The sequence below is a fragment of the Nomascus leucogenys genome, chromosome 8 (genome assembly GCF_006542625.1).
Source record: "Nomascus leucogenys isolate Asia chromosome 8, Asia_NLE_v1, whole genome shotgun sequence".
In the NCBI taxonomy this organism is placed as follows: Eukaryota; Metazoa; Chordata; class Mammalia; order Primates; family Hylobatidae; genus Nomascus; species Nomascus leucogenys.
This window is the reverse complement of record NC_044388.1, coordinates 82,211,099-82,277,109: the sequence shown is the minus strand read 5'-3', so window position 1 is coordinate 82,277,109 and position 66,011 is coordinate 82,211,099. Positions and strand designations below refer to the sequence as shown.

Sequence of the window (66,011 nt, the reverse complement as noted above, 5' to 3'; positions counted from 1 at the left end):
AAGTGGCCATGTTGGGAAGGCCCACATGGTAAAGAACTGCAGGTGGACTTTAGATACTAAGAGTAATCTCCAGTTGACATCCAGCAAGAAGCCAAGGTCTTCAATCCTAAAACTGCAAAGAAATGAATTCTGCCAACAATCTGAGTGAGCTTGGAAGAAGATTCTTCCCCAGCCAAGCCTCCAAATGAGAATGCTGCCCAGACAATACCTTAACTGCAGCCTATGAGACCACAAGCAAGGATCAAGCTGGACTCCTGACCCACAGAAACTGTGAGATAACAAATTGTATGTTGTTTTAAGATACCACATTTCGGGTCATTTATTACATAATAATAGAAAACCAATATAATGCTGTAGCCATGATTGAAAGAGAAGTGTCTGTCAGGTAGCAATGCTTATGTGGGTAGCATGGAACTTGAAGAGCACCTGCTTAAAATGCAGTGAGACTATTTATAAAGGCAAGCAGAGGTAGGAGGAAGATATGACTGCTCCACAGCATGAGCTAGGGAAGAAATGGGGAAGAAAAAGGCATCTAGGGAAATCATCACCCTCAGCTCATCCTATAAAGAAATCTACAAAGCTGTGGAGAATGTGAAGCCCTAAGCAGGAAGGAACCACCTCATCCTGCATGTTAACTTTAAAGTATCTTTATGTGCTTTCACTGGCTTCTTATATGTGAGTGGCAGATTTTTATAAAAGGCTTTAAAAATGTAACAGTGATCTTGAGGAAAATGTCAGGTTGGGGATGGGGCAAGAGGACTAAAGCAAAAGAAACTTCTGAAAATGGAAGCAAGGAAACACTAAAAATCAGTGGGTTTCACAGAAAAAGGAAGTCTCAATTTTCTCTGATCGCAGGAGGAAGGAACAATTGGGATAGTTCCCACTGCTTTACAAAGTGCAAGTGTTCACGAATCATTGAATAAATGCTGTAAAGATGACTGGGGAAAGCAAAGGGTTTATTCGAGATCACAGCGTCAGCACCCTTCCTCTAGGTCAAAGTGGGCCAGAGAGGGCTGAGGAGACCAAATCTTCAGAACTTGTTTCTAGAAACTATGGAGTCACAAGCTCTTCATATCCACTCTGCTTCCTCAGAGATAGAACCGGAATGGTGAGTTGGGTTTAGCAGGGATGATGGTATGTAACCAATACAATAAATACAGATGATTTCTCTGACATCAGGGAAGAGATACTAAATTTTGGAATTTAGATGGTTTCCATACCACATTTCATTTCTCTTAAATATACACATTAGTATAAAGCAGAATTGCCGGGTCATATAGAGATTCTCTTTAACTTTTTGAAGAACCACGAAATGTTTTCCACAGCAGCTGCACCATTTTACATTTCCACCAGCAATGCACCAGGGTTCCAATTTCTCCACATCCTCACCACACATTATTTTCCTTTTTTTTAAATAGCCATCCTACTGGGTGTGAAGTAATATCTTATTGTGTGCATATGTGTTTGTTTGTTTGTTTTAATAGGGGCTGGGTCTCCCCTATTGCCCAGGCTGATCTCAAAGTCCTAGGCTCAAGTAATCCTCCTGCCTCAGCGCCCCCAAGTAGCTAGGATTACAGGCACATGTCACTGCATCCAGCTTCACTGTAGTTTTGATTTGCATTTTCCTAATGACTAATGATGTAGAGCATGTTTTTAATGTGCTTATTGGTCGTTTGTATATCTTCTTTGGAGAAATGTCTATTCACATCATTTTCCCATTTCTAAATAAAGTTGTTTCTTTCTTGTTGAGTTGTAGGGTTCTTTATATATACTGGATATTAATCCTTTATCAGATGTATGATTTGCAACTATTTTCTCTTATTCCATGGGTTGTCTTTTCACTTTCTTTATGGTATTCTTTTATGCATAGAATTTTTAAAATATTGATATTTTATCTGTTTTTTCTTTTGTTACTCATGCTTTTGGTGTCAAAATCTAAGAAATTATTGCCAAATCCAAGGCGATAAATATTTTCTCCTGTTTCCTTCTAAGAGATTTATCATTTTAGCCTTGTCTTAGTCTATTTTGTGCTGCTACAACAGAACAAGAGATTTATATCTTACATCTCTGGAGGCTGGGAAGCCCAAGATTGAGGGTCCACTTTCAGTGAAGGCCTTCATGTGGCATCATTTCATGGCAGAAGGTGGAAGGGCAAGAGAGCACGTGAGAAAGCAGGAGAACAAGAGAGCCAAACTCGCTCTTATAACAACCCCCCTGCCATGACTTACCCATTCCGGAGATAATGTCAATTAATTTATGAGGGCAGAGCTCTCAAGACCTAATCACCTATTAGGCCCCACCTCTCAACATGGTTGCATTGAGAATTATGTTTCCAACACATGAACTTTGGGAGACACATTCAAACCATAGTAGCTCTTAAGCAAGAGTACATTCTTGCTTCTTCCTCTCCTTGACATTTCTTCCCAAATAAAATCTGCGAAAAACAGATTTCATGAGTTTAATCTTTGTAACCTTGGGCAAATTGCTTAATCTTTCTAAATCTCATTTTAGAAGGGGATAATTTCACAAAGCTGTTGTAAGAGTTATATGAGATGTTTAAACATACCTAGTATAGTGCCTAGCACACTGGTGCTCAACAATCCTATACATCCTTTATTCTTTCGTTCAAAGGCCTTTCGCTCCAGGACCTGCCAAAGTCAGTTATTCCACCTGATCTTATTGCTTCCTTCTGGACGGTCAAACCCAGGGGCTCAAATCTCCTATCTTTGCTTTAGAGGCCTCACTGGTCCTCATCCCCCGCTTGGGGCCCTGTGCTGTCCCAACAGTTTCTGCCTCCACTAAAATGCAGCCTGGAAAAACTGGACTACCATGGAGAAGAAAAACCCGAATAGGGAAAGAGGGGAATGGAAAGAGACCCTACAAGGCCTCCACCTCTGGGCCACGGTGGTCACAAGTGAGGGCACACGTAGGCCTATAGGGAGATAAAGGCCAAAGTCCTTGGAGCTGTGGGAAGTCACTCATGGATCCCATGGCAGGATCCCCTCTCCCAGTCAGAGGTTGCTTCTGACAGTTCAAGGGCACAGTTTCAGGTCCTCCTTTTCTAGGGGGCCCTCTGGGGGCTCCACCATCACGAGGCTCCTGCAGCTCCCCTATGTTCCCAGGTGGTCTTCCACTGAGCCAGCTCGAGAGCACCTTTGTGCCTGCTCCCACAGTGACACAGAAGGGCTCCCTAAGGGCCAGTGCCCTCCACACGGGGGCTCCCCATGGCAGCAAATCCAGAGAGCACCCCGGGAGTCCATTCCCACATGGGGGTGGTTCCCCGCAGCACCTCAGGGACTCCCCCCAATAGAGGCAGCTGTCACTCGGGGCTCATCCAGTGACACGGGGGCCACCTTGGAGGCAGCTCCCACGCAAGCACCTCAGAGTCCTCGGAGGACTGTCCACGGCCACAAACCCGCCCCTCAGGTGACGGCCCAGTCCCGCCGCCCCCGTCCCCACTTACCGGGGCCGTCCGGGGCCGGCGGACTCTACACTGCGGGCCCTGTGCTGCCCAGCGGAGCTCGAGGGCCGGTTTGCTGGGCTGAGGGCCGGCAGCATGCAGCGCTGGCTGAGCTGGCCGGTTGAGGCGGCCAGTTGAGGTGTGGGCGGCGGCGGCGGCGGCGGCGCGTGCGCCCACGCGAGGCTTTCTTGGCCCTGGTGGGCGCGCGCTGCGTTCCGCCCCGCCCCCCCGCGCCTCGAGGTACTGGCCTCGCGAATCAGTTACGGGCACCGGCGTGCTTAAGGTGGGGGGACGCGGGAGTGGGGTTCCATGGGCTCGGATAAGTAGTGGGCCCAGGTGCCAGTTGGCGCCCCCTAAGAGCGCCCTGGACTGGGGCGCGGGGACTGAACCCGCCGGCCAACTGCAGCAAGTACAGTGTCCGCCCAGAGGGGGCGCAGGGCTGAGGCCGCTAACACTTTGTTCCGCTCCTGCCCATAAGGGTGAGAATGACTCTTCCAGCGACTTTGGCCCTCGTGCTCTCTCGCCAAGCTGCCACCCTAGGCCTCCAGGCTCATGACGCTGGCATTCGGACACTCTCTGCAGTACTCCACTGGCCTTCCGGAATGTCCAAATGACCCAACTCTGACTGCACTGTTTCCTGAGACTATTGGTCTCCCATCTCCAGCAGGAAAGCTGGGCTGTCGTGTAACCCACTTTTTGCTGCAGCAACCTCATCCCTCAGACTATTCAAACAGCCAGCCGTTCTGAAGGCTTTAACGTGTATTACACCAGACCACGTGCTTCGAAGAAAGTGAGGGCAACACAAAGAATATCAAAAATAATTAAGCCACTGATAGCTAATTATAAAGAAATAACTGAAGAAGTACAAATGAAATGCTGAGGACCTTATTTAAATTATTTTATTTATATATTTATAGTTTATGTACATTTGGCATACCTTGTGTTTCCAGATGAATTCAATTTCTATACTGTAAAATAGAATTCATCTCATCTTGTGGGGGATACAAACAAGAACTCATTTTGTCCTTACTGTCATGAAACTTACCAATAAGGACTATAAGGGAGGTATAATATTTACTATGGTTTTAATGTTTGTTCCCTCCAAAACTCCTTGAAATTTAATTGCCCTTGTAATAGTATATAGAGGTGGACCTTTAAGAGGTGATTTGCCCATGAGGACTCTGCCCTTTTGGGTGAGTTTAATGCCTTTTAAAAAGGGCTTTCAGGAGTCAGTTACTTTCTTGACTCTTCTCCTCTGCCATGTGAAAAACAGCATTCCCCAACTCTGGAAGATGCAGTGCTCAAGGCACCATCTTGGAAGTAGAGACCAGGTCCTTACCAGACACCAAACTGTTGGTGCCTTGATCTTGGACTTCCCAGCCTCCAGAACTGCAAGAAATAAATTTCTGTTCATTATAAATTACCTGGTCTGTGGTATTTTGTCATAGCAGCACAAAATGGACTAAGGCAATACTATATTTTGCTATTTTTTTGGCGGGGGGATGAGGTCTCCCTCTGTTACCCAGGCTGGAGTACAGTGGTGTGATCATAGCTCACTATTGTCTCAAACTCCTGGAGAAGAGTTTTATGAAGAAGAGAAACCCTGGTGGCCTGAAAAACATATTTATTTCTCTCTCATTTTTGAAATATATCATTTGTGTGGTATAGAATTCCACGCTGACACATTTTTTCCAGTGCTTTAAAGATGCTACTCCACTGTCTTCTAGCTTATATAGATTTGATCAGAAGTCTACTCTAATTCTTATCTTTGTTACTCTTTATATAATGTTTCCTTTTTTCTCAAGCCGCCTTTAGCATCTTTGTCTTCCTTTCTCAGCAGTTCAAATAATATATGTCTAGGTCTGTTCTTAAGTGTTTACCCTGGTTAGTATTCTCTGAGCTTCTTGGATTTTTAGCTTGGTGTTGATCATTAATTTTGAGAATTTCAGCCAGGCATGTTGGCTTATGCCTGTAATCCTAACACTTTGGGAGGCCAAGGTGGGAGGATCACTTGAGCCCAGGAATTCAAGACCAGCCTGGGCAACATAGGGAGACCCCTATCCCTACAAAAAATAAAAAATTAACTGGGTGAGATGGTGCATGCCTATAGTCCCAGCTACTTAGGAGGCTGAGATGGGAGGGTCTCTTGAGGCTGAGAAGTCGAGGCTACAGTGAGCCATCATCGTGCTACTGCACTCCAGTCTGGGTGACAATGAGACCCTGTTTCAAAAAAAAAGTTGTTTTCCTTTTTTTGAAAAACCCTTGGCCATTATTTCTTCAAATATTTCTTCTGTTCCATTGTCTTTCTTTTCTCCTGGGATGTCAATTGCATATACGTGTGATTGTTTAATATTGTGCCACAGCTCTTGGATGCTCTGTTCTAGTATTGTTTTGCTTTTTTCACTTTTTTCTTTCTGTTTCATGTTGGATAATTTCTATGGAATTATCTTCAGGTTCATTTATTTTTTCCTCCACTGTGGAGGAAAAAAACTACTACTGGTGAGCCTGACAAAAGCAACCTTTATCTGTGTAACTATACTTCCTATTTCCAGAATTTCCATTTTATTCTTTCTTAGAGTTGCCATCTCTCTGATGAAATTACCCATCTGATCAGGAAGGCTGTCTACCGTTTCCACTAGATCCTTTAACATATTAAACATAGTTCCTTAAGTTTCTTCCTGATAATTCCAATATATGTATCATATATCTAAGTCTGGTTATGTTAATTGCTTTCTCTCTCTCTTTTTTTTTTTTTAGAGGGAGTCTCTTAGTCTTTCACCCAGGCTGGAGTGCAATGGCACAATCTCGGCTCACTGCAACCTCTGCTACCTGGGTTCAAGTGATTCTCCTGTCTCAGCCTCCCAAGTAGCTGGGATTACAGGCATCTGCCACTGCGCCCAGCTAATTTTTGTATTTTTAGTAGAGACGGGGTTTCACCACATTGGCCAGGCTGGTCTTGAACTCCTGACCTCATGATCCACCAGCCAAGGCCTCCCAAAGTGCCGGGATTACAGGCGTGAGCCACCGCACCTGGCCTGCTTTGTCACTTTATAGTGTGGTGATTTTCTCTTCCTTCTTCATATGCCTTGTAATAATATTTTGTTGAAAGCTGGACATCTGGGCCGGGTGCGGTGGCTCACGCTTGTAATTCCAGCACTTTGGGAGGCCGAGGTGGGCGAATCACAAGGTCAGGAGTTCAAGACCTGCCTGGCCAATATGGTGAAACCCCATCTCTACTAAAAATACAAAAAATTAGCTGGGCATAGTGGCGGGCGCCTGTAATCCCAGCTACTTGGGAGGCTGAGGCAGGAGAATCACTTGAACCCAGGAGGTGGAGGTTGCAGTGAGCTGAGATCACACCATTGCACTCCAGCCCTGGCAACAAAGTGAGACTCCGTCTCAAAAAAAAAAAAAAAAAAGGAAAAAAGAAAGCTGGACATCTATTGTGAGAGTAAAGACTGAGTTAAATCATTTTTATGAAAATGATCACCCCTTTCCTTCTGCTAGGACTTTAGTATGGGAGATGGATTCTAGTCAGGAGCTGAGCTGTGTTTGGGTTTTGTTCTTGCTATGTTAATGTCAGTGCATAACAGGCTCCAGGTTTCTCTAATATTACTCTGTGTTTATGGTTGAGGCTGGTTTGCCAGAGGTTTGCTCAATGTCGTCCTCCATGCTCTTGATGGTATTTCAGCAGTAGACTGCAGTTGTTACTTAATGCTTATTAGCCTGGTTGGTCAGGGTGAGGAGATTCTGTTTTTCTGATTCAGCTTCAGTTTTAGACAGGCACTGTGCCCCTGAGTCTCAGGGCAGGGCCTTCTCCCTGATCCTATGCCACCCCCAGCTGGAATACTTCGGATGGTCTGGGGCCTACAAAGTTAGAGGATTTTTTTCTTTTCCCTTTTTCCAGCTGCAATGGGTCTTCACCTATATGTGACTTATGGCCTAACGACAGGACTTACTGCTCTTCATCTAGCAACTTAAGGCTTTTGTTTCCATAGGGAAGAGAAGGGAGAAGAATCTGGGAAGGGCTTGGTGCCTTTCCCCTCAGCAGCTGCTCTTCCTTTTCCCCAGGCCTGTACCATGAGTGATATTTTTTCAGGACTCTCACACTACCCCCAGTCTTTCTTGTGAATACACACTAACGTTCGTGGAAAGGACCCTGCAAGTGAGTGTGAATTCTCCCTGTACTTGCAAGTCCCAGCATTTCTGTATTCTCATGCTGGGCTACAGTTGGCCTTTAGCAATTCATTAAAACTTTTATCTGGATTCTTACAACCTTGACGGGAGGGGAGTGGGGGAGTCGGCTCCAAATAAGCAAGTGCACCTGTGCTACATCTCCATCAAGATGTCTTTCCTTAGATTAAGGTTAATTGAGTTGATCTAGAACTTCAGCTTGCTGACAAATTCAAGAAAAGTTGTGAATTTACAGAGTGTCTTGTGATTTCTTTTGTTGTAAGAGTGAAAGTAATGCTACTTCCAACTTTCCTTTCTCAGGAATCCAGAAGCCTGAGAAACCCTACTTTGTAATTGAATCTCTGTTAGATGTACCTCAATGTAATTCTTAACTAACACAGGTTCTAACTTCATTCATTTATCAAAAATAATGAAACCATGAGTACCTGAAGAATTGGAACTTTTTATAACTTCAGGAAGAGAAAAACCTTTCTAAGCGTGACAATACACAGAAGCCATGGCCGGACACAGTAGTACATGCCTGTAATTGCAGCACTTTGGAGGTCCGAGGCAGGAGGGTTGCTTGAGACTAGGGGTTCAAAACCATCCTGGACAACACAGGAGACCCCCATCTCTACAAAATAAAAATAAAAATTAGCCAGGTATGGTGGCACGTGCCTGTGATCCCAGCTACTAGGGAGGCTGAGGTGGGAAGATCACTTGAGCCCAAGAGATCAAGGTTGCAGTGAGCCATAATGGCACCACTGAAATCCAGCAACATGGCAACAGAGTGAGACTCTGTCTCAAAAAAAATACTGTTGTCTCAGTGATTGGCTTTCTGTGCAGCCAGCAACAGAACCTAGGCTGAATCCCGGGTGTTTCAGTAACAATCGCACCCACTCTCATTGTTTCAGCAAGGATCTCTACATTAATGTCTCCCCAACCGTGGACCCTTTTCCTGAACTCCACACCTGTGCAGCCAACAATCTGATGAACATCTCTTCATGGATGTATCCAAGGCATACAAACCCAGCATACCTAAATCTGAGTTTTTCTCCTTCTGCAAACCTGTCCCTCTTCCCGCATTTCCTATCTCAGAAACTACCATTTATTCACCCAAGGACCAAATGACTTCCAGAGACCTGGAAGTCATTCTCCACCCTGTCCTCACCCTTACCTCCTCACCACAACTCCCCAAGAGACCTATTGATTACACTTTCCAAATGTGTCTTGAATCCATCCATTTCTCCCCATTCCTCTGGATTCCTATTTTCCTAACTGGTCTCCCTGCTTCCAGTTTTTCCACTCTGCTGTCCTGGCATCATTGCGTCTGCCATTCTCTGTCTCCCTGTCTTGTACCTATCCAAGCCATTCCTCAAACTGAAGTCAAAGTCGTTTTTCTACAATGCAAATTCTATTTGGTCCCCTCTCCTTATCACATTTCATTGGATAAAGTCCAAAACTGTTCGTATCCCACTTCTGTTTGCCTCTCAAGTCTCGTCTCTCTGAACTCCTGCCTCTATCTCCACAATGCCACCATACTAATATTTTCTGGATACCTGGAACACTCTAGTTTCTCTTTCATCTTGGACCTTTACACATAAGGAGCCCTCTAACTGCAATTTATTGTCTCCTTCCAGCTAATTTTTTCTCCTTCTTTAGACCTCAGTTCAAATGCCAAATATCTGGGAAGCTTTGGCTGTGCCCTTTGGACTCTAGTAGACATCCCAGGTTTTTTCCATCAAAGCACTGCTGCACTTTATTATTTACTGTTTTGTTACCTGCATTCACATATGCATACTAATCACTATGAGGGCAGGGACAGTTTCTACTGTGCTCATCATTTCTTCCTCAGCTTTCAATGACACTATTAGGTAATAGGTGCTGAGTAAATTACCTCCAACACTAAGATAATACTGACACATGAGTTGCTTATTTTATTCCATCAAGGTGTATCAAATCAATATATGAGTGCATGAAAAAATGGAATTCACACCAGTTGTTAGTGTTTCTTCCAAGTACTTTTTCAGGTGCCAAGCTACACTGGTCACTAGAATGCTGTTCTATAACCTTTCTTTTAGTTTTGTAGAGCAATTAGCATTCAATTAGTTGCCAGTCTTAACGCAATTTCCAAAAACTGCAATAACATCAGGAAAGACTGGCGCTTGGAGACTTTTAGGATTCCCAGGCCCCCTCTCATCGACTTTTTTTTTTTTTTTTTTTTTGGAGACAAGAGTCTCACGATGTCGCCCAGGCCTTGAGTGCAGTGGTGCGATCTCGGCTCACCACAACCTCTGCCTCCCTGGTTCAAGCGATTTTCCTTCCTCAGCCTCCTGAGTAGCTGGGACTACAGGCGTGCACCACTACGCCTGGCTAATTTTGTATTTTTCAGTAGAGACGGGGTTTCACCATATTGGCCAAGCTGGTCTCGAACTCCTGACCTTGTGATCCACTCGCCTAGGCCTCCCAAAGTGCTGGGTGCAGGGAGCCGAAGGCCCTTGGGACGTGACCAACTCAGCATTCCAGCTGGAGGCTATATGATCAAACAGCAAACTGTTTTATCATGAATGCAGCACGTGGGCAAACTCACTGCCTTGCCACCAAAAGGTTTGCTGAGCGCCTCACTCCCTGGCGCTGGGCTCGTTGAAATTATTTATTGAGAAATCTGGCACCTATTGTTCGATGAATGCAGTCTTGCAAGCCTGCTATGAATCAAGCAGCCAGCCAACAACCACCTCCCCTTCTCGCTATCTCTTTTGCCTAATAAATAAGAAGGGCTGTGTAAAGCTCAGGGCCCTTGTCCACTAGAGGCAAGGTGCCCCCTGACCCCTTCTTCCAAATATACTCTTTTGTCTCTTTTATTCCTGCGTTCGCCCCTCTGTGTTCAGTCCCCTAGGTCCGTGCGGGTTACATAGTGGCACCCTGAACAGCAAGAGCATCGGGTGCTCTACAGCTGGGATTACAGCGTGAGCGACCACGCCCGGCCTCATCGATATATTTTAAGTACCACCTCCTTTCACCTCTTTCCCAGAAGCCTCTGCTCATCTCCAGCACAAAGTAATTCGATACAAATTTACAAAATGGTCATTACCCAGGATCACCTGTCTCCGAAGCTAGATGGAAAAACCTGTATTAAAGCCTAAAACTATTTGGTCTGGAAAAGTCCGGCTCCTCTCCAGCTTCCAGTTCTTTAGACGTGCAAATAAGACTCGGCAGCGTAAGCATCAACTTCCTTTAAGCTCAGACCGCATTTTGTGCTCAGTACTGTAATTATCTGTCCTTTGTGTCCCATCCCTTGGGCTGTAATGTATACTAAGGAAAAGCCCTTATCTTATTTCTCAATCTGTCAGTACCCAGCCAAGCACACAGTAGACTTTAATATTAGTGAAAATAAATGAAACAGAAAATTTCTTCCCCAGCTTTGAACCTAAATAGATGAGCACCCTTAAGCAAGTCACTTCTCCTCGCTGGAACTCAGTTTCCCCACCTAGGCCTCGGAGGGCTCCTCAAACTCTGGCAACCTTTAGCCTAAAATGCTGCGGAGATCTTACCACAAACCTGGGGTGCCTGGCAGGCTATCTGCATTGATTAAAAGAAGGGAACGAAGGAAGAGAAAAACAAGTCCTCAATTGTTTTCCGCCGAGAAGGCGCCGCTGGGGACACTCACCCTCCCTAAAACAGGGGGCCATGCAGCTCAGGATGTAGGTAGGGTCCAGGGTCTTCCGGATATAATCCTGGAAGGCTTGCAGGCTGCACCGCTGCTCGGTGGTCATGCCGGCCTCTGCTTCCAGCCTACGTTCCGGCCCGGCTGTGCCTCACTAGCTTTAAAGCCGGGTAGGAGGAGGGCGTGGCGAGCAGGGAAAGCAGGGATTTTCCGATGAAATGATACCGGACGGGAGGCGGAGCTGCTTGGGAACTTTCAAGTGAAAATCGAAGTGTAACTAGCGGCGGGCGGGGGCCGCGGAGGCTGTGCTGCCTCGGGCTAGTTTCGTTTCCCTCCGCACCGAGGAAGCCCGGGAACGGAGAGGACCCCTAGGAATTGCTTTGATTTTTATGATCTTATATGTTGTTTTGCTTTTATAGCGCTAACTTTTAGACACAGTAAAATGCACACAATCTGAGTGTGCAATTCGATGAGTTTTGTAAAGTGTACACCCGTGTACCCAGTTCTCCCACGTCGGCTGGGTGCCAGGGTAAGTCTATGTTTAGCTTTCTTGGAAACCGCCACCTGTTTTCCAAAATGATTGATTATATCCAGTTTACATTCCCACCCGCAGTAGGAGAGCTCCAGTAGATAGACACATTGGTCAGCCTTTTTTTTTTTTTTTAACTTCCATCTTGGTCGGTGTGAAATGGTATATTATTGTGGTTTTAATTTTAATTTCCCATATAATTAATGGTGGACACATTTGCATGTGCTTACTGGGTCATTCATATATCTTTTGTGAAGCATCTGCTCCAATCTTTTGCCTGACTTTGGAGTTTTTTGGTTTATGGATTTACAGGAGTTATTTATTCTGGATACAAAATTGTTAAATATATATATTCGAAGTATCTTCTTCCAGTCTGTGGCTTACCATTTCATTTTCTTAAAGGTGTCTTTTGAGGAGCAGACACTTATATTGATGCAATTTTTTCAGGTTTTTCTTCTGTTTGTTGTTTTCTGTGTCCTCTTTAATCTTTGCCTTCCCCAAGGTCATGAAAATATTGTTTCCTTTTAGATTTATATTTTTAGCCTTTACTGCTGGGTCTATTACTATCTCAAAATAATCTTGTTGTGGTGTGAGATGGGGGGTCCAGGTTCACTTTTCCCATATTTCTAATTGTTTCAGCACCATTTGTTGAAAACTTTTCCTTTTGCCGTTGGATAGCCTTGGGACCTTTGTGAAAAAACCAAGTCCGTTGAATGTATGTCTATTTCTGACTCTTGTTATATTCTACTTCCTACTACTTATGACAATACCACTGTCTCTTGGTTACTTTAGATTTCAACTAAGTCTCAAAATCAAGTACTACTAAGTTCTCCAAATTTGTTTTTCACTGTGAAGATATTAGCTATTTGAGATTCTTCGCATTCCTTTTTTTTTTTTTTAATTTCTTTTTTGAGACAAGGTCTCACTCTGTCTGCCAGGCTGGAGTGCAGTGGTGCAAACAGGGGTCACTGCAACCTTGAATCCCTACGCATTTCCATATGAAATAAGAATCAACTTGTCAATTACCCCTTCCTCCCCCCAAAAAAAGCTTATTGGGATTTTGATCAAGATTGCATTGAACCTACAGATAAACTTGGGGAGAAGTGACATCTTAACAATATTGAGTCTTCTAATCCATAAGCATGGTATGCCTTTTCATTTACTTAGGTCTATAATTTCTCTCAGCAGTATTTTAGTTTTGTTTCATTTTATTTTACAGACGGAGTCTCACTATGTTGCCCAAGCTGGAGTGCAGTGGCTATTCACAGGCACAATTATAGTGTCCTACAGCCTTGAACTCGTGGGCTCAAGGGATCCACCTGGACTCAAGCAATCCTCCTACCTCAGCCATCCAGAGTAGCTGGGACTATAGGCATGGGCCATCACACCTGGCTATTCTGAACTATTTTATGTTATTTGATGCTACTGTCAATGGAATTGTTTTTAAGATTTCATTTTCAAATTGTCTGTTGCTACTGTATAGAAATACAAATGATTGGCTGGGTGTGGTGGCCCGTGCCTGTAATCCCAGCACTTTGGGAGGCTGAGGTGGGTGGATCACCTGAGATCAGGAGTTCGAGACCAGCCTGGCCAACATGGAGAAACCCCGTCTCTACTAAAAATACAAAAAATAGCCGGGCGTGGTGGCAGGCACCTGTAATCCCAGCTACTCGGGAGGCTGAGGCAGGAGAATTGCTTGAGCCCAGGAAGCGGAGGGTGTGGTGAGCCGAGATCGCACCACTGCACTCCAGCCTCGGCGACAGAGTGAGACTCCATCTCAAGGAAAAAAAAAAAAAGACATACAAGTGATTTTTGTTTTTTGACCTTAAAACATGCAACATTGCTAACTTCATTTATTTGTTCTAGTAATTGTTCTGTAAATTCCTTTAAGTTTTCTAGATAAATAATGATGTCATTTGTGAATACATACTTTAACTTCTTCCTTTCCAGTCTTTATGCCTTTTATTTCCTTTCATTATAGTTTTACTTTTTCTTTTTGAGACAAAGTCTCACTTTTGTCAACCAAGCTGCTGCAGCCTCCACCTCCCAGGCTCAAGGATCCTCCCACCACAGCCTCCTGAGTAGCTAGGACCACAGGTGCACACCACTACACCCAGATAATTTTTATATTTTTTTGTAGAGATGGGGTTTTGCCCTGATGCCCAGGCTGGTCTCAAACTCCTGAACTCAAGCGATCCGCCCATCTCGGCCTCTCAAAGTGCTGGGATTACAGACATGAGCCACCACGCCCATCCAGTTTTACTTCTTTCTTTCCAGTCTTCATGCTTTTTGCTTCCTTTCTTTATTATGGTACCTCCCAGAGCCTCCTATAGAAAATAGAATAAAAGTGGTGACAGTTGACACCATTACTTTTTTGCTAATTTCAGTGGGGAAATCATCAAGTAATAATAATCACTTTAAATAATATGGTAGCTGTAAATTTTTCTTAGATACCTTTTATCAGATTGATGTTCTCTTTTATTCCTGGTTTGCTGAGTTTTTATAATGCATGGGTGTTGAATTTTTCAATGTTTTTTCCTGCATTTATTGAGGTGATCATATATTCTGTTAACATACCAAATTTCATTGATCAATTTTTGAATGTTCACCCAACCTACCATTCCTGGGATAAATCTCATTTGGTTTCAGATACAAAGGATGCTATATCATGACCAAATGAGTATTTTCATAAATACTTTTGTGTCTGTGTTCATAAGGAATATTAGTCAATAATTTTATTTTCTTGTAATGTGTTTATCAGGTTTTGATATCAGAGTTACGGTAGTCTCATAAAACAAGAGTTTGTTTCAGATTGGTATCATTTTCCCCTTAAATGTTTAACAGAATTCACCAATAAAACTATTTGGTCTTGACATGTTCCTTGTTTGAAGATTCTTTATAATGAATTCAATTTCTCAATTAGATATAAAGCTATTCTGACTTTTAATCTTTAATCAGTTTTGATAAATTGTGCTTCTCAAGTGTTAAAATAATTGGTAGGCCATTAGACCGATGTAGCTCTAACACCCTCATGAGGAAAATGAAACTTAGTTTAGCCAATCACAGTTGGCTAACTGGGACATTGTTTATATTGTCATAAATTTCTCACTTGGATAGTCCAAATAAGGCAAACACTCAAACTTTAACCAATGAAACAATTTCTTTGCTCTGCGTCCCTTCAACCCCCTCTAACAGAGCCCCAAACCACTTCTGGTTTGTAGCTGCTCAATTTATGAATCACTGCTGGAACACCTTAATTTTTTTTTTTTTTTTTTTTTTTTGAGACAGAGTCTCACTCTGTAGCCCAAGCTGGAGTGCAGTGGCACAATCTTGGCTCACTGCAGCCTTCACCTCTAGGGCTCAAGAGATTCTCCTGCCTCAGCCCCCAAGTAGCTGGGACTAGAGGCATGTGCCATCACACCCAGTTAATTTTTTTGTATTTTTAGTAGAGACTGGGTTTCACCATGTTGCCTGGGTGGTCTTGAACTCCTGGGCTCAGGCAATCCACCTGCCTTGACCTCCCAAACTGATGGGATTACAGGTGTGAGCCACCATGCCTGGCCAGCTTGAATTTTAATGTGGAAAAGTTTATATTTTAACACAAGGAATTTGATCATTTCCTCTAAATTGTTAAATGTATTGGCATATGGTGTTCATGATAGACCTTATTATCTTTTTGCCTTTTTAAAAAATCAGTCTTGCCAGGGATTTACCAATTGCATCTTTTCAAAGAACAAACTTTTAGTTCAATAATTTTATTTTTTTTAGAGACAGGGTTTTGCTGTGTCATCCAGTAAAATGGACTCCTTGGATGTACGTTAATCAAATATAACTTTAACCTCTTTTAGCTATAACTCTTCGTATTCTTTTAGCTATAGGTCTCTCTCCATACACACATATACATATATATGTATACACTCTATATATTATTTTATATGTGTGTGTGTGTATTTAGTGGTTGCACTAGCGATTATAATATGCATCCTCAACTTATCTCAATCTATTTAGAATATTGTACCACATTAGGTAAAATATAAGATCATCACAACCATATAATTCCACCCCATCCTTTTTGCTATCATTGTCTGAAACTGTACTTCTATATGTTATAAAATACATACTACAATAATACAATGTTATAAACCTTGTTATAGCTTGTTGCCTTTTAAGTAAAATAAGAAAAAAATTAGTTTTTGTTTTTCCGTGCTGTTTGCTATTTCATGGTGCTATTCATTTCCTCTGGTAAACACTGGTTTCCATCTAATTTTATTTCACTTCTGTCTTCTCCAATTTGTTAAGGCTTCCGGTAACTTTTTCATTTCAGGTTTTTTGGTTTTTGGTTCTAGGATTTCCATTGTTTCTTTTTTCTACTTCTCATGTCTCAGCTGAGAACCACTATCTATTCATTCATTATAACCATCTTTTCCTTTAAGTTCATATACGTATTTCTAATAGTGTCTTTAAAGCCCTTGTCTGCGAATTCCATCTCGGAACCTGTTTTGGTGACTGCTTTTTCACTTGACTATGGGTTCATTCACATGTCTAGTATTTTTTTTATACTGGATGCTATAGATGTATTATAGAATCTCTGGATTCTATTATTTTACTCTCAAGAGTATTACTTTTTGTTCTAGCATTCCACTGAATTACCAGTGAATTACTTTAAACTTACAAAGGCATTGTTTACACACTGTAGTAGGTCTGTTTCAAGTTTTGCCCTTCTTGCAGGGTAAGTCCTTAGTCCTGAGTCAGTCTTCCACAGTAAGCTGTGGCCCTGCATGTTCCAGTGAAAAGTCCTACATGTTTCTCAGCCCATCTAAGTTGGTGGGATTCAACCTCCAAGTTCTATATTCCCTGTCGTGGTGACTGAAATGTACCTACTGAGCCCTTTCAGCTTTCCAGCTATTGCTTACATGGGCTTTTTGGAATCTTCCCTGCACGTGTACATTTCAGGGTCAGGATTTGAGTAAAAGTTATACAAAAATTTTAGGGCTTGTTTTCTTTGTCTGTTTTCTGAAATTTCTCCCTCAAAATGCAGTCACTCGGGCAGCCCCAGGGTCCATCTTCTGACACAATGACTGTGCCGCTCTGCTTGCATTCCAGTCTCCCTGTGGACCGGGGATGACCCTCAGATGAAACGCCCAAGAAACTGTTCTCATACAGTGTCATCTCCGTCTTTCAAGGGTCTAATTCCCTCCAGTTTCTGCTTTTTGGTTGCCCTCCAGTGACTTCAAGTTCTTTATACCCTTATGTTTTGCCTAGGTTTATAATTATTATCTCATGCAAGCTACTCTGCCAATACCTGGATTTGGGTTTTAGCTGAGAAAAAGAAATCAGATCCAAAATTCCTTTAAAAAGGTAAAGACATGTCTCCTTCTATGCTACTAGTGGGAAATAATGTATCCCTGAATAACAACAGATTTAGAAAACATCAACAATTATAGTATAGATTATATCTGAAAGAACTGAAGTTCCAGAAATGGAATGATTTGACAGATTCATAGGTAAAATTTGACCAAGGCCAGGAAAGAAGGGGAGTGTCATAGAAGGATTAGGTGATATCTTACCACCTAATACCTAGGTGATGGGTTGATAGGTGCAGCAAACCACCATGGCACACATTTACCTATGTAACAAACCTGCACATCCTGCAGATGTACCCCAGAACTTAAAATAAAATTAAAAATTAAAAATAAAAAAAAAATCTCAGTCTTAGACCATCTCCTCACCTGGGCATTAATTTACTCAACATATTTACAGAATATCTACTGTATGTCAGGTACTGTGAAAAATACTAGATACATGGAGATAAGTGGAAAAGAGTCTCTGTCAAGAGCTTAGAGTCTGATTGAAGGAGGAAGAAGACACAATAAAGATGTAATAACACAACTAGTAACTGCCAAATGTGAAGTGACATGGAGAAAACTATTTCAATACAGTGATAAGGGAATACCTTTCTGAGGAGGTCACATTTCAGCTGAATCCTGAAGAACGAGAAGGAATTAGCTATTCAAAAAGAGCAGGTAGGCCGGGCACAGTGGCTCACACATGTAATCCCAGCACTCTGGGAGGCCAAGGCGGGTGGATCATTTGCAGTCAGGAGTTTGAGACCAGCCTGGCCAACATGGTGAAACCCCATCTCTACTAAAAACACAAAAAATTGGGTGTGGTGGCACACACCTGTAGTCCCAGCTACTCGGAGGCTGAGGCAGGATAATTGCTTAAACCTGGGAGACAGGGGTTGCAGTGAACCAAGATCACGCCACTGCCCTCCAGTCTGGGCAACAGAGCCAGACCCCGTCTCAAAAAAAAAAAAAAAAAAAAAAAAAAAAAAACAGGTAAAGGGGTATTCCATACAGGGAGACAGAATGCACTAAAGAGTTAAAAAAAAAAAAAGTGAAAGATGCAAGATGCTTGTAGCTGGAACTCTGTGAGCAAGGGGTAAATGATATTGCAGTGGAGTTGAAATAGTAAGCAGCATTTTTAATGCAAGGAATGAAGTGCAATAACATACTGCAGGGTTTTTTGTTGTTGTTGTTGTTTATTTATGTATTTTTTTGAGACGGAGTCTTGCTCTGTCGCCCAGGCTGGAGTGCAGTGGTGCCATCTAGGCTCACTGCAAGCTCTGCCTCCTGGGTTCATACCATTCTCCCGCGCCCACCACCATGCCAGGCTAATTTTGTTTTTGTATTTTTAGTAGAAACAGAGTTTCACCGTGTCAGCCAGGATGGTCTCAGCCTTCCAAAGTGCTAAGATTACAGGCGTGAGCCACCGCGCCCGGCCATACTGCAGGGTTTTAAGCAAGGCATAACATAATCTGATTACATTTTTTAAAAACCTCTCTGGCTCCTAGCCAGAATGAGATCAGTTGGGAGGTGACTCAAGTAAGAGATAAGGACATAGATAAGGCATAGATAAGGACATTGTGGCAGAGAGTGTAAGAAGTTAATTGAGATATATTTTAGAGACAGGATTGAGTGGCTGGCAGAGGAAAGGAATGAGAAAAATCGAGGATAAATTCCAGGTATCTGGTTTGAGCAACTGGGAGAATGGTATTACCATGACAAAAGTGGAGAATATGGCTTTAGAGCTTACCACATTCTAGTGAGGGAGACAGACAGAAAAGTAGATGTTATATAGTAATAAGTGCTGTGAGGAGAAATAAAGTAGAAAAAGGAATAAGGAGTAATGGGGCTGCTTATATTAGATGAGTTGGTCAGATCACGTAAACAAGCTCAGGCCAACGTGCTGGAGGATGAGAAACCACATAGAGCCCAGTAACCCCAGGTGAAGCCTTAGATCAGCTGACCCACAAGTTGACTGAAGACACACAAGAATGCCAGTCAAGACAATCTTGGCAGGCAGTATCTCTAAGAACTAATATGACACAGATATTGGTTTTGGTAAACAGGCAGGGTTTCTGTTTGAGCCTGTGCTGATCATAACTGCCCAGCCAGTCACTCAATCCTATCTCTAAAATATATGGGTGGTAGAGAGAAATAGGTTTGAGGAGAAAAAGGTGTAAAACAGCCATTATGCAAAATACAATGAGCAAAAATACTACAAAAACTTGCCCTCTAATGTCATACAGCTTATGAAGCTGATATACACCAATCTGCACAGTTACCAGTTACTGATTTCCTTCACGATACTTAGCAGCATGCATGTATGTACAACTGAAGAGCTGGGTTCATCCAGACTGAGATCTTGCTAGGTAAAGCATTAGCCAACTACAGCTTGCATGCCAAATCTGGCACGTGTCTTGTTTTTGTACAGACCAAAAGCTAAAAATTGTTTTAACATTTAGAAAGTGTTGTAGGCCAGGCATGGCGGCTCACACCTGTAATCCCAGCACTTTGGGAGGCCAAGGTGGGAGGACTGCTTGAACCCAGGAGTTTGAGACCCTGCTGGGTAACAAAGCAAAGCTCCACCTCAATTTGAAAAAAAGTGTAGGAAAAAACAGAGATTATGTGACACAGCCTGTGTATGGCCCTAGAGGAAAAGTTTTCCAACTCCTAAAGTAGGTAAATGATGAAAGAAAGGGCAAGTGAGTTGGAGGGTGGTGCAAGGAGAGTGATTAAAACATTATCTGGAAAATCATAACTGGACATGAAGGAAAGCAAAGGAGAGTGACTGACAGAGTAGAATCTAAAGATGGTACTTCCCAGTCCTATATTCTAAAAATCCTATTAGATTTCCTTGGAGGCAGCCTAACCTGCTCCACCAAAGCAACGGTTTCTAATATAATGATCACATGAAGATAAAAGTGAGGTGCTCCCAAGAACCTAAAAATAAGATTAACCTCTCAAAAAGTCTATGTTCCATAGTGACGAGGGCACTGTATTAGATACGGGAGACACAACATAAAATCGAAGAGGCAAAGAAAGTATACGGGACTATGGGAAACACTTCTTGGCCTCTTTTGAAAGCTTATTTTCTGTTGCCAGCCAACTTTTCATATTATGTTCCCTAGAATTCTCACTTATGTCTGCTTCTCTTGCTCTGCCTCCCCTCTGGAGTATCTCATCCTCCCACAGCCTCAGTACTACTCTGTTTCAAAGCAACTCCAAATCATTTCTCTAGCCCCAATCTTGCCTCCAAGATTCACACTCCAATTTTCAGACTCCCACTGGAAATTTTCCTCCTGATGAGTATCTTCTATTTCATTTGTGATGGTGGGAATGTTGTATACCTTTACAACATTACAAAAAAAAAAAAAAAAAGAGTGGATTAGAAACATAACCCAACTAAAAAGAATAAATTAAAAATAAAGAATGCGGTAGCCACTAGCCTCATGTGGCTATTTAAATTAATTAAAACCAAATACAATTTAAAGTTCAACTCCTAGGTTTTACCAGCCACATACATTTTAAGTGCTTGATATCAACATGTGGCTAGCAGCTACTATAGCACAACTCTAGGCTGCTTAGTTTCAAACTGAACTAATTTTCCTCCCCAGACTATTCCTATTCCTATTCCTGTATTTCTCGCCATGGATATTGGTATCACCATGCATCCAACTCTCATATTGAAAAAAAAAAAAAAAGGTCTGGTCATCCCAGACTTTTCCCTCCCCTTCACAGCCCATCTTCATTTAAATTGTACTCAAATATTGTCTCGTGTACCTCAGAAATCTCCAATCTAGCCCCTTCTCTGGATCCTTATTGTCCCTGTTCTTGTACAGGCCCTTCTGATATCTGGTTTGAGCTACTAGTCAGAGCTTTTTTTTTTTCCTTTGTGTGTGAGACAGGGTTTCACTCTGTCACCCAGGCTGGAGTGCAGTGGCGTGATCACGGCTACTGCAGCTTCAAACTCCTGGATTCAAGCGATCCTCCTGCCTCGGCCTCCCAAAGTGCTGGGATTGCAGGCATGAACCACTGCATCAAGACAAGAGCTTCTTAAACAGTCTTTTTCTGAGGCTTTCCCTACTCAAAACCTTCTTTTACATTACTACTAGTTGTTTCTTAAGAACAAATCTTATTGTTCCATTCCTACCTTCTTTAAGATTCCTGTTGGTTCCATCCTATTCATCCTTATATCCCTAGCATTTAGAATACTCTTGGACTCTATGTACTCAATGCCTGATGAATAAATGAGTTTTACAAATAGAAAAGCAAAGGGATATCCCCTTGTCCAGGAGAGAACTATTTACCTATTTACAGTGCAAACAGTCATGCAGATAAGCTGGAACCAGCCTACTCCAAGCAAATTGTAGAAGATGCCTAACTTTGCCCCCTTGTGTCTATATAAAAGTATATTACCCAATGTTCTAGAGCAACCACAGTTACCGATTCTACAGGTAGGAATTTGGCCTCAGAGCTTAGCCTAATTTGAACTCCATTTCCTTGCCTCTTGCTTTCTTCAAGGACAGATCCAATGTTATTTACCATCGCCCAGTATCTTTGCAGGTAAAATAGGAAAGAACTTACCGATTTTCATGACATTGTAACAACTAATCCTACTGTATTTTTTAAAATGGCCATATCCCACAGTTTTCTAATAACTAAGTGATTCAGATTTTGACTAGAAACCAAGAATGAGGAAATAATCATTTATTCAGCACATTTTAAATCTTCTCTGCATGCCAGCTGCTGTGAAGACAAATATAATTTAAAGGAAGATATAATCACAACACAACTATTTTCTTCTCCATCCTATATCACCTGCCATCACAGAATGTCTTTCTTGTTGAGGATATACCTAAAGCCTTGCAGATCATTATTCTCAATTCCAGTCACCTTCAGCTCCACCCGTTTCAATTTCAGTCACCTACTTCCAACAATGCCTACAATTAGGCAGTCTCTAATATATATATATATATATATAGTCTTCTTACTCCTGCTCTTGTACCTACTGGAACCCCGTTGGAAAATGAATCCCTTGAAACTCTCCCTGTTCTCCAAGTATATTGGTCATGTCATAGCTTCACTTCCCTCCCTACTCAGTCCAGGCAACAGAATGCATCAATTCCGCTATTCTCGCCACTCTATCCCTCAATTCCCTTGCCCCTTTGTCCTTTTACTGCTCACATCCAGAACATCCAATCATAAATCCACACATTTATTCATTTGCTCAGTAAAAATACTAAATGAATACTATAAGTCCAACATTAGTTTCTGCTTCTACTTCCAATGTTGAATGCTGGTGGGACAAAAAGAAGTCACAAATCATAGTGTCCTACAAATTCAAATATCCCATCTCAGGTGAGGCCTCAACACTAATCAGCAATTCTTAACCCTGTCTCTGTGCCTTTCAAGGGGCATTTTTTCCACTCCTCCTCATGATCCAACCTTCTCAGAAGATGGCATTCTTCCTATTTCATAGAGAAAAGAGAGGCTTTAGGGCATGTATTACCTCATCTTAACGCATCTACCCACAAATACTTTTTTGTCTATTTTTACCTCCTGCCATTTTATAATAAGACTTGCCTTTGCTTGTCCATTGCTAATTTCATTTCTCTGTGCTCTGGACCATCTTTCCCATTCAGGAACTTTGTTTCATTAGTCAACCTTTCCTTCTCAAGAGGCTCTCTCCCAAAAAAGGTTCCCGTCTCCCTCCCACTTTAAGTTTCAAAACAAAAACAATGCATACCCTTTTGATTTTATACCCCTCTAAACTCTATACTCTTCTAAAAGTGCATCCACACTGAATGCTGAGGAAATCAAGGGTTTTGATACAGGGAAACTCCTCCCTCTCCACTTCCCATTCCTTGCCCCTGTTGGTGGGAATACTGGGAGTGGCAACAGCCTAAACCAGATCACACTTGGGTTCCAGCACCCCAAAGTGCCTTCCAAAAATTTTTCTGCATCCAGAGATGTGCTACTGGCTTGCTCAGCATGTCTACATCCTGCACTGGCAGCGGACTGCAATTATTCTTCACAAGGTTAGAATTCTCAGCAAGTGTGGGTTGTCAGCTTGCCTCTTGTAAGCCCCTTTGTACACACTGCCCATCTTTACTACAGACTGGATGAGTTAGTGAGGCCTTTTAGATTGGCTAGCCTAGAAATTGGGGAAGATTGAACTCCACTACTTGGACTAGGAGGTAAAAAGTAGTAACAAATTTTCGTGTTGTGAACCTCAGGATCATGATCATGAGTAAGGAAGCATGAATGGTTTAGTTACATTTCTTACATAGATTAAATGACAAAAGTCACTACACTGAGAACCTGAGGTAAAATAAAATGGCATGGACACTGAATTCAGATGAACATATTAAAAGAATATACTATTATTCTAAAAGTTTATAGATAGTGGAGCTTCTTGAAAGCAGGCCTCAGCTCATTTTCAAATTCTCCAGGTCCCATTCATTCATCCGGTGTTTTAAGCATGTTGGTTGTCAAGTAGTGAAAGAGTCTAGCACTACACTGATACATAGTTTCACAGAACTTTCAGACTAGTGGGAGATAAGGCATTTAGTAATCAACTGCTAATTGTGATGCGTGGTCTGAAGGAGCCTGGAGTTGTTTGAAGCAGTTTTGGGGAGGTGCGAAGAGGGCACACTTTTAACAGAAATCTAGTTTAGCCAGGGTGGAGCTCAGTTTCCAGCAGAAGAAAACTGCCACGAATGAAAGCTCTCACGTAGTACGGAGCAGCACCTCCATAGCCCTGGAGCAGCCTAGCGTGGCATGAGCCCAAATGAAGTGACAGAAATGCTGAAAATGGGCCACAGCCTAATTAGGCAGAAAGCTATAAACCATATCATGTTGTTGGATTTTTTGTCTGCTTTTAATATCCTAAGAGAATAGGAAGCTACTGAAGGATTTTAAGAAGCAGATGAAATGAAAATTTAAAAAAATCGGTAGGGCACAGTGGCTCATGCCTGTAATCCCAGCACTTTGGGAGGCAAAAGCAGGCAGATCACCTGAGGTCAGGAGTTCGAGACCAGCCTGGCCAACATGGTGAAACCCCATCTCTACTAAAAATACAAAAACTAGCCAGATGTAGTGGTGGGCATCTGTAATCCCAGCTACTCGGGAAGCTGGGATAGGATAATCGCTTGAACCCAGGAGGTGGAGGTTGCGTTGCAGTGAGCCGAGATTGTGCCACTGTACTCCAGCCTGGGCGAGAGTGAGACTGTCTCAAGAGAGAAAAAAAAACTTTTCAGTGCTGCGTCACAAATGGATGGGGGAAAGGAGTGGGTGCAGACCAACAATGAATGCAGGCTGACCCATTATGGTAGCACAGATGAGAGATCTTGGCTACCCAGATTGGATATGAATGGTATAGACACAATAGAAAAATCATAAAAATCATTAGTGCCAAGGATTTGGCAGCTGAATGAGGGGGGCTGAAGAGCAGGGACGAATCAAGACTTGGCAATTTTTGGCTTGAACACCCAAAAGAATGATGGTGCCATGTATTGTTTTCATTAAATGTTTAATGGAAAACATGATGTGAAATTACCAGGTGGAATAGTGTTGTTTTTAATACTTAAGAAAAATTACATTGTAACTACAAAGTAATTTCAAATTTAATGTGTATTTCTTGATCAACTACAGTCTTCCCACAATTTCTCAATGTCTGAGCTTACTTAAAAATTGCCAACATCAATTTTAGATTCTTCTTAATTTTCTACTGTCCTTAGAACAACAGATTCTAAACATGGCCTACCAAGACTGTTCCCACCCTGTCCTTTGTCTAATCCTGCTTTTAGTTCTTGGAATATGCTAGGCTCTTCATCTGCCCTTGGATCCTTTGCCAACAGCAATTCCTCCCCCCAGTTAATGCTGGCTTGTTTTCTGGATTCAACTATTACGTCCAAGCATGATTAGGTCCCCATTCACTTGTAAGAGAATTATACTTTCTCCTCAGAGAACATATGATAGTTTATAATGTTATACTTACATAAATATGTCTTAACAGTCCATAAGCACCATGAAGACAGGGAGCATTATCTGCTTTGCTCTATTGATAAAACAGAACCGCCGGGTACAGTGGCTCATGCCTGTAATCCCAGCACTTTGGGAGGCTGAGGCGGGCGGATCGCGGTCAGGAGTTGGAGACCAGTCTGGCCAACATAGTGAAACCCCGCCTCTATTAAAAACACAAAAATTAACCGGGCATGGTGGCGCGTGCCTGCAGTCCCAGCTACTCGGGAGGCTGAGGCAGGAGAATCGCTTGAACCTGGGAGGCAGAGGTTGTGGTGAAGTGAGATTGCACCACTGAACTCCAGCCTGGACAACAGAGCCAGACTCCAACTCAAAAACAAACAAAACAAACAAAAAACTTAGTGCAGAACCTGCCACATAGTAGGCACTGCAATTTCTACTGAATAAAGAATGAATATGGTAGCAAGGCATGAATATGGTAGCAAGGCAAAGGCAAACTGAAGGCTGAATTAAGATTTAACTCAAGCTCCACTGTTCAGTGGCAACCCTACATCAGCATAGATGTAATTTTATCATCCCTAAAACAAGATAAAACATAACCACTTTATATAAAAGAACAACCAATGTAAAAGAAGTATGACAAGGGTTTTTCATGTTTATTTAGCAAGTTAAATACTGTTTTTACTGATGATAGAAAGCAAATAAGACACTCCTCAAAATCAAAGAACTAAAATAATTAAAACTATAAAGTATTTGTTCACCTGAAGTTCAGTATTTATGACATAGTTATGCCCTTAGCTACATTCAAGATTTTAACTTTACTAAAATAAACTTTAAAAAAAAATACTGCATAGGAAAATGTCTGATTCTTGTTTTAAAGTGTTATTGTTTTATTTTTTTTCTTTTGTTGAATACACATTTGTTTTACTGGCAGTCCAGATAAACAAGTATATAAAGGAAATAGTAAATTTTTATTTTGGCAGAAGATAAACTGTGCAGATTAAAATGCCTCAATTTAACCTGAAGAAATGGTTTTGAATCATATAAATTTTTAAGAAGAAAAATAAAGACTGTCCAAAGGGATTCTCCTAGCTTATAACACATTTCCAGAATAACTCTCAAAAAAAAAAAAAATTCAAAAATACTCATTGACTACCTTAAAAATATGTCAATACCATATGGCTTTATGAAATAACTTCTAAAATTTATATATTTTTTCTTATTTAAAAAGGACCCCAAGTTTTAAATAAACTGCTAGCAGTATCATTTTCTTCACTTAAAAGTGCATATCTTTGAGGGTTGGACATACATTTTGAACAAATAATGATTTTTACAAATTAACACCAAAAAAACAAAAATCACTTAAAATATTGTAAGGAGGAAGAGAGCTTTCACCAAATGTCATCTTTAAATAGACTGCAGTAGATGACATTCTTCCTTTTTTCTTTTTATAACATCAGAATTCTCAATGAAATGCTTTGGCAGTTTTAAGACATATCACAGTCTCTACCAAGACATACTGACATTAATGATGTCCGTGGAGATGGCAACTGCCTTGATGGCTCAGTTTGAATAGACACAATGTTAGTGGGCTGGTTCTGCAAATCAGAAACAAAGGTGCTGTCTTCTCTTACATCGAGAGTTTGTTCAACTGAAGCTGCCAGAGGTGGAATATTATCTACAGTTTTGTTGGCATTATTCAAGTTGTTAGTAAGTGTGGCAATATCACATTCCTTGTCCAGCACACCAAATTCATCTTCTATTGTAACTACATCTTTAGTTTCAAATGGTTCCAAGGAAGGAGCCAAAAACTCATTTTGTAGAGGGTCTTGAGGACCACTATGGTCACATTCTGTATCCTCCTTTACTTCAGAATCCTTATCACTGTCACTGTCAATGGTAATTACAACTGGGGAACGTGAAGCATTATCTCCATGGTGCTTCTTATGCTTCTTCTTATGTTTCTTCTTTTTCTTTTTATGGTGTTTAGTTGTATCAGTAGCTTTTCCTTCATAAACTATCTCTACACTTAGGCTCCGGGTCTTCCTTTTTCTCCTTTTGTGTTTTGTCTCTCTGTCTGATGATCGGCTGTCTGAAAAGGTATCACTCTCATTTTTGTAGTTTCCATCCAATTTTGATGAAGACTTTTGGTAATGACTGTCCTTTGCTTTAGAAGCAAATTCACGAGATGGCTGAGCCACTTCGTTAGTACCCTCCAAATGGCGTGTTTTGTATTTTCGTTTCCCTCCAGGCTTTTCATTTCTCACCCGGTCAGTCCCGGTAGATGCAGTCCTTGATCTGTTACTAGACAGGCTCCTTGATCTGTGCCTTTCATAGTAGTAATACTTCCTCTCACTGTGATTATTTTTTTTCCTAGCATTTGTTCTTTCAGAAAAGGACTGAACTCTAACTTCTGGACTTGAAGACTGTCTAGAATAATGAGCTCTGGACAGAGTCCTCCTCCTGTAAGATGATTCGTACCCATCCCTGTCCTTGTTTCTACTGTAATAAGTATACTCCCATTTGTATCTGCTTCCATAATTATTTCTTAAATAATAACGATCTCTATTTCTGCTCCGTGATCTTCTTTTACCATGATCACTGCTACGAGACCTTGATCTGCTTGTGCTTTCACTACTTAGAGACAAAGTTTGGCTTCTTCTGGACCAACTGCTATCTCTCGTTCTTGATCTCTTTTTGTCTCTTCTCCCTCTAGGTCTGCTACTTTCCCTGCTTCTGGATCGTTTACTTTTCATCCTTTTCTTCCCATGATGCTTTCTATGATTCTTCTGATCATGCCCACTTCTACTCTGAGAACGTGAATCTGAACTTCTTGATCTTCCCCTCTTTCTGTATCTATGGTTATATGGAGAATATACTCTGTCTCCTCTTACAGATGAGCTTAGGTTTCTGGGAGATGACAATGATGTAGATCGTTTCTCTTCCTTCTTTGATTTGATTCTTGTACTAGAATCACAATGACCTTTATTTATTTGTTCATCCTTTCCAAGGACAGAGTGTGGAGATGAGCATCTACTAACATCGCTATCACCAGAACTGTAAGATTGCTCTTGTTCTTGTGTCTTCACTGTCTCCATTTTCTCATAAGAACCTAAGTCCTCAGAATCAGAGGACAGTTCAACAAGTTCTGGGGTCCTCTCAGCTAGTGGTTTAACAAACCCAACAATGACACAATTATCTGAAGAATCATCACTGTCATTATTTAGGTCCTCATTGGTTTGTACTCCTTGTATCTGAGACGTGGCTCCTCCTGTGACAAGTTCTTCATCTGAACTGTCAGAAGTATTTAAAAGAGAAGACATAGTAACGTGTACCTGCTCTGAGCTTGAGTAAGATGGTCCTGGAGTTTCATCATCCCATGGTGCCTGACTAACAGTGGCTACATTAATATCCAGTTCTTGAGTCTCAGCCTCATCTGGAGATATTGTTATGACTGAAGAATCAGAATGGCTGCCTTCTTCATATGAAGGAGCAGGGCAATCATAATTGGCATGCTGGTCAAAGGCTGCCATGTTAAAAGGAGATCGGGCAAAACTGATAAATTCATGTATAAAATGCTCAGTTCGATTAAGTAAAAATGGTCTTAAATCAGACACAAATGCCTGGCTCTCCAAATCATAGCGAGTAACATTACTCATGATAATATGCTGGACAATATTCACTAAAGATCCATGAGCTCCAAAAAGAACTGTAAGTTCACGTTTTAACCAGGGGACTAATCTGTGAAGGCAAGCTGGATTTCTACGGAAAAATTCAGCGGAAATATCCCTGTAGCGGCCACCATCTTCAATATTTCTAACTCGAGCACCAGCACGATAGAGAGTTCGTCTAAAATTAATAATATCTTGTTCTTGAATTTTCCGCAAAGATCTTTCATCTGCGGTAGTTGGCCTCCTTACTGCAATTTGTCTCATAAATTGAGGAATTTCAACATCTCTAGGTCTTGTTGAAATGCCTAACCCTTCAAATAGTACTCCACTATCTGGTGGAGTTGTTGTTCTTCTGTTCACAGGACCACTAGGTGAATAAACAGAAGCATTTCGTTCCCTTGTCAGAGTTGTACGGTAGCGAAATCGTCGATCAGGGGTGACAAAAGAACCATTATACGAAGGCCTTAGGACATACTCCTTGAAGTCATCTTCTGCCCTCACAGAATGGAAAATAGAATCAAAGGGCTGTTTACATAGTGGGCATTCAGCTTTGTTTTTTGACCACTCCTGTACACAGCGAAAACAGAACTTATGTAAGCAGCGATCTAAGTAAGACACATTATCAAATCTATCCAAGCATATGGGACACTTAGAATCAGGAGATGCATCAGCTGGTACCGTCTGTTGCAATTTGCTAGTGCCAGCTTTAGGTGAAAAGTTGTCCATTTTAAATTCCTTAGCAGCTGATGCCATTATCTGTAAAAGGGAAAGAAATATATCAGTAACCTGATATTAGAGGAATGACTAAATAGTCTCAACAAAAATGCAAATAAAGACCTTTGGAAAACATATTTTTGGTGGAAAATATACTTAAAGTGGACCCCATTACTTTTGTGTTTTGGTTATAAAGGGACACTGGTAGATAGTCTATGATCTGATGGAGTCAGCTATTAAAGCTGAGAGGCCATAATATAGTGCTTAAAGCATAAGCTCTGAAGTCAGATTTCCTAAGACTGAATCCTGGTTCCACACTACCAGCGTGACTATGTGCCAGTTAGTATCTCTGTGCTTTAATTTCATCTGCAGGTCAGTGATAACAGAATCTGCCTCACAGGGTTTGTGAAGATGTAAAAAGCCCTTAGAAAAGGCACCTGGTACATAGTAAAGCTCTCAAATATTATGTAACATTCTATTATTCTTTTTAAAAATAATTTGAGAAATATCTGACATATAAAAAAAAAAAAAAGTACCAAATACCCATGTATCCACCACTTATGCCCCTTATCTTCCCCTCCTATCACTCTCTAGAAAACAAAAAACAAAAACACCACAGTCCTCAGTTGATGTTATTTCTATGCATGGCTTTATACCTTTCATATACATATGCCACTAACAATACCGACTGATTTATCTGTGATATTTTATATGTACTTTTCTAAAACAACTTTGGTGACATATAACTTACATACCAGAAAGTTCACCTGTTTAAACCAATCCTATGGTTTTTAGTGAAAGATTCTTTTCTCAACCTTAGAAAGCTAATTTTAAAAAGGGAGAGGAAACTTTTAGTGAAGATTAAATAATAAATGAAAAAGCAGCCAAGAGGCAGTGCCTGGCTCACAGTAGGTGCTGAGTAAATGTTAGCTGTTATTATTACTACACTGTATTACTATTATTACTACACTATTATATTCAGTTAATAACTTATTCCATTCAGCATTCCTAATAAGTCTTCCTTTAGCTTTTTTTCTTTAATCCAAAAGTCAGGCCACAGAATATCTTGAAATCATGTTTTTGGTCCCCTTCCCTATTATCCTTTCCCATATGGATGACTAGAATATTAAAGATCAGTTTGTTTTATCAGTTTACATTGGCTCAAAACTTTGCTAGAGCTGAAATCTAGTATGCATTTTGGCTTTATCTCATAAACTCCAAAGCTGCATTTTATACTAATCATTTTGAATATATTGACTACTGGGGGGTCAGGCGTGGTGGCTCATGCCTGTAATTCTGCACTTTGGGAGGCCAAGGCAGGCAGATCACCTGAGGTCAGGAGTTCAAGACCAGCCTGGCCAACATGGTGAAACCCTGTCTCTACTAAGAATACAAAAATTAGCCAGGCATGGTGGCGGGCACCTGTAATCCCAGCTACTTGGGAGGCTGAGACAGGAGAATCGCTTGAACCCAGGAGGCAGAGGTTGCAGTGGGCAGAGGTTGCAGTGAGCAGAGATTGCACCATTGTGCTCTAGCCTGCGTGACAAGAGTGAAGCTCTGTCTCAAAACAAACAAACAAACAACAACAAAAAACTACTAGGCCCTTGGTTTCCCGGGCCTAATATTCATCTTCCTCCACCTCCTTTATCACAGGAAGTTCCATCACTAGTCAACTGGGGTCAAGTTAATCAAATAACAGAATTGTAATTTTCTAAATAGACTCATTGGCCTTAACAAACTATAAGAAAAACCATTAAACAAAACCCACAACAAAAACTCATGACTGAAATACAAGTATTCCACCATAGCTTTCATATTAAACTTGCTCACTTTAGGACACCGTGGCTTTCTCAAGAACATAACTTAATAGAGAATCAATTAATGCTAATTAAGCGTTTCTTCAGGGGTCCAGGTATGTCTAGTCTTCTATTTACTGAACTGAAAATGCAAAAAATCATCACTGTCCTGGAAGGTCTGGAAAAGCAGAATTATAAATACATAATACTGCTTTTTTATTCATAAACACTCTAAAACCCTAATACTGCACAATTTTCTCAGCATTTCCCTCTACTTTTAACATTTTTTAATCTGCCTACTCAGGAAATTTAAAGAAGCACACACATAAAAATAAAAACCTTTCAGTTCAGAGACTGTGTGTGTGGTAGAGGGAAGGAACAGAGAGAAGTTGGGAGGGAATCAAAGAAGTTATCAAAAGATCTGGACTGAAGACCAGGCTTCACCCAGAACTAGCTCTAGTTAATGTGAAGAAAACCACATTACTCTAGACTTTAGTTTTCTCCTCTATATAATGAAAGGATTACTGGACTTGGAAAAAAGACCCGTGAATTCCAAGTTAATACATTTTATCTTCACTTAGTTCTTTGAAATAGAATTTTAGTGTTTTCTGAACACTTCCAGTTCATATAAAAATTACAGCTGAAAATGAATTTATTGAAGGGAATTATTAGGTAGTAAACTTGAAGTTCAAATAAAGTAAAATCTCAACAAAGTATGATTAAAAAAAAAAAAATGAAACCTTACCCTTCCCTTCTCTAGTTTTATAAGCCTGTTAACCACTTTGACGGTAAAAGGTGAATGAATGACTGGTAATGTCCTCCATAACAGGTTAAAAAATAATAATAAATTAGAATTCATTCTTGTATTTCTACACAGGAATCATTAGCTGAAAAGAATAATCTTAGCTGGGCATGATGGGCACGCCTGTAGTCCCAGCTACTCAGGAGGCTAAGGCAGGAGGATTAACTGAGCCTGGGAGGTCCAGGCTGCAGTGAGCCATAACTGCACCACCTCACTCCAGCCTGGGTGGCAGAATGAGACCCCGTTTCAAAATAAACAGTCTTCATCAGAAACATCAAAGAGGCGGGCCACGGTGGCTCACGCCTGTAATCCCATCACTTTGGGAAGTCAAGGCAGGAGACCCTTGAGGCCAGGAATTTGAGACAGCCTAGGCAACAAAGCGAGATCCAGTCTCTATCTTAAAAAAGAAAAAGAAACATCAAACAATTGGGATGCATGTACATCATCAAATAAGTAATTAGCTCTTCAAAATCATCACTAAATGCTAAATTAAAATGTTTTTTAAAACGCAAATGAAGTCAAACATATGACCCGGCAATTACACACCTAGATATACCCAAGGGAAATGAAAACCTGTCCACACAAAAAACTGTATATGAATATTCACAGCAACTTTAGTCATAATACCTCAAAAGGAGAAACTCAAATACCCATCAATTGATTAACAGATTAATAAAATGTGGTCTATCCATACAATGGAATTTTATTTGGCAATTAAAAGGAACAAAATACTGGTACCATGTTGTAACATGGATGAACCTTTTTATTATGCTAAACGAATGAAAAAAAATTCACAAGAACCCACATATTGTATGATACCTTTTATATGAAATGTCCAGAATAGGCAAAGCTATAGAGATGAAATGAGGCTGGTGGCTGCTGCTGGGGCAGTAAAGAGGTTTATTTCTGGGATGATGAAAATGTTCTACAATTAATTATTGTGATAGTTGTACAACTCTGTAAATATACTAAAAATCATTGACTTATAAACTTTAAACGGGTGAACTTTATGGATGGAATGTAATCTTTCTGTTGTTGTTGAGACAGTCTTGCTCTGTCGCCCAGGCTGGAGTGCAGTGGCGTGATCTTGGCTCACTGCAAGCTCCACCTCCCGGGTTCACACCATTCTCCTGCCTCAGCCTTTCCAGTAGTAGCTGGGATTACAGGCGCCCGCCACCACGGTCTGCTTTTTTTTTTTTTTTTTTTTTTTTTTGTATTTGTAGTAGAGACGGGGTTTCACCGTGTTAGCCAGGATGGTCTCGATCTCCTGACCTTGAGATCCGCCCGTCTCGGCCTCCCAAAGTGCTGGGATTACAGGCGTAAGCCACCGCGGCCCGGAATGTAATCTTAACAAAGCTGTTTAAAACTACAAATTAAGGCATAAAAACTGGGATGACTAGATACAGATTAAGAGTGGTTGATTTGCTGGCCAGGCGCGGTGGCTCACGCCTGTAATCTCAACACTTTGGGAGGCTGAGGCAGGCGGATCACCTGAGATCGGGAGTTCGAGACCAGCCTGACCAACATGGAGAAACCCCATCTCTACTAAAAACACAAAAATTAGCCGGGCGTGGTGGCGCATGCCTGGAATCCCAGCTACTCGGGAGGCTGAAGCAGGAGAATCGCTTGAACCCGGGAGGCGGAGGTTGCAGTGAGCCAAGATTGCGCCACTGCACTCCAGCCTGGGCAACAAGAGCGAAACTGCCACACACACACACACACACACACACACACACACACACACACACACACGAGCGGCTGATTTGCAAGAGACATTCTGAATTTAAGTAGCAAAGGTAGACCCGATGAAAAACACAGTGCTTCAGGTTCTGTAAGAAGCCTGCATTAAGGTTTTTCCATCCTAGCACTCTAGGAATTAGGACTATTCATTTCCTCACAGGAGACAATCAGTTCTTCCAGTCGCACTTCCTAAACTGTCTCCCAAATCCTAAATGAAGTTCACCATCTTTAGTATAAACTGATTAAGCCAAAACTTCCCTTTCCCGAAAAATCCTCAAATCTGGTTTTAACAAAGATAAGAACAATTCGGGGAAATTTCAGACAATTAATATGGACACACATCTAGGGAAAATGGATGGGGGAGATAAAGAATCAGGAAGCTCGAATCTACATTTCAGGAGACTGGATATTTGAAAAACTGCACGATGATATACATGAAGTATAACTGCTCTGTAGAATTAAAGTCAGACTTACTCCAAAAGTAATCTATGGCCGGGCGTGGTGGCTCATGCCTGTAATCCCAGCACTTTGGGAGGCCGAGGGGAGCAGATCACAAGGTCAGGAGATCGAGATCATCCTGGCTAACACGGTGAAACCCTGTCTCTACTAAAAACACAAAAAATTAGCCGGGCGTGGCCACGGGCGCCTGTAGTCCCAGCTACTCGGGAGACTGAGGCAGGGGAATGGCGTGAACCTGGCAGGCGGAACTTGCAGTGAGCTGAGACTGCGCCACTGCACTCCAGCCTGGGTGAAAGAGCAAGACTCCGTCTCAAAAAATAAATAAATAAATAAATAAAAATAAAAAGTCATCTATGGCATACACTGTGTATAAAATTTAATCATCTGCTGATTACATTTGCGGGAGTGATGTTAATTCTGATACAGAGCCAAGGCTGAGAATCGCCACCACTTATTAGGTGTGTAACCTGGAGGAACTTTTTTCTCAAAATCTCACGTTTTCTCAATTCTAAAATGGAATTGAAAAGGTGGTTGTGTGACGGGACATACTTCATAAAAACCCTTAGCACAGTGCTTGGTGCACAGTAAGAACTCAACACTGTTCTTTATGTTATGTGGATACGAAGTGAATTTTAGTAGCTCATCACCCATAACTTATAATAAGGGTCCAGACGGAGGATAGCCTATAACAACAAAATAATCATCATACTTAATATAATTATTATACTTAATATTTCTAGGCAAAGTGACTAAAAAGGGTTCATGAGTAGATGAAATAGAAAGATCACCCAAGTGTTAAAAATCAACTGGTTCCTACCTGTTGCCACCTTAAAAAAAATCACTGTACCCCTCTGAACTGCATTTAATCAACTCCAAAAGAAGATACAAAAGTCATAGGATCTACTGACCAGATCCTATCAAATTTAATTCCAATTCCAGCAAAAAGAATTGGCTGGGAACCGTTCGCCTCTAAAACCACCCATTCCAGACAAGTATGATTGATTTTAGCTGATTGTATAGCTTTCTTTGCATTTCATGGACAAAACCCAGAAAGCTCTCACCACTATTAACTTAAATCTTGGGCAGCTGTTTCTTAATTTATCTTAAATAATCTTGAAAATTACCTATCAAAAGGTCTACTCCGTTTTCCTCTTAAATCACTATGTGGCTCATCTCAGCACTGCCCCCTTCCAGCCTACAATCAGCAACCCATGAGGAAAGCTGCAGTAACTTGATGGATGAATAAATCACGGGCAATTTCTGCTCAGAATGTTTAACACAACACAAACAAGTCCCAAAGCCACGGTGATAGTCGTTTACTTTGGTTCAGAACTGCCACTAGACTAAGATAAGCACCATGAGCATTACATAACCACAATGAACTTAAATATTGTTATTCCCATTTTACAGGCAGGCTCAGGGGCTTAGGGGACCTAGGCAAGGTCACATATCCTGTAAGTGGTGACGCCACGATTCAGTCTCATTGCTTTTTTGCCTTTCCCTGAGACCAAGCTTTTTCCAGTACACGGCCAGGCTCGCGCCCCTCGGGAGCGCTTGTGGGAAGAGCAACCCTCGCCTGCCCGCACCAATCCACAGGTGCGCGCAGGAGCCGCCCGGGGGCCCTGGCTCTGGCCCGTCGAGGCCCGGACAGCCCCGAAGGCCATGACCGCAGCCCTCAGGTCCCGAGGCGCTGCTTCAGGAGGGAGCACCAGCTCGCAGGGCTCTTCCGACCCCCGCGTCCCATTGTTCCGAATCTCACTCACCTCGGAGGATGCCGGCGCAGGCCTGGCTGGGGCGCTCGCCGCGAGCTCCCGGCAGCCCAGAAAGCTAGGTCGGTGACGGCAGGATCCGCGAAGGCGTACCCGGCGACTTCTCCGCCTACCCTCCGAAGCGGGAACAGGCGGGGGCGCTTCACCCTCCTCGCGAGACAGCGGAGACCCCAGCGGCGGCTGCGACCCCTGTGACGCAAAGCGCTCATCACCAATGGCAGCTGGGAAGCAGGGCAGAGAGCGAGACCCACCCCCCAGCTCCCGGCGCGTCAAAACACAACACCCGCCTTCGCCACGCATGCGCAGCAGATGGGCGCCGGCCCCGAGGGCGGGGCCCAGCGCACCGGCCGAAACGCGGCCCCTCCCCCGCCGCGCCAGACCCGGGAGGAGGGCAGCGCGACCCTCCCATCTTGTTACTGGTACTCAGCCACTGGGGACACTGACTGAATGTTCGCCCCTAACTTACCCGGAAAACACGAGAACTAGTTCGATGTCGTTTCAACCTCACCAAACTCTGCGGAAACTTAGGAAATTGTCTCTAGTGTCTAGATAGGGGAATTGTTAGACGGACTTGAAGTCTCTCACCTCCTGTTGTACGCCTCCCGGAAGCAACACCGGGAGTCCAACGGGATCCCAAACCAAAACCCAACCAGTATCCTATAAAGTCTTCAGAGAGGGACCCCCTCCAGGCTGGGGAGAAACAGGACAACCTAACAAAACAGGGCCTGGACTACCCCCTAAACAGACCACGTTTTTCTCCGCTCTTCCCCTTCCCACTCCCTGAAATCTAGACTAAAAGTCTTTTAAGACAACTGCGAGGTATAAAGAACATCTAGAGCCTAAGCGGCCCGTTGCCAGATTCTACTCCTCAGGCCTCAAATGTGACGTCCCAAACATTCTAGAGCTGAACCTGGTACGCTCGCCCGCCAAACTGCCGTGCTCGGGGCTTAGTATCTCAAGCGCGGCCGTTCAAGAACATCAGACACGCTCAACAAACACTTGTTGCTTGACTGGTACATTATGGCGAGTAACGCGTCCCACGTATTTCTTCTTAGAGATATACATCACGCTATACGTTTCTGAAGAATGGCTCGAATTACAGGGGTTCCCACAACGATTTGTCACATATAAAAGAGTGGGTGGTATTTTTACGTCAAAGATGAACAGGAGAACGTCCACCTAAATCGTGTGGTATCAGATGCGGAGAGGCGTGGGGGGGGGCGGGGGAGAAAGCGTTAATTCTTCCAGCTTTAGAGCCAGACGTAATATTTAAAACGTGGATTGTTTTTCAAATAAACTTTTAAATGGACAAGACATCACCTTATCCTGCATTAATATTGCATTGCAACTAGAAAGAAAACCAGTGGAGGCACGCCTATCTCCTATCTCTCTAGTCGGCAAAAAAAAAAAAAAAAAAAAAGGCAATTTTTAACATTTTCTCGTTTATTTCCCCTCTCTAAAAGGCGGGCAAGGCCCCCGATCACGTGATACCGCCCCCCCCCAACTCCGGGCGGAAGAGGCCAGCGACAGCGCTGCACGAAGCGAGTGGGCGGGCGCTCGTGCCCGGCTAAAAGATGGCTGCTGCCGCCGGGCGGCCACCGCCTGGGAGGTTACTGTAAGGCCCGCAGCTCCCGCCAGCTCCCGCGGACTGCTGCCGCCTCCTTACCATGAAGCCAGTAAGTCGTCGCACGCTGGACTGGATTTATTCAGTGGTAAGTCCCAGGGATCGCGGGCCCCCACCGTGTCGACTCACTAGGCCCGCAGGCGGAAAGGCCTCTTCAGCACCCAGAAACTCCAAAATCCATTCCTGAATTAAGCATTTCACTCCCTCACCTCGACTCCGCCTCTTCCTGGAGGATACGATCTTCCGCTTCTTACGTAAAGGCTGCTGGGTGTACCCGCCACTGGAACTCCATTTATTCGATTTTGTTACTTTAATTCCCACCTTAGCAATGGCACACGGTAACCTGACGGGGGCGAGGGGAAATATCAGGCACATTTCACATCTCCTTTGCGATTTTTGGTTTAGTTGCTGCTTGCCATCGTTTTAATCTCCTGGGGCTGCATCATCTATGCTTCAATGGTGTCTGCAAGACGACTGCTAAGGAAGAAATACCCAGACAAAATCTTTGGGACGAATGAAAATTTGTAACTCCTCTGGATTTAATTCTCTGAAAATACAGTTCTTTCCCTCATGCTTATGTAGATTTAAAAATAAAATTCATAATGCAAAGTTCCCAAGTTTATTTTTGCATTATCCTTTATAACAAGCTCTAGTATGCAAATTTTTCACTTACAGATTTTAGTATTTTACATTCTCATGACAAAATTAACAGCAACCTAGATCTGACAGTCTCGAGTGTCAGATCATAGTTGGAATAAGCTTTTCAATCAAGTTTCCAAATTCTTTAAAAATGATTCGGAAAGATTTTTTTTTTTTTTTGAGATGGAGTCTTGCTCTGTTGCCCAGGCTGGAGTGCAGTGGCACTGTCTTGGCTTACTGCAAGCTCCACCTTCCAGGTTCATACCATTCTCGTGCCTCAGCCTCCGGAGTAGCTGGTACTACAAGGCGCCCGCCACCACGCCCGGCTAATTTATTTGTATTTTTAGTAGCGACGGGGTTTCACCGTGTTAGCCAGGATGGTCTCGATCTCCTGACCTCGTGATCTGCCTGCCTCAGCCTCCCAAAGTGCTGGGATTACAGACATGAGCCACTGTGCCTGGCCGGAAAGATTTCCTTAAAACAAAAGTGCATGGAATTGCTGTTCTTATATTTGTTTATTGTGATATTTCACTGTTGCATACCCTGATACCAAATTAGAGTAAATACTGTGTAAGAAAAAAAAAGACTAACATATAACTAAATACTTTTCCATATCCTGTTTTCCAAGTCAAGAATGACCAGAAAAAGTAGGTGGTTTCTCATATTTGTTTGGCATGTCCACTTTTTACTTATTGTTAAATTACTCAGTCTCAAATTGTACAATGCTTGAAAACAAATATGACAATTTCTGAGATTAAACTTTATTAAAGTTACTTTTCCAGAAAATTCAGTAAATATGGTAATATAGAACAAACTTAGGCTCATAAGCCTTTTAAGTTTTTACATAATCTTTAATGATGTTGATCAGGAAATTCTTTCATTGGTGGAATTACTTCTCCAGTCTCCAGAATTATATCACCCTAGGAAAACAAAGATACAGTTAGTACAAAAATCTTAAGTCTACAGAGGTGATAGTTCTATTTTGTTCCATGTTCATCAGATCTCACATGGAAAATGTACTTGAGTTCTGGCATTCCCTTTAAAAGGACCCTAGGCAAAGTAGAAGCTGACTAAATCTGAACAATCAGTATTCAAAATCTTAAGGTACAGTGAAATAATAGGGAAATTTTCACTCAGAAACAAAATAATCGAAAAGAGCACGAAAATTGTGTTCTCTAAGTGATAAAGGGATAATCTTTTATTTTGTATGGCCCCAATAAATGGAGGCCCCAGAAAGAAGTTGCAAGGAAACATCTGCAGTTCCAGATAAGGAGGTAATGTACCCCCAGCAACTGAATGTGTTAAGCAATCACCAGTTTTCTGACTGGGTTACATACTGAATACAGAATACAAACTTTGCCTAGGCAACTGGTCCAGGCATCTTTTCAATTCTTGATATAGAGTGTGGGCAAAAAGGCATGGGCTTTGAAGCCAGAACCAAGTGGTAAGAATCTTGGAACCTCCACTGACAAGCTGTATAGTTTTAAGACAGATTATTCAATTTCAGTTTCAGCCATGTGTTTAAGATAGATTCTGTTAGCCTGCCAGTCCCTGAATGACTGGGAAGAGTAGAATTGTCCCCATCCCCATCCCAATCCCTGCCATTCCCTGACCTGGTACTGCTCAGGATTATAATCCAATGAAAAAATAAATATATTATGTTTATGCCATTATACATTTGGGCAACAATTTGTTACTACAGCTAGCATTATCCCAATGGAAATCATTGCCTTGAAGTGGCACTAATGCTGCTGTAATAAAAATCAAGCTACAGGGCACTGGCTTAGCAGTCTGGTAGCAAAGATAAAGATGGAAACAAAAGGCAGTGGCAAACTATTTAGCAAAATATCTCCTATAACTTGGAAGCAGACTGCCTAATGAACTTGAGGTTCTATAAGAAGCTGGGAAAAAAAGTTATAGTATGTGTTTGGATCCTTGGGATCCTTGGATGCCTTAGGAATGTCCTTTAAGAAGCATGAGCTCAGGTAAAGTGGCTGATTTGAGAGGAGACATAAAATGGAGAGGAAGAGAGAACACTTTCGTCCACGCTACAGACTTTCTGTTCCTGACCAAAAAAAAAAGTTAACAGAATCTAAAAATTCAGGCCAGTTATGGTGGCTCATGCCTGTAATCCCAGCATTTTGGGAGTCCAAAGCAGGAGGATTGCTTGAGGCCCAGAGTTCAAAACCAGCCTGAGCAAGAGTGGGACCCTGTATCTAAAAAATAAATAAAAAATCAGGACCTTGCGGTATTGGAAAATCAGACTACTTCAGAATTCCTAAACAATAAGTTAACACAAGAGATTTGAGCAACAGAAGCCCAGTAAAACTCAAACAGAGGGACACAGCCCTATGGCAAAGATCAGTTTAAAATGAAGGTAGCCTTTGAACCAGTCTGCCTCAGATGGCCTCCACATAGCTGCCATCTGTGAGAGAGGCAGATGCATAAGGACAAAGAAATGAGAGAAGCTGGTAACTGTGTATAGGAAAAACAGATACTGGCATGAGAAACTGACTAGAAGTAAACACATTAGATTCCTACCAAATATTTTTCTTTTCATGCTTCTAGATGTTAAGGGAAATGGATGGACAAACCAAACATAATAGTTTTCAAAATCCTGCCAGAATGTTTGAAATTAAAACAACCTCTGGCATTCAACCTCCCGCAAGCAGGTGGCAGATTCTGAAGCCCATACAGCCCCTAAGGAGGGCATGCTTCCCAGTACCATTTAGATGTGGTCTAGGTAGATAATGAAAAGAACAAACCCCCTGGACAGAGCCAGGAACCAGGAAGAACTATGGATAAAGGTGTTCTTGCAAGAAAACAAAATCAGTGCCCATTCAAGTAATTTCTCACACACAGGGGTTAGGAGTGACATTTCAGAATTGCCAAGAACCAGTGACTACTATGCTATCCAAATTCTACCACTGAACAATGGGTGTGGTTGGGGGACAAGGATACAGTTAACTTGTCTTCTTAGTTCACTGATCCTCAGATCAACAGAAGTCATATCTAAACCTGACATACTATTGTACATTATCTGGAGATCATGGATTTGGGGCTGGGTGCAGTGATGGAATGGGACTTTGGGGTTTCTCCCTAAGGAGAGGGACTAAGTGTGTTATGCATGGGTAAAGAAAGAAGCAAAGAGCTGTTTGGTGACTAGAAAGATGGAATGTAGCAGAAACTCCATGAACAGGGGTCTGGGAAATAGCAAAGAGCACACAGATAATATTTGGGAAGATGAGAGTGAGTTTTAGCTAACAGAATTTGAGCAGAAGTGATGTAAGCTACTTCTAAGCTTAGACCCTAAAAATCATCCCCTGAGACATCTTGCCCTATCTTTCTATCACGATCTTGGAACCTCATATTCGAGAGGCACGGCTATAAGATTGAGGAGGATCACCTGATCCACAGTAGTCTGTGATGTCAACAAGAAATAAACCTCTGTTTTGTTAAGCCATTGAGATTTGGAAGTTTGTTATTACTTGTCCTATTCTAAACATATATACAATGAGCATTCTTCAGTTCCTCAAAGGGGTCATGGCACAGAAACAGGAAAGAACCACAGTGGCAAAAAATACAGAAATATGAGAAATGCTACAGGATCCCTGATATGGTCTTCTGAATAGAGCTCTCCTTTTCCTTTGAACAGTAAATGGCAAAATAAATTAACATTTAAATAGAATAAATGGAAGACTAAATAAATATAAATTGCCCAAATGGAAAAACCAGCAAGATAATTTCCTATTTTGAGACTACCTAGGCTATAACACACATCAATGTTACACAATAAAAAAGGAGAAATCCCCTACTTTTTTTTTTTTTTTTTTTTTTTGAGGCAGGGTGCTCTGTCACTCAGGCTGGAGTGCAGTGGCGCAATCTTGGCTCACTGCAACCTCTGCCTCCCAGGTTCAGGCAATTCTTGTGCCTCAGCCTCCCCAGTAGCTAGGATTACATGCGTGCACCACCATGCCCAGCTAATTTTTGTATTTTTATTAATAGTAGAGATGGAGTTTCACCATGTTGGCCAGGCTGGTCTCAAAATCCTGACCTTAGGTGATCCACCTGCCTCCTCCTCCCAAAGTGCTGGCATTACAGGTGTGAGCCACCACGCCTGGCCCCTGCTGCTTCTTTTTTTTTTTTCTGAGACAGAGTCTCACTCTGTGACCCAGGCTGGAGTGCAGTGGCGCAATCTCCGCACACACACTGCAACTTCCACCTTCCAGGTTCAAGCAATTCTTGTGCCTCAGCCTCCAGGTAGCTGGGATTACAGGCATGCACCACCACACCTGGCTAATTTTTGTATTTTTTTTAGTAGAGATGGTGTTTCACCATGTTGGCCAGGCTGGTCTCGAACTCCTTGTCTCAAGGGATCCACCACCTCGGCTTCCCATAGTGCTGTAATTACAGGCATGAGCCCCCGATACCCACTTTTTTTTTTTCTTTTTCTTTTTTTTTTTGAGATGGAGTTTCACTCATTTCCCAGGCTGGAGTGCAGTGGCATGATCTCAGCTCACTGCAACCTCCGCCTTCCAGTTTCAAGCAATTCTCCTGCCTCAGCCTCGTCAGTAGCTGGGATTACAGGCGCCCGCCACCACGCACGGTAATTTTTGTATTTTTAGTAGAGACGGGGTTTCACCACGTTGGCCAGGCTGGTCTCGAACTCCTGACCTTGTGATCCACCCACCTCGGCCTCCCACAGTGCTGGGATTACAGGCGTGAGCCACCGTGCCTGGCCCCTCCCCCAACTATTTCTTAAACCAGCGTTCCAACTGGGCCAGTTGGCCAGTTTTGGTAGCCCTTCCTAAAATTCCCTTGTTGCAACAGATAATCATTACTGTGACTAAGTCATTTGATTAAAGCAAGAATCACAGTAAGTTTTGTTATTTAAATTGTGTCCTTTTGAGTTATGATAGTTCATTATCTGTGACTAGAAGTACACAAGAACATAGTATGTATTCTACTATGCTAAACAATAACCTCACAAACAGCTAGTAAACACCAACTACTGAGTCATCTTTTAATGCTAAAATAACTCATTTCAAATTAGTACTATAGCTCACACATTCATAGTATAAATTTTTTTTTTTCTTTTTTGAGATGGAGTCTCGCTCTGTCCCCTAGGCTGGAGTGCAGTGGCGCAATCTCGGCTCACTGCAAGCTCCGCCTCCCGGGTTCACGCCATTCTCCTGCCTCAGCCTCCTGAGTAGCTGGGACTACAGGCGCCCGCCACCACGCCCAGCTAATTTTTTGTATTTTTAGTAGAGACGGGGTTTCACCGTGTTAGCCAGGATGGTCTCGATCTCCTGACCTCACGATCCATCCGTCTCGGCCTCCCAAAGTGCTGGGATTACAAGGCGTGAGCCACTGCGCCCGGCCCATAGTATAAAATTTAAAACACCCATTAGTGGATATTAAATTCACAGATGGAGAACTTAAGGTCAAATCTTGAAAATGAGGCACAAAGCCATAGGACATGAGAGTTTGGAATTAATAACAGAAATTCAGTTGCTGTCACCATGCATGGATGTTTGCTTAGGCTCATGCCCTAAGCTCTTTACCCAACATGAAACAGGACACAGTGAAAAACTTTTGGTACTCCCTTTAGGAAAATCAAGGTCACAAAATACGTTTTACAGCCAGGTTGAAAATAAATGTGCTCATTTCCCGCTTGAACTGTAATTGTCACCTCATGCTAGTTCTTCCCTTTTTTTTTTTTTTTTTACAAGAATACCCAAAACGGACTTAAACCGAAAGTGAGAAGGAAAGAACATTTTAATCTAATAATTGCTTGGAAAGGGAGGAAAAGGAGAGAGAAAAACAATAAACAAAATCAGAAGTTTTAAGACTTACAGGGAATATTCTGGGCTTCCTTTCAACTATGCCATATGGTTTTTCCTGTAATAAAAGTTAACTCTGTGTTAATTATGGTGTTAAGAGTTTCTTCTGAAAATAAGAAATAGATCATACCCCAAATTTTAACTTAAGCTCCAAACTTTCACAGAACTCCAGATTCACATATCCAACTGTTTACTCAATATCTCTACTTAGCTATCAAATAGGCATCTCAAACTTAACCAGGTCCAACACTTAACTTCTCCCATCCTCAAACTGTTCCTCCAGTAAATGACACTCTTATTCCCCCAGTTATGAAAGCCAGAAACCTTGACTCCTCAGCAGAGCCTGTTAATTCTATCTTGAGAATATACCCTCAATCCAACTGGATCTCATCACCACCCTTGTCCAAGCCTCTATCATATTTTCACCTCAACTACCACAACAGCACCTACTAGCCTCCCTGCTTCCACTTGTGCACTCCTAGGCAAATGAAAACAGTCTATTCTCCACACTTCAAGGCAGAGTACACTGATTCTTTTATTTATTTATTTATTTTTTTTTGAGACGGAGTCTCGCTCTGTCGCCCAGGCTGGAGTGCAGTGGCGCAATGTCGGCTCACTGCAAGCTCCACCTCCCGGGTTCACGCCATTCTCCTGCCTCAGCCTCTCCGAGTAGCTGGGACTACAGGCGCCCGCCACCAAATCAAGAGAAAAGGTAAGTGAGTGGCTTTGGGACCTCTACTGACACAAAATGTTTAACTAAATATGTCCATCTGTGGCTCAGGAAAAATCACCCGGAAGTGTGAACCCTCAGATAAGCAACCACATTACTGTATTGAATTGTCAACCTAGTGACTGCAGCTTGTTAAATTTGCTTCTCTTAGAAATGTCTTTTCGGCCGGGCGCGGTGGCTCACGCTTGTAATCCCAGCACTTTGGGAGGCCGAGGCGGGCGGATCACGAGGTCAGGACATCGAGACCACGGTGAAACCCCGTCTCTACTAAAAATACAAAAAAATTAGCCGGGCGTGGTGGGGGGCGCCTGTAGTCCCAGCTACTCGGAGAGGCTGAGGCAGGAGAATGGTGTGAACCCGGGAGACGGAGCTTGCAGTGAGCCGAGATTGCGCCACTGCACTCCAGCCTGGGCGACAGAGCAAGACTCCGTCTCAAAAAAAAAAAAAAGAAATGTCTTTTCGATCCCAGAAAAATGTAGTTAAATTTAGATATGATAAACTAAGTTAAACCCAGAGTATAAATAAGTGAATGTGTCAACTTTTAAAAGTTCTGAAAACATTGGTACATTCCATACATTCTGTTGGTTGGAGTTTGTAATGTGTAAGATAATCTGGCTAATAGAGGTTTTAAAAAATTAGGTTTAGGGCCAGGCGCGGTGGCTCACGCTTGTAATCCCAGCACTTTGGGAGGCCAAGGCGGGCGGATCCCAAGGTCAGGAGATCGAGACCACGGTGAAACCCCGTCTCTACTAAAAATACAAAAAAAAAAAATTAGCCAGGCGTGGTGGCGGACGCCTGTAGTCGCAGCTACTCGGAGAGGCTGAGGCAGGAGAATGGCGTGAACCTGGGAGGCGGAGCTTGCAGTGAGCCGAGATTGCGCCACTGCACTCCAGCCTGGGGGACAGAGCGAGACTCCGTCTCAAAAAAATAAATAAATAAATAAATATTAGGTTTAGGATTCTAGTTAAAATGCATAATTGATTTAGATTTGTGATCCTATGTTGAAAAAAATTACTTCTTAGAATCATAAATTTACCATATAAATACATCGAAATAAAACTGAACACACAAAATGTGTAAATACAATTTAAAATATTTAACAGAATTTGGCTATGTTTGTAAATGGAATTGTTTCAGAAGAGTTCAACTTCAGTTAATCCAAAGATAGTAAAAAACAAAGGAGATTATTCTTATTTTACTAGATGCATAGTTTAGTAGAATTTTAAAACTGAATTTAAAGATTTAGGAAAAAATTATGTTTTTATATTTGAAACTCAAGAACTGAATATTAATCTGTATTTTAAGTCACTGTAACCAGTTCTTTCTGCACATAAAAATCACTCTTGGATGTTAAACTTTCACTAACAGAAAGTAATATATTTTCTTCTCTAGGGTCTTACATGCCAAAATAGTGAAAATATAACAGATGTATAATGAAATGAAGTAGTCTTTTTATGAACATAAAGTTTTTTTAAGCCCATCAACAACAGAAATACAAACTATTCTCTCACCCTTAGATATATAAATTGTTAGCCCTTTTTAATAGTTGTAGCGAGAGTTTGTGTTGGTTTGTAATGTGAAAATCCCCTAACCCAACTCTAACTCCTCTTAGAACTAATAATCTCATGTATAAGACAGGCCATGTCCACTTGGACATCTCCAAAACTGCCATGGCAGCACATGCTTCTAAAAACTTCACTATTTTTTTTTTTTTTTTTTTTTTTTTTTGAGACAGAGTCTTGTTACATCGCCCAGGCTGGAGAGTGTGGTGGCCTGATCTCGACTCACTGCAACTTCTGCCTCCCGGGTTCTAGCAATTCTTCTGCCTCAGCCTCCTGAGTACCTGGGATTACAGGCACACGCCACCAAGCCCAGCTAATTTTTTTGTATTTTAGTAGAGATGGGGTTTCACCATGTTGCCCAGGCTGGTCTCGAACTTCTGAGCTCAAGCAATCCGCCTGCCTCAGCCTCCCAAAGTGCTAGGATTACAAGCATGAGCCACCACACCCAGCCTAAAATATTCACTTCTATTCCATCATCAGAAAGCCCTCCCTTCCAATACCCTACTTGTAATTTCCAAGGCTAGAGATTTTACAGTCATAAATGACTGTGAACTTTGGTTTTATCCCCAACTTAATCAACCACCAACTTCAGGTGTTTCTTCCTTTAAAAGTGTCTCTGGCTTTATTTTTCCTCTTCATCCCTGCTATCTTCACCCTAACCAGATTCTCAACTGACATCTACTAAAATGCAATGGCCTCCAGCTGATCTGCCCTGCTGTCAGAACTTTCTTCCCTTCAATTCACCATACATTTCAATGTTTTTCTTTGTTTTCCTCAATGTATCACATTCATCAAGTCACTCTCCCATTAAAAAATGGAAAGCTTCCCATTGCCTATCACATGTGGTTCAACTTCTTCTATCTAACTTTCGAGACCCTCCATAAATTGGTCCCAGACTACCTAGTCAACAGACCTTCCATTCTAGTCAGCTCCTCAGTCTTAGGTACAAACGGCCACGTTCATTACTGACTCCATATCTTTGCTTCTAACAGGAATTAACTTTTTTCCTCCATACTCTTTCCCAAATTATACCTATCTTCCAACTTTACTATAAAGTCTTTGAGGTCAGGAATTTGGTCTTGTATATTCTTCTATAGCAATAAAGGAAGAGGACATGCTAGACACTCCGTACTTGTTAATCAAGGGGCTTACTCTGCTTAGTACACGGAACAAAGATGTCAGCAATCAGAATTTTAAAGAGTCTACACAATCAATAGAGAACACATTCAAAGAGAATAAGTTATGTTGGGGGCAGGGGTGTTCTGAAAACCCCCCAAAATTTTGGTTGTTTCACTCTTCTGTCAATAGGCTAACAGAAAGCCAATATCCACTGGATTCTCTACAATTTGTTAGGCAGTCCTTAACTTCTGTCTTTATTCTGAAATAATTTTAAACTTACATAAAGCTGCAAGAATGAAAAAAAAGAATTTTTTCCTTGAATCACTTTATAGTAAATTGCTGACTAGTTTATTACTCTAGTATACTTCCTACAAAGACAATATTCTTAAAATAATTACAACTATCAAGATCAGGAAATTAACACTCATACATTACTATCTCTACCTGGTCTAAAAAATCCATTCAAATCTTCTCAATTGTCTCAACAATTGTTTGGACTTACCAGAAAATCCCCTTACATGACATGTTCTCCATTGATTGTGTAGGCTCTTTAAAATTCTGACTGCCAACACCGTCACTGTTCTTACAGATAATGCAATTATGCCTATTAATGAAGAATTGCATTTAGTTGGCATATCTCTTTATTCTTCCTCAATCTGGAACAATCTTAAAGCTGTCCTTTAACATTCATGATCTTGACATTTCTGAAGGTATAATGCCAATAATGATGCAGAATAGCCCCTCAGTTTGGGTTTATCTTCTGTTTCCTCATTTGAATTTAATCAATAAATTACATTCAAGTTATGCACCTTTGGCAGGAATATCACAAAAGTAATGCTGTGTTCTTATTGCAGCCTATCAAGTAACACATAATTTCAGTTTGCCCCATTATCAATAATGTTAATTTAGACCCCTTGACTAAGGCGGCGTCTGCCAGATTTCTCTACTACAAAGATACTCTTTCTCCCTTTGTAACAAATAAGTACTTTGAGGATAAGTATTTTAAAATTAGTATTAGCATCCTCTTTTTTTTTTAATTCTTTTTTTGATTGAGATGGTAGTCTCACTGTGTCACCCAGGATGGCTGGAGTACAGTGGGCAGCACAATCATAGTTCACTGCAGGCTCCATATCCTGGGCTCAAGCGATCCTCCTGCCTCAGCCTCCTCAATAGGTGGGACTATTCGGCTTTTTTTTTTTTTTTGGAGGGATGGGGTCTCACTATGTTTCCCAGGTTGATCTCAAACTCTTGGCCTCAAGCAGTCCTCCCACCTCAGCCTCCCAAAGTGTTGGGATTACAGGTGTGAGCCACTGTGCCCAGACTAATGCTAGCATTCTATGATGTTCCTTAGCTGAATTAAATATTACTATGATGATTCTCAAATGGTAATTTTTCTAATTCTATCATTCAGCAAATTATTGCATCAAAAAGCTTTCTTTTCTACCCATTTATTAATTCACTTATTTATATCAGTTTGCACTCATGGATTTTCATTTTATTCAGGTGACTATCATCTATTACTATCATTATTTATTTTAAAGTTCAAACTGCCCAGGCAGGAGTCCTTGCATGACTCTGTGTCCTTTGAAATATGTTCCCATCATTCTTTCAGCACTTCTTTACTTTCTGGCACAATAATATGTTCCAAGCTCATCTTATATTTTCTCTCCTCCCGCCCTAGAATCGGCCACTGCTCTGAGCTCTGGGTCCTTTCAGTGCATAACTGTATTTAGAAAATAAGACCTAGCTTCTAAGTGTGCTAATTACTAAGGAGTGGCAATGTTTCCAGGTCCTCTCAGTGGACAGAGCTAGAGAATATGTACACACAGACACACATGCACACATCCACATTTACATCTATATCTATTTCTAGGTCTATCAATACATTTTAAAAACCATGAGTTCACACCAGTACCTCCAATTCCATTATACCACCACAAACTTTTCTTCCTTTTCACATACATAACTCCCTTTTCCGGCAGTGAGAATCTTGTGTCCTTTTATCATCAACATATGTACTCACAGGCATACCTCACCTTATTGCACTTTGCTTTACTGCACTTCACATATATTGTGTTTTCTTATAACTAGAAGGTTTTAGCAACCCCGAGACAAGCAACTCTATCAGTGCCATTTTTCTTTTTTCTGAAAAATCTTTATTGCTTTTCCTGATTATACAACAAATGTAAAAATTCAAATATTACACTTTTTAAAAAAAGTACATTATGTCATTAAAAATGCCCATTTCAAAAAAATTCAAGTATCATAAAAATACATGATTTAGAAAATGAGTCCTCTGTAATCCAGTCCCACCCCCGTGTCCCCCAGGATTACTGCTGTTCAGATCAGCGTGTTTCCTTCCAGATTGTCTCTGCGCACCCACCACCTGCACTGCTGACATGAGCTCCATATTATCTGAGATGATAGTAACTCTAATAAATGGAACAGGAGCAGGGTTCAGCTGCCGGTGCACTGAACAGCTTCCAGTTTCTTTCTTTTTTTTTTTTTTGAGACAGAGTCTCGCTGTCGCCCAGGCTGGGGTGCGGTGGCGCGATCTCGGCTCACTGCAGGCTCCGCCCCCCGGGATTCATGCCATTCTCCTGCCTCAGCCTCCCGAGCAGCTGGGACTCCAGGCGCCCGCCACCTCGCCCGGCTAATTTTTTGTATTTTTAGTAGAGACGGGGTTTCACTGTGTTAGCCAGGATGGTCTTGATCTCCTGACCTCCTGATCCACCCGCCTCGGCCTCCCAAAGTGCTGGGATTACAGGCGTGAGCCACCGCGCCCGGCCTCAGTTTCTACACAGAAACGCTTTCTTCATAAAAGCTTGAAACTGCAACATCGTTTTGCACTATGTATCAAGTTGAATCATGAAATTAATGATTGCTCACCATTTTTGGCCTAGAAAAACGGCAGTTTCATGTGGTTCAACATAATAGCTATGGCCCTATTCATAGACATTGGGAGGTTTCCTACTTTTTGCCATTATAAACAATTCAGCAGGCCAGGTGAGGTGGCTCACGCCTGTAATCCCAGCACTTTGGGTGGCCAAAGCGGGCAGATCACCTGAGGTCAGGAGTTCGAGACCAGCCTGGCCAACATGGCAAAACCTCATCTCTGCTAAAAATACAAAAATTAGCCAGCCATGGTGGTGGACACCTGTAATCCCAGCTACTTGGGAGGCTGAGGCAGGAGAATCGCTTGAACCCAGGAGGCAGAGGTTGCAGTGAGCCGAGATCGTGCCACTGCACTCCAGCTAGGAGACACAGTGAGACTCTGTCTCAAAAAAAAAAAAAGAAAAAATTCAGCAGTGAATGTCCTTTTATGTTCTTTATGGAGTACAAATATCTTACCCCCCAAAGCATGACTCCTCTCTTTTGGGCATTTAGAACAGTCAAGAAGGATGGAGCTGACCATTTGCCATGGAAATGGAGACCCAGGAGACAGCTGACGCACAAACAACTTGTCCCTCAAACAAGAGTGGCTAACTTCAGCCATGACACCGTTTTAGTATGGTGACCACACCACATGAGCAAACCAAATACTGGTAAAACCAGAGAACAGAAGAATTCCTCAGCTCAGGACAATTCTTAACCCTACTGATGACTCACAAGACATCCAGTGAGTACCCCAAAGCTGTCCTCTGGAAGTTGGGCTGTCAGAAGGTACAAAAAATGATTCAGGTCAGGCATGGAGGCCCATGCCTGTAATCCCAGCACTTTGGGAGGCCAAGGCAGGTGGATCACCTGAGGTCAAGAGTTCGAGACCAGCCCAACCAACATGGCGAAACCCTGTCTCTACTAAAAATACAAAAATTAGCCGGGCATGGTGGCACATACCTGTAATCCTAGCTACTTGGGAGGCTGAGGTAGGAGAATCACTTGAACCCGGGAGGCAGAGGTTGCAGTGAGCTGAGATCGCACTACTACACTCCAGCCTGGGCAACAAAAGTGAAACTCCATCTACAAAAAACAAACAAACAAACAATGATTCAGAAATGTACTGAAATCAGATTTGCCGGAAATATTTTTTAAAGTTTTTTCCAGGAGCTAATGGAGTGACCAAAAAAAAAAAAAAAAAAAAAAGGCACCTGTTAAAATTATGCCCACGACAGGCCTCGAACAAAGACGAGAAAGTGGTGTGTATATGTCACTGGAGCTTTCGCACAGGCCACTTCCTCTTCAACCTTGTCTGGGGTTTGTAGCTTCTGTTTGGGTCATAGCTGGTTTTGTGAGTGGTTTTCTTATGGCAGACAATGTGCACTAATTTTAGGTTCTCTTGAGGTAAAAAGCAGGCCATAAAAATATTCCCAGTCCACTTCTCTTCCGTCTTGTTCTTTAATTGCTTCCACCAGTGTAGGAATGATGGTGTGTTTTTGTTTCTATTATGTGATCCAGGTTCCAGGTGCTGAAGAGGATCCTGCTCTCCCTGTTACTGTAGGGGTTGATGGAGTATCCTGACAAGCAGCCGTCCATGTCGAAGGGACCCTGGCAGGAGAACTAGCCTTCCAGTGTGCAGAGACGGCTGCCACCCTTGGCTCCTCTGTCATAGTAGCTGCCAATGTACTGCACAGACTGGAGCTTCTGGCACATGGAGCGGAGGATCCACAGGAATTCCTCCTGAGCCTCTGCACCCACCATGGAGGAGCAGGAGCTCACCTCTCTCAGGTAACTCCGGATCCGGCTCTCACAGCTGTATCTCAGACAGCCAGACTCATTCCAAAATCGGGACTCCAAGCCTTCAAACCACAGCGGGTCCTCAGCCCGGGTGTCGGCTGCGATGTTCTGGCTGACGTTGTACAGGAGGTCGGCCAGCAGCCTCTGCCTCCGCGGGGGCCTGCTCCTCACACAGTAGCTGCCGAGCGGCCTGGATGAGTCACGCGTGCGGCTGGCAAAAAGCACTGAAGCAGCACCCGATGTCACTGACATAGCCCTGCCAGGCCTGGCCTGAGGTGAGCAGTACCAGCTCGGCGCTGTCGAGGACGCTTTGGTCAGCTCCATGCCATCCTCGTACGAGGGAGCTGGAAGCAGAGGTAGCCCTTGCGCAGCATCTCCCGGCAGCTCCTGCCCGCCACGCCAAACTTCCTCGGGCTGCACAGGGCCTGCAGCTTCACAGTCTTGGGCTTCTGGAGCACTGCAGATGTCCTCAAGGCCTCTGGGCCCCGCAGGCAGTGGCACCCGCTGGCCAGCTGCTCAAGCCGGTCCAGGCCCCAGCCGCAGGGGTCTACCAGATGTGCTCTGCAAAACTGGCATGGGCTGGGCACCAATCCTGGAAACTCAGTGCCATTTTGCTAACAGCATGTGTTCACTTCCTGTGCCATATTTTGGTAATTCTCCTAATATTTCAAACTTTTTCAGATGGAGTCTCGCTCTGTCACCCAGGCTGGAGTGCAGTGGTGCGATCTTGGCTCACTGCAACCTCCTTCTCCCAGGTTCAAGGGATTCTCCTGCCTCAGCCTCCCCAGTAGCTGGGACTACAGACGTGCACCACCAAGCCCGGCTAATTTTTGTATTTTTAGTAGAGATGGGGTTTCACCATATTGGCCAGGCTGATCTTGAACTCCTCACCTCAGCTGATCTGCCCACCTCAGCCTCCCAAAGTGCTGGGATTACAGGTGTGAGCCACCGCGCCTGGCCTCAAACATTGCAATTATTGTTATATTAACATTTGTTATGGTAATCTGCACTCAGTGATTTTTGATGTTACTACTACAAATTTTAGGGACAACACAAATCATACCCATATAAGATAGTGAATTTAATGAGTATATGTTGTGTGTTGTGACTGTTCCACCAACTGGCCATTCCCCACCTCTCTCTCTCTCCTTGGACCGTCCTATTCCCTGAGACACAACAATATTGAAATTAGGCCAATTTAATAACACTACAATGACCTCTAACTGTTCAAATAAAAGAAAGAGCTGCATGTTTCTCACTTCATATCAAAAGCTACTTGGTAGGCTGAGGCAGGAGAATTACTTGAACCTGGGTGGCGGAGGTTGCAGTGAGTCGAGATGGCACCACCGCACTCCAGCCTGGGTGACACAGCAAAACCTTGTCTCAAAAAGAAAAAAAAAAGACTGTGATTCCTCTGATGGATCTAGGCAAAGAAAATGGAAAATCTTCTGGGAAAGAATTTACTATCCTATATGCCATTAAGAAAATTCGTGATTAACAGGAGGAGGTCAAAGTATCAACATGAACAAGAGTTTGGAAGAAGTTGATTTCAACTCTCGTGGATGACTTTGAGGGGTTCAAGAATTCAGTGCAGGAAGGAACTCTTGATGTAGTGGATACAGCAAAAGAACTAGAATTAGAAGGGGAGCCTGAAGATGTGACTGAAGTGCCTCAATCACATGATAAAGCTTGATAGATGAGAAGGTGCTCCTTTGGATGAGCAAACAAAGTGGTTTCTTGAGATGGAATCTGCTCCTGGTGAAGATGCTATGAACATTGTTGAAATGACAACAAAGAATTTCGAATATTACATAATCTTAGTTGATAAAGCAGCAGCATGGTTTGAAAGGCCTGACTCCAATTTTGAAAGTTCTACTGTGGGTAAAATGCTATCAAACAGCATCTCATGCTACAGAGATATCTTTCATGAAAATAAAAGTCAATCGATGTGGCAAACCTCAGTGTTGTCTCATGTACATACATATATATATATTTTGTTGTTGTTGTTGTTGTTTGTTTGTTTGTTTTGTTTTGTTTTTTGAGATGGAGTCTTGCTCTGTTGCCCAGGATGGAGTGCAGTGGTGCAATCTCAGCTCACTGCAACCTCCGCCTCCTGGGTTCAAGTGATTCTCCTGCCTCAGCCTCCCGAGTAGCTGGGATTACAGGCGCCCACTACTACGCCCAGCTAATTTTTGTATTTTTAGTAGAGACAGGGTCTCACCATCTTGACCAGGCTGGTCTTAAACTCCTGACCTTGTGATCCACCTGCCTTGGCCTCCCAAAGTGGTAGGATTACAGGCGTGGGCCACCGCGCCCCGCCTGCTATCTTATATTAAGAAATTGCCACAGCCACTCCAGCCTGCAACAACCATCACCCTGATCAGTCAGCAGTTATCAACATCGAAGCAAGACCTTCCACTAGCAAAAAGATCATACACAGTCACTGAAGGCTCAGATGATCATTAGCATTTTTTAGCAATTAAGTTTTTGTTTTTTCTTTTTCTTTTTTGAGACGGAGTCTCGCTCTGTCGCCAGGCTGGAGTGCAGTGGCACAATCTCAGCTCACTGCAACCTCCACCTCCCAGGTTCAAGTGATTCTTCTGCCTCAACCTCCTGAATAGCTGGGACTACAGGCACATGCCACCATGCCCAGCTCATTTTTTTTATTTTTAGTAGAGGTGGGGTTTCACCACGTTGGCCACGATGGTCTCGATCTCTTGACCTCGTGATCCACCCACCTCAACCTCCCAAAGTGCTGGGATTACAGGCATAAGCCACCGTGCCCAGCCTGTTTTTTCTTTTTAAGGCAGGATATCAACCTGGCACCTAGGCCAGAGTGCAGTGGCGCAATCACAGTTTATTGCAGCCTCAACCTCCTGGGCTTAAGCAATCCTCCTATCTCAGCCTCTTGAGTAGCTGGGATTACAGGTGTGGACCACCACATCCAACTATTTTTTTTTTTTTTTTTTTGTAGACATGGAGTCTCACTATGTTGCCCAGGCTGGTCGAACTTCTGGCCTCAAGCAATCTTCCTGCCTTGGCCTCTCAAAGTGCTAGCGCTACAGGTGGGAGCCGCCATGCATGGCCCAGCAATAAAGTATTTTTCAATTAAAGCATATACATTGTTCTTTTACACATACTGCTACTACACACTTATACCATAGCACAGTGTAAACATAACTTTTATATGCACTAGGAAGCCAAAAAATTTGTGTAACTCGTTTTGGTGGTCTAGAACCAAAGAATACTTTTGGCACTGCAGGGTTCTACAACCAATTCTGCAATATCTCTGAGGTATGCCTGTATTTGGCCAATCTCCCTATATATAATCCATCTCCTGTCACCACAACCACATCCCAGCATTAATACCTGCCTCACCTCATTCAGGTTCTGACCTCTTACTCTGAGTTATCACTTGCCTCACTGCCTCATACCATCCTTCTTCCAGATGTCCTCCTCCCTCCGCTCAGGTACCAATATCCTATACTAGGCTGTTGCCACTGTTGCTCCCCAAACAGATGTGCTCACCCTCCTCCCCTGCAACCCACTGAGGATCTAACATCCCTCTCTTGGTATACGAATGCCCTCCTCACTCTTTTGTGTTCCAACACTACATGCTACGCAGTCACCACTGCTCCCTCTGCCACGCCACCTCCCAAAATGCATGCCCTTCTCATTCTGCCTGGGATCCAACACCCTGCACCAGACCGAGCCTTTAAAATACCACAACTGGCTCAGTTCAATCAGCCCATGCAAGATCTGCATCAGTGAAAAAGTGCAGGCATCTGGACATCCTGAGTTCTAAATAAATAAAAATTGTGAGGAATCAGACAAAATGAAGGAAACAGAAATGGGGTGATGACAAAGATAAGCTTTGTCTATTTTGAATTTTTACCTTATAAGAGATACAGGTTTTTAAAAAGGAGCAGAATTGTTTTCTCCCTTCCTATTCATGACCCCAAATTTACCCTAGTATTATTAGGTCACTACATTCTTATCACTTTAAAACTAATTTCTATGAGGAAATCCATTTCAAGTTGTAAACTAGTGACGGTATTTTTAAAAAACTATACCCAATTACATAACTTTCATTAAACCTTTTACCTAAGAGAATTCAAAGTACTTCAAAATCTGTTTATAAGTGGCAGATTATTTCCACTAAGTAGGGTAAGATAGCCACAAAGAAAATAATTTTGGACAATATTAAAAATAAATTCTGAAAAGGACATACTTACAGACACATGATACTTCATGTAATAATGAATAATCCAGGCAGGTACAAGTATATGAGTGAAAACAAAGATACTCTTTTGGTATACCCCATGGACCTGGGGGGAAAAACACATACACAAAATAAACATATCCCATTTTTTATATTTATGGCAGAACAAAAGGCATCAATGATGTAACAATGTCATGATTATTTTACAAAACTCTAAATGGTACATATTTTCTTATAGTCCATAGGTAACCTCATCTACTCAAATATTCTTAGTAAATGCAGAGTCCGCTAGAAGATACCTACAAAGTCCAGACCAAAATGCTTAAGTAGTATTTTGCGAGACTATAACAAGGCATTTATAGTTTAAAGACTTCTAAAAGTATCCTTATTATAAGTTTGTTAAAGATAAAATATAGCAAAATAATGAAAGAATAATTTTAACGTATTTAACCAGAGTAATCAAACCTATAGAATTTTTCAGGTACAGTCATCTCACCTATTTATTGATCAATGGCACTCGCATCATTTTAGGTATAAGGCAGACAACCTTGACAACACCAATGCTGGAAAAAGGACGTTTTACATACTAAGATGGGGTGTCCCAAACTCACTCCAAAATGCCCTCTGCAACACTATTTTAAAAAAGAACTAAAAATGGAACTTTCCCATGTCTTCCAATTTGATTAAAAAACACCTGTCCATTCAAGGAAGGGGGAATCCAGAATCTAAGAATTATAACAGATATGATTATAAAAGAATAAATTAAAGTAAGGTAAGGTGAATTTCGACACATGATTATTTATTTACTTATATCACTGGCTGATGGATGGGATGTCAACTTTAAATCAGTGACAGCCAATATTCCGATAATGTCAGGGATACAAAGGGTGGGAGAAGAGTTGAATTTTACCACCATGAATAAGTATCCAATACCACTTTCTCAGAAAAATTTTCAACAATTCTATTGCACTAGACTTTGTAGCACAGTAAGAAACAGATACATGTTGATTACAATATGAATTCATATTCAATTCCTAGCTCCCTGACCACCAGCAAACCACTGAAGCTTTGTAGGCCTCAGCTTCTTCACATTTAAAGTGAGGATTAGGAATCTCTACCTTATAGGAATAAAGAAATGAAGTAACGCATGTAAAACCCTCAGTAGAGTGCCAAGCACACAGCAAGCACCCATGTGTTACTTAGTATTATTACTACTATTATCCTGTCATCAGTAAGTGTTGCAGGTAACTGAAAACAATTCTGAGATGTTTATCACCCATAACAGACCTCAAGAAAATACCCAGAGGCCTTGAAAATAAAAGTTCTTGAATGAGTGATTTTCTTCAAAGCCCAAAATGTCATTTTTTAATGAAACATTGTGTTAAAAGTACAGAACGGTAGTTTAGAAAGGTAGCTCTTGAATGTGACTCACAAGGCATACCAACAGGACCCTGTCTTTTACGGGGATCACAAGGGGCTGTACTACCAGCCAGGGGCTGGCTGTGCCCTCTGGTAGTTGGATACTGTGTTACTTGGTCTCTAGAACCTCACACTTGAATGTTAGACAAGTGTCCTCAAATACTTAAATCACAGAATTTCAATTCTAGCGAGTCCTTGGTTATTATTCTGAGGGAAGATTTCTACTGTCAAAGGAGAACCAAATGTGCAGCGTCCTGGAAAACCTAAGTATTAAAATTCGCCCCCGTCTCACTGTACTTAACAGTAAAAGGCATGATTCTCTCAAAGCCATACATATTCCTGGACTCCTGCCTCCCGAGACTCCAGGAGGACTCTCGGGACTGGCCAGTGTCCCAGAGCACTGAGCGTTATCAGTCCTTGGTGTGGCTGCAGGGAGCGGACGTTCAGTGTTCAGGCTGCCGGCTGCGGTGGGGTGTGTTGGGGGGGACCGGAAAGGTCTGTCACTCACCATTTTCCTCCAAGGGGATTTATTCTCCAAAAATTTATTCCAGAATTTCTCCATAGGCCCCATCCTCTGTGGGGGCAGCACCGGCTCCCGAGGGCTCAGCTCCTGGTCCTTCAGCCATCGCCTTCTCAGCTCTCGCAGCTGCTGCAGCCGCAGTTTCTCATCCGGAGTGTACCCCGTCATGTCGCCGCTGGTACCAACACAAAAGGACACAGCGCACCCTCGAACTACGGACTAGTTACTTCAGCGCGCTCCCGCTCTGCAAAGCGACCTTGCGGGAACGCCGAGCTCCGGGCGCCGCGCGCGGTTATTACGTCACATCCTGGTCCTGCCTCTGCAGAGGCCCCAGATTCCTCGCGAGGAAAGCAGTGTCCGGGCATGCGCAAAGGTCTCCACCTCAAGTTCTCTCTCCGCCCACCTCCGCTCTACCCGACCAAGTTACGACCAGGTGGCGACAAGGAGAACTCGTAGTTGTGTGGCCTGGGGAAAGTGACAGATTAGACGAAAGTATGCTAAATTAGAGGACTGGAGGTTTTGCTAAGGAAGAACTTGTATGCTGGGAGGAGGAAGGATAAGCATAAGTGTTCCAGTGAATATGCTGTCCAGATTCAAAATTATTTGCTTGCCTCTCCCACCTTGGAATGACCTAGAGAGTGTTTGAAAATAGTTACATCCCAGTTCAGATCCCAGCTGTGCCAGTAACTGCTGAAGCGTCCTGGGCAGCTGTCTCATCTGTCCCTCCATCTGTACAGGAATAGTGAAAAGAGTAGCTTAATATCTAGCAAAATTGCGTAGATGCATTCATGCTTTCACCCAAAAATACATGTGGTGAAAATATGAAAGGGCATGCACGACTATTCAGCACGATTCATAATACCAAAATATTGGAAATTACCCCCAAATTCCTAAATAAAGGACTGCTTGAATTAATTGTAGTACAACAGTCAAAAGACAGCATTACAACGAATTAGTTTAAAAATCTTCATTGACTCTTATTTATGATTCCAGAATCAGAAAACACCTCATTCTATAAAGTAGAATGAGTGTTCTGATCAGCTGAGCAGAGGCGGTTGGTTTTATTGGCAAACAGGGGCTGAAGAAAGCAGAAACCGAACAAACAGCGGACTCATCGTTTCAAAGTTACTTTTCTCTTGGGGTTAAAGCAGAAGAAACGTCCTTGTTTCACTGACTCAGGCTTAAGAGAATTTCCTATTTTTTGGGAAACTGGCCCATTTCAAAGTTCAGTTTGATTGTGTGGTACGTAGCACAAACGACTCCATTCTGGTTTGGTCTGGTCTGCTGGGGCCTAGTGCATGAAGCTAGGCCAAAACAGTGGCTTCTCAAGAACTTTCACACAACAAAGCAATGAAATGCTAATACAATCGTCAAAAGTAATAAGGAAGAACTCTATATACATCTGTGGTGTGATCTCCAGAATACATTATAAAGTGAAAAAAATAAATGGATAGGAATTTATACAGTATGCTGTCTTTTACCCAAAAAGAGAAAGATGGTGGTAATTTCAATATATATACATATTTTCTTAAATTTTCAAAATAATGGGAATGCAAACAATTGAGGTTTTTAAAGATGTTACCTATGGTGGAGGAAATAAATAGGATAGAGGAGACAGGGATAGAATCTAGACATCTCTGGAAACATCTTACTTCATAAATTTGACTTTAGAACCAAGTAAATATTTCACATTGTGAAACTAAATTTAGCTTAAAGATGTCTCCCTATTTTGAGTCCTTATATAATGAACTGCAACCCAACTTAGTATGCAATTTAACTCACAGCCTAACTTAGGAATATACTTCTGTAACAAATGAGTCTCAGCTAATCATCACAGGTGGTCAACTGATCAGCCCATGTTCAAATAAGGCAAAGGCCAACCTGTGGCCAATCAAGCTGTTTCTGTATCTCATTTCTGTTTTTTTTCTGTGCGTGCTGCCTGGCCTCTTTGTGGAACGATACTTTCTGAACCTCCTCTGGTTCTGAGGGCTGCCTGATTCTCAAATTGGTCATTGCTCAATTAATTTCTGCTAAGTTTAATTTTTCTAAAGTTTTAATTTTGACAATATCGTTATAAAACAAAATTAAATTTACAAAAAGTCCATAAAAATCAAGTAAAAACCAGTAGCTCTTAATTGGTCCACTTGGTGGCATAATCTCAAAGGTACACATCATTCTAAATACAATAGCCCTTGTAACAACTCTGGGGTTAGGAGTGCCAGTCCCCTCCACTTGGCACAATCACACATCCACATATAACTTTCGACTCTCCAAAAACTTAATAGCCTACTCTTGACCAGAAGTTTTACTGATAACATACAGTCGATTAACACACATTTTGTATATGTATTATATACTATATTATTACAATAAAGTAAGCCAGAGAAAATAAACTGTTATTAAGAAAATCATAAGGAGGCAAAGAGAGGGGTTGGTCTTGCTGTCTTGGGGTGCCAGAGGCAGAAAAAAATCCATGTATGATGGACCCTCGAAGTTCAACCTGTTTTTTTCAAGGATCAGCTATAACTTTAAACCATTGAATTATTGTAAATCCACAGAGAGACAACCCGTAAAAACAAACAAAAAAAAACAACTTAAAAAAAATCTTGGCCAGGCATGGTGGCTCACGCCTGTAATCCCAGCACTTCAGGAGGCTGAGGCGGGTGGATCATGAGGTCAGGGGATCGAGACCATCCTGGCTAACACAGTGAAACCCTGTCTCTACTAAAAATACAAAAATTAGCCGGGTGTGGTGGCGGGCGCCTGTAGTCCTAGCTACTCGGGAGGCTGAGGCAGGAGAATGGCGTGAACCTGGGAGGCGGAGCTTGCAGTGAGCCGAGATCGCGCCACTGCACTCCAGCCTGGGCGACAGAGTGAGATTCCGTCTCAAAAAAAAAAAAAAAAAAATCTTAAACTGTTTTAAATAATCATGTTGGGGATAGTGGTGTTGATCGTGGTATTGTTAATCTGACACTGAAAATAACTGTTTACGTGAGTATTGTAAAAACTGATCTTTTTTGGTACGGGGAGATATGTATATAAATTGTATGTATTTAAGTAAAAATCCTATAGTCTTAAATTGTGAACAGGAAGAATCAGTATGAACTCATATTGTATTTTATCTTTAAAAATGTATATCATTTTGTCTTAGCTCTGCCTGTTGATAATGGCCTAAAAGAAATTGCCAAACCAGTAATCATGAGCATCTTTTGTTCCTAGATTGTGATCTCTCGTGTACATTTTCCATTGAAAGGAACTAGGACTGCTTGAAGCAGCAGTTCTCAAGTTTTGCTTCCAAGACTTCTTCAAATTCTTAAAAATTGTTGGAGATCCCAAAGAGCTTTTGTTTATGTGGGTTAAATCTATTGATGTTTACTGCATTAGAAATTAAACATTTTAAAGTAACAATATACTCATTAAAAAATTAGTGAGAAGAATGCCATTGTTTTACATTTTTGTAAATATCTTTAATGTCTTGCTTCATAAATGACAGCAGAATTGTTATAACTGTTTCTGCATTCAATCATAATGTAACACATCGTATAGCCTCTGAAGATCCCCATGTATATTTGTGAGAGAATGAGACTTTATAAGGGTAAAATAAAAAGGGCAAATAGTCAGTCGTCTGTATCTGTGGGTTCCACAATTACATATTCAGCCAACCACAGATAGAAACTACTCAGGAAAAAAAAAAAACAATAAAAAGTAATATGAATTTTAAACAATACAGCCTAACAACTATTGACAGAGTATTGACATTGTATCAGGTATTATAAGCAATTGTAACTGAAACACAGGTTTAGTCATTCAACACTTGCAGAGTCCAGTTAACAAGAGCGAGGTCTGGTATAAAGAAAGTGACTTTGTATTCCAAAGCTAGCTTAGGGGAAGAAGTATGGGCTTCCAGCCTCAAAGGTACTGCTCCACTTTTGGAGCAGAAAGTGGGTACTTTCAAAAGGCAGGGGAGACAGCAAGTGGGTAGTAAGTCCACATGCTAGCTTGGCACCTTATCTACTAGGCAGTCAAGTTGGCATCTTTATGGGCAGAAATAAGTTATAAAAATGGCCAAAAACTTTCCTGGTGGGAAAGGGTTTCTCATCAGGTATACTTTCGGTTGTAAATCGACTGTTACCTCTTGAGGCAATCTCCTGGTGGTGAGAGTTTGTTCTGGGGCTTCTGAGTACAAAGTTAGATGAACTTGCCCTGTAGGGAGTGTCTGGTGAAGGGGAGGTAAAAGGTTATAATTGCATTTCAAACGGGCTAGTAGGAAGTGGAGAATAGCAAGAAACAAGAGAAAAGAAGAAAACTAATAAAAAATAATAACTCATTCTCTTTTTCTTAGAAAAATGGGGATACCCAGTTACATAACCTAGAGATGATTTAAAGTATATGTGAGGATGTGCATAGGTTATATGCAAATACTACCCCATTTTATATGAGGGTGCTAAACCAAACTAAAATCTGGCCCGAGAAAGTCTCCATACTTGCTTACTTGAGTTCTTACTTAGGAATTGCAACCTAACTTAATAGATGAGCAAACTGACAAATCTAATGGAGACATACTTCTGTAACAATAGCTGCATCTCAGTCAATCACTGCAGCCATACTTCAACCACTCACAGGTGGCCAACTGTCCAAACCAGGTCTAAATAAGGCAAACGCCAAGCTGTAACCAATCTGGCTGTTTCTGTACCTCACTTCTGGTTTTTTTTTTTTTTTGTATTTCAGTTTCCTTTTTCTATTCTTAAAATCTCTCCAACTGTGCAGAGATAACTCTCTGAATTTGCTGTGATTCTGAGGGCCCAATTTGCGAATTGCTTTTTCCTTGATCAATTAAACTTTGTTAAATTTAATTTGTCTACAGTTTTTCTTTTAACACGGGAGATGAGCATCTGTGGATTTGGGTATCTGAGAGGGGTCCTGGGACCCTCAGTATCCTTGGGGACATGGATACTGAGTGATAACTCTTACTGTGAAAATAATCTTGACATCACAGACCCCATAAAAGGATCACAGGGACTGTTAAGAGGAGCTGGGCCAAGCTTTGAGAACCTCTGCCTTGGAAAAATGGCTAACCCCAGGCCTGGGTTGGATTAGGAAATGTAAAGAAAGCCTGGAACATCTTATCATGTCAGAAAGCAGGGAAGTTTTAAAGGCCAGTAGGGTTATGTCAAAAGGATTTGGGAGCCAACTTAAATAGGTTCCCACTGGTTAAAGATGGGAAAAATTGAGCATCAACAAGTATAATAACTTCAGTGGATTGAAAAATATCAAATATATTCACATTCATGAATTCATAATGATTTTTTAAAACCTCACTTGTCACCTTTGGATGATGTTAGGGAACTGTGATATTGTAAAATATGTATTTGGTCTTCTTCCCATTTCCTAGCACATAGCTTCTAAAATCCTTGGAATCTCCAAAGTGATGTGTCTTTTTGTATGCTAATGATTCATGACTGGCTCTCCCTGGATAGCCTCAGGATGAGAATTGGTCACTGGAAAGAATAAGGCATAATTACAGGGTTGGGACTTCCAGCCCCACCACCTCAACTTTTGGTGAGGAGAGAGGGGCTGAAGGTTGAGTTCATTACCAATGGCCAATAATTTAATCAGTCATGCCTGTGTAATGAAGCTTCCACAAAAATCCAAAAAGACTGGATAGCTGAACATGTGGAGGTTCCTGGAGGGTGGCAGAGACGGCATGGAAACTCCACACCGCTTCCCACATATCTTGCTGTGTGCACCTCTTCCATCTGACTGTTCTTCTGTAGCCTTTGTAATATCTTTTACGATAATAAGCCAGAAAATGTGTTTCCCTGAGTTCTGTGAATTGTCCTAACAAATTAATAAAGCCAGAGCAGGGCAGACATAGAAACCCCAATTTATAGCCGATTGGACAGAAATATGGGTGACAACTTGTTACTTCAGATCTGAAGTGGGAAGAACTCTTGTAGGGCTGAGCCCTCAACCTGTGGGTTCTGATGCTATTGTCAAAGGTGTGTGAATCAGAGCAACTCCATCTCAAATAGGAGCTGGGTAAAATGAGGCTGAAACCTACTGGGCTGCATTCCTAGATGATTAAGGCATTGTAAGCCACAGGATGAGATAGGAGGTCAGCACAAGATACAGGTCATAAAGACCTTGCTGATAAAACAGGTTGCAGTAAAGGAGCCAGCCAAAATCCACCCAAACCAAAATAGCAACGAGACTGACCTCTGGTCATCCTCACTAGACACTCCCACCAGCACCATGACAGTTGACAAACGCCATGGCAACGTCAGGAAGTTACCCTAGATGGTCTACAAAGGGGAGGCATGAATAATCCACCCCTTGTTTAGCATATCATCAAGAAATAGCCATTAAAAATGGACAAGCAGCAGCCCTCAGGGTTGCTCTGACTATGGAATGGCCATTCTTTTATTCCTTTACTTTCTTAATAAACTTCCTTCTACTTTGCACTGCAAACTTGCCCTGAATTCTTTCTTGCACGAGATCCAAGAACCATGTCTCGGGGTCTGGATTGGGACCCCTTTCCTCTAGCATATTTCTCTGTCCTGTAACACTGTCTCCAGGTAGATAGTGTCAGAACTGAATTGAATTAGAGGACGCTAAGCTGGTGTCTCCTGCAGAATTGATTGCTTGCTTGAGGTCAGCTGGTCGGGGGGGCAGGGAGGGGAGAAGAACACCCCTGCTTCTGGTGTCAGAAGTGGGTTGTGAGACTATAGTGTGAGAAACTGAATTTGTTTTTCCTTTCTATTCTTCAGAAGAACCAACTCATTTTGAAAACTGGTAAGGAAAAAAATCAAGCATTTTTCTAGGCTGTCTATACAAATTGCATCTTAAAGTAATAAAATGATTCATGAGGGGAAATTTCCTCAAAGAATCATTAAAAAGCTAATGAAAGAAAAGGGGATGGCACAGTTAGAATATCACCATTTTGCAACTGTTAGTTTATTAATAAATCAATGCAGTGGTTTATCCATCAGTATCTGCAAAGATCTCAAAAAGAGACCTACTGCGCCTCCTGGTGGAAAGCTGCCTCATTGCCTGTGAAGTTGCCTTGCCAAACAAAAATTGGACCTGAATCTGATCAAGTTTCTAGATCTAACTAGTTATTTAATAACAGAGGAGCTCCTTATACAACACCAAAATGATATATGGAGATAAATCTAGATTGTAGGAACTGCATATAAGTGACTCGGTTTCTTTAAAAATATATTGAGTAAAAAGAAAGGAGAGAGAGGAGAATCCATGGATTAAAAGAGACAGAGGGAAATTTAAACATTACCTCGATATGATATTAGGGAATTGTCATTAATTTTTTTGCATATAATGATTTGTGGTTATATTTTTGAGATGAAGTTCTAATCTCTTAGAGTTCTCTTCTGAAATATTTATAGATGAAAGGCTATGAGGTCTGAAGTTTACTTCTGAATAATTGAGAAAGGAGGAAGAAGGCATAGAGAAATAAGACTAGTAATAAGTTGGCAACTGTTGAAGCTATCTGATAGGTAAATGGGGGCTTATTATAGTCTCTCATATACTATTTTG

At 42.0% G+C, this 66,011-nt stretch overlaps 3 protein-coding genes and 1 pseudogene across 4 annotated transcripts; 1 reads left to right on the top strand and 3 right to left on the bottom strand.

The window, feature by feature from the left end:
• Positions 1–25,789: 25,789 nt before the first annotated feature.
• On the bottom strand, positions 25,790–38,135 carry TOPORS (TOP1 binding arginine/serine rich protein). Its single transcript, XM_003263443.3, has 3 exons — positions 37,772–38,135; positions 36,100–36,294; positions 25,790–29,581 (listed from the first exon to the last, which is right to left on the bottom strand). Exons 1-3 carry the CDS (start codon positions 37,772–37,774, stop codon positions 26,642–26,644), a joined length of 3,138 nt encoding a protein of 1,045 aa, XP_003263491.1. The 5' UTR covers positions 37,775–38,135; the 3' UTR covers positions 25,790–26,641.
• SMIM27 (small integral membrane protein 27) lies at positions 36,471–38,351 on the top strand. 2 transcript variants are annotated; one of them, XM_030817590.1, is made up of 3 exons: positions 36,471–37,018; positions 37,569–37,817; positions 38,135–38,351. In XM_030817590.1, the coding sequence occupies exons 2-3, from the start codon at positions 37,773–37,775 to the stop codon at positions 38,255–38,257; spliced, it is 168 nt and encodes a 55-aa protein (XP_030673450.1). In that variant the 5' UTR covers positions 36,471–37,018; positions 37,569–37,772; the 3' UTR covers positions 38,258–38,351. The 2 variants fall into 2 exon arrangements, with proteins under 2 accessions (XP_030673450.1, XP_003263498.3); XM_003263450.4 differs by having other exon boundaries at positions 37,001–37,132; positions 38,135–38,341.
• Positions 38,352–38,870: 519 nt separating this feature from the next.
• On the bottom strand, positions 38,871–58,923 carry NDUFB6 (NADH:ubiquinone oxidoreductase subunit B6). Its single transcript, XM_003263446.4, has 4 exons — positions 58,446–58,923; positions 56,532–56,624; positions 44,225–44,269; positions 38,871–39,288 (listed from the first exon to the last, which is right to left on the bottom strand). Exons 1-4 carry the CDS (start codon positions 58,623–58,625, stop codon positions 39,220–39,222), a joined length of 387 nt encoding a protein of 128 aa, XP_003263494.1. The 5' UTR covers positions 58,626–58,923; the 3' UTR covers positions 38,871–39,219.
• LOC105740183 lies at positions 51,764–55,858 on the bottom strand (annotated as a pseudogene).
• Positions 58,924–66,011: the final 7,088 nt, after the last annotated feature.

Coding starts and splice junctions, on each gene's coding strand:
- SMIM27 (XM_030817590.1), top strand. CDS start 37,773: ATGAAGCCAGTAAGTCGTCGCACGCTGGACTGGATTTATTCAGTG. Junction 37,818..38,134: donor TGGACTGGATTTATTCAGTG/GTAAGTCCCAGG, acceptor TTTTTGGTTTAG/TTGCTGCTTGCCATCGTTTT.
- TOPORS (XM_003263443.3), bottom strand. Junction 29,582..36,099: donor CTGCGCCGGCATCCTCCGAG/GTGAGTGAGATT, acceptor TCCCTTTTACAG/ATAATGGCATCAGCTGCTAA.
- NDUFB6 (XM_003263446.4), bottom strand. CDS start 58,625: ATGACGGGGTACACTCCGGATGAGAAACTGCGGCTGCAGCAGCTGCGA. Junction 56,625..58,445: donor AATCCCCTTGGAGGAAAATG/GTGAGTGACAGA, acceptor TTTTCCCCCCAG/GTCCATGGGGTATACCAAAA. Junction 44,270..56,531: donor ACATGAAGTATCATGTGTCT/GTAAGTATGTCC, acceptor CTTTTATTACAG/GAAAAACCATATGGCATAGT.